At 38.1% G+C, this 72,089-nt stretch overlaps 3 protein-coding genes across 4 annotated transcripts in view; 2 read left to right on the forward strand and 1 right to left on the reverse strand.

Annotated features, from left to right (window-relative positions):
- Nucleotides 1-4,494: 4,494 nt before the first annotated feature.
- bcl11ab (BCL11 transcription factor A b) lies at nt 4,495-31,098 on the reverse strand. 2 transcript variants are annotated; one of them, XM_082189923.1, is made up of 3 exons: nt 30,732-31,098; nt 28,091-28,426; nt 4,495-7,174 (listed from the first exon to the last, which is right to left on the reverse strand). In XM_082189923.1, exons 1-3 carry the CDS (start codon nt 30,784-30,786, stop codon nt 5,244-5,246), a joined length of 2,322 nt encoding a protein of 773 aa, XP_082046049.1. In that variant the 5' UTR covers nt 30,787-31,098; the 3' UTR covers nt 4,495-5,243. The 2 variants fall into 2 exon arrangements, with proteins under 2 accessions (XP_082046049.1, XP_082046050.1); XM_082189924.1 differs by lacking the exon at nt 28,091-28,426.
- A 3,062-nt stretch (nt 31,099-34,160) lies between these two features.
- On the forward strand, nt 34,161-52,533 carry cep170ab (centrosomal protein 170Ab). The gene is made up of 19 exons (XM_082190048.1): nt 34,161-34,254; nt 39,360-39,515; nt 40,137-40,226; nt 40,331-40,409; nt 40,608-40,666; nt 41,465-41,618; nt 41,698-41,838; nt 43,400-43,873; nt 44,203-44,588; nt 44,690-44,818; nt 45,014-45,149; nt 45,233-46,618; nt 46,698-46,941; nt 48,645-48,750; nt 49,147-49,284; nt 49,761-49,849; nt 50,151-50,244; nt 51,263-51,314; nt 51,982-52,533. Exons 2-19 carry the CDS (start codon nt 39,411-39,413, stop codon nt 52,194-52,196), a joined length of 4,077 nt encoding a protein of 1,358 aa, XP_082046174.1. The 5' UTR covers nt 34,161-34,254; nt 39,360-39,410; the 3' UTR covers nt 52,197-52,533.
- Nucleotides 52,534-57,710: 5,177 nt separating this feature from the next.
- pld5 (phospholipase D family member 5) overlaps nt 57,711-72,089 on the forward strand; it is a 34,285-nt gene continuing 19,906 nt past the window's right edge. The window contains exon 1 of the mRNA XM_082189932.1: nt 57,711-58,130. Coding sequence (XP_082046058.1) covers nt 57,963-58,130 — 168 coding nt within the window. The 5' untranslated portion in view covers nt 57,711-57,962. The remainder of the gene's footprint in view (nt 58,131-72,089) is intronic.

Genomic DNA, 72,089 nt, shown 5'->3' on the forward strand with positions numbered 1-72,089 from the left:
TGCTGCCTTCTAAAGGCGAGATCCTAACTGAAATGGAATAATTTTGGAATGCTTTACGTGAGCAGTCAAACAAATAGTGCTAAACTCACGAAGCTGCAGGTTGACTTGCCTCGTTTGATTTCAGTAGCATTTTGTGTTAGCATGTTGCTAAGCTAACATTCAATACTCTAATAAGAATAAACCAACGCTATCTCACGACCAATTCGTACGAATTCGTACGAATGATAAAAAGTTGGCTAATTCGTACTAATTCGTACGACCTCCCTCGTACGAATTTGTACGATTTGTCTAAACCCACGTGATGGGTAGGTTTAGGGGCGGGGTCAGGGGTAGGTCATTCGTATGAATTCATACGAATTGGCCAATTCGTCAAATATGTACGATTTTGCAAAAATCGTACTAATTCGTACGAGTCAGGTCGTATGAATTCGTACGAATAAGCCACTTTGTAGAATTTGTACGTTTTCCCGTGAGATCGGGCTGGAATAAACATATGAAGGAAGTGCAAAATACAGCCCAAGCTCATTGGAAAAACATGCCTGTGGCGACATTGCTGCATCATAATATTACGTTGCTTTTTGCATGTTTCACGTCAACATAAAATGTTCAGTGAATGGTGATTAAAATCATGTTGTTATATGTATTGTATGTTCTGAAATTAATTGTTTGATTAATGGCGCTAAAAAGTTAATGCTCTTTCTTGTTTAAAAATAACGTGCCTCCTACTCTAAACCCCAAACCTAACTGACAGTGTTAACTAAAGCAAACCTGAGATAAAGAGTGAAAACCTGAGATTTGCTGAAGCAACCATGCCATAAAAAAAATTGTTGTTTCAACTTAAAAAAGTAAGTGTTGAGGCTGCCTTAAAATTTTAAGTTTAGTCAACTGGAGATGTGAAGTTGAACTAAGTGACAACTTGGATATTGAGTTGACGAAACTTAAAATTGTAAGGCAGCATGGACACTTTCTTTGTAAGTTTTTTTTTTTTTTTTTTTTTTACAGTGTACAAGTCTTTCAGTCCTTTTATTGAGTGTTGTGACTTGTGTTTCACAGCACTCATACACACACAGAAAAAAAAAAGGTGTAAAGATTTGACCTCTACACTGTAAAAAAAAAAATTTGTTGGTTTAACTTTAGTTCATTGAAAACAATTTGAGTTAATACAACAAAGGAGATTGGTTTAATAAATAGAAACTCAAAATATTATGCTATCTGAATTACATTTATTAACTAAGTTGATTTGATTGTATCAATTGTATACGTACATTTTCCAATGAGTCTGTGGTAAAATATGTATCAGTTATTTATTCAAATAAAAAATAAAATATATATAAAGATCCATCCACACTATGCTACAAAACTTGGTTTTCCAGGTTTCTTTATCAGAAAGGTGTCTCAAATGACAAAAGCAATTATTTTGTGAGGGAAATTGACAGATCTTCCCTGAGAGCCTGAAAATATATTCTTTAGGGAGGGAGAGAAGCAGAGAGCAGAGGTCAGGACCTGCTATGGGAAAAGTATGCAGGCTATGCTTGCTCTGTTTGGGCCCAGGATCCCTGTGACCTGCCATTGTTCACCCTTTGACATTGAACTTGGAAGAGGGGAGCAGAAAGCAGGCTCGCTCTTTAGCCCCGTAAAACACATACACACAAACATGCCACAACCCATATTGCCCATCCCCAAGTCTTAAGGGCTTTTATCTCAACTGTCAACAGTTTAAAAAGCTGGATCCTTTTCTAAGGCTGGACTTTAATCACCTCTAGGTCAGTAAACATAAAGAGCTGAAGCAAGGGCAGAGAGATAGATAAAGAGACAGAGAGAGAGAGAGAGAGGGAGGGAGAGGGAGAGAGAAAGATTACTTTGTCACGTTGGTGTCAGTACACAAAGGAAAAGCAAAGAGTGCAAAAATGAAAGAAAAAAGAGGCTGTTAAAGTTATAAAACAGACACCCAAATGACCACACAAAGCCCGAGACAAAAGATAAGGCAGCTAACTTCCGTCATTTCGTCTGGGTTCTCCAAAGCAAACACACCTGGTGTTAATACTCATATGTGTACACATCCACACACATGTGGGCAGCAGCGTAGAATAAAGGCACCAGGGTTTCTCAATTAAATACAAAAAGAAGCCTGTATATGAACTTGAAGAACTTGTCATTTTTCCTTTTTTTATGTGTTTATTCCCACTTTTAAAAGTTAGACTAGATCTGTGTTATGTGCAAAAAGATCTATGAAAGTCTTAATGGTTGACAGTGTTGTTATTGTTAACTAAAACTATTAAAATAGTGTTTGGTAATCGAAATAAAGATTAGAAGAATAACTAACTTTAAAAAAAGGCTGAAGTTCTGAAGTTGAAGTTCTAAAATGTATCATATAGAAAATATATATACTACAATAGTACAACCTTAAATAAAAAACAGATCAAATTAGACATTTACTGTATGTAGCTGAATGTAATGAAACCACAGTTAAAAGTAAAATAATAACTAACACAAACAAAGTACCAGTTACTGCTTTGTTTGTGCAATGAGTCATAAATGGTAACTGCAGACTTCCTTGCATTTTCTGCACTGATTTTTGGGGAAGATTTTGCATTTAAATTTGGTCAAATGTGTTGAACAGAGCTGAGGGAACTACACACTTATATCGGTAGCAAAAAGCATAACCAATTTAAGTGAAATATTTAATAAAGAAACATGCAAAGGGAAGGTGTAGAACATTACAAATGACAGACAATCCAACTCTGTTGAAGTTCTGTGGTCATAGATTCCGTGTCTGGACATTAATAAAACACACCAAGACAAACTGTACAGTTGTATTTCAAAATGCATTTTAAATGTATTTATTGACTCTTGATTCATTGCATAAGACATCCATTCTTTCAAAGATGACTGGAATGTTTCAGGTTGTGGGGGAGACAAGGGACAGTTCAAAATAAAGAGGGAAACCCACTAACTATGAAACTTTACTGCATATCCAAAGGCCAGAGATCATAAAAGCACCTGTTCCTCATCAGTGTGTTATTTCAAAGAGGATTGCGTCAACAGACCATTGTATAGCCTTTTATCTGTGTAACCCCCACATAGCTTTTTTCTTAGAAACTCATTTTCAAGATCCATACATTAAAACGATTCACACTATATTATCCTGCCAAGTTAAGGAGAAAAGAAAAATGGTGGCAGCATGCTGAGCTCAACTACAGGCATTTTTGTACCTTTAAAGTGAACAAGGAACAGTCTGGAATTCTAGTCTCTATATAAATACTATCTTGACTACTCTTGATGAACAATTAAATCCAGATCCTCTCTACACATTGACATGGCAAACTGAAGTGTGTCACAATAGCTTTTGACAAGTCAGCCCTATAAAATGTCAAACATACTCCTACAATCTCATTATAATGCATCCTGAAGAACTGTGTATGCCAAAGAGAGAGAAAGAAAAAAGAATCAGAAGAAAAGGAAATTCACATAACATTTAGTATTTACATAGTACATTGTAACCCCCTAGAAATGAAGATGAGCGGCAAAAAAAATGGAACACTTTAAATTAATTTTCTGTTAAAAACACCAAAGTATTACAAAAAGAAACCCCAAAACATTTAATCATTAATTCATTTTAAAACATATGAAAAAAAAAAAAAAATGGCTGATGAAGCAGCGGGTTTGGACTATATTCACTGAGATAAACATCATTACACTGTTCCAGTTTAAAGTCAAGCTTCTAAATGAACAGTCTTTTTAATTTTTTCTTTTTTAATCTTCTTTTAAGTCCTTTTTTGTTGACCAAGATTTCTAATCTAACTCTATTTCACATAAAATGTTGACACCTCATTAAGTTGTTCAACTGAGAGGAAATATCTCTTGAGTGTCTCTTGTAAACTGGAAAAAAAATTGAACAGTGCAGGTTTTTTGTGCCATTGAAGAGCAGTTTTGTTTTATACTCAACCACCTGCCCGTAGATTAGCAGGACAGATACAGAGTTTTAGGCTGAGAGGCAAGTGCTATTCATAAAATTCACTATGGGATAATGTAGAGAGTAAAAAGTCTGAATGTCAACTCGACGGGCACAAAATATGTGAACGTGACTAAGTGCTTTGCTAATAAACAGGGGTATATACAGTACATAGCTTTAGAAACTGAAGAGTGTTGGATAAATGAAAACATTGTGGAAGTACTAGCAAGCAAGTTAATTCAGACTTTCATCCAATAATGTGTAAATGTCCTGAAATACGTTCCTGCATTGCTCCATCATAACTGGTCTTGCTAAACTACTTCTATTTCTAGCCAATCTGAGCTTAATTCAAAATTCAAAGGATTTTCAATCCTGCCAATTCTTTAACAGCTTACTCAGGGACTATATGTTAAAGTTTCCGTGGATGACCCTGTCAAGAAATTAATTCTATAAAAATGTACATATTTACATAATGTTCCATGTTACATGCACCAAATAGAAATGTATCAGTATAGTCCAATAAACTGGCTATCTACTGAGTAAAACACATTTTCAGGGATACTTTCTAAAAAAAAAGAAAAGAAAAAAGAAATGAGACCCTAAGTTAAAAGAAAACTTACTAATATACCTGTCCGTTTGATACCAAAATCTCACCAAGCCAAAAGGCATGAAGATGCCAACAAAATAATCATACTTATAGGACCACAACATGTTATACTAGTAAGTTATGTACATAAGAACATATGCTGGATTCCTGCATTTAGCAAATTCACAATAGGTACTTGATGCAAGACCTAATTTTGCATTGAACAATATCCCCAGGCTTATGGCAAATGGCACACCCAAGGCACTCTTTTTTTCACAAGCGACAATAAAAATTCAAACTTTTTTAGTATCTTAGTAAAATGTTACCGTTCAAACTTTCCTTGGTAACCCTACAGTTTGTCTATACCCCTAATGAACAGTGTAAACCCCAGTGTGAATGTAGGTAGTCAAAAGATTACAGGCTTAAATGACAAAATACAGCTAGGTATGATATGTAAAAATTAATTGTTTGCAGCATGAAATGTCCTGTTTGATAAAAGACAGTAACAACAGCAACACAGCTAATCCTTATCAATCAAGCTAATACACGAAAACATGCCAACCAGTAAGAAAAGAAGTACAAAACATTAAGTTATTGCACATTAGAGAGGCTCAGAGTCTTTTTCGGCCAAATTTTCGGCCAGCATAATTAACTGACACTGTGCTTAAAATATTTTTTCTAGGACTGCGAAAGACATCATAAAATTTACTCTGTTTTAATTTCAATGCTTAAGGGCTGATCGTTGTGCCATTTTTTCATGTGCTTCTCCAGAGTGCTGTAGACGCTAAAAGGCATGTGGCATATCTCACATTTGTAAACGTCCTTGCCTGTCTGTCCATGCGTCTTCATGTGCCGTGTTAGCTTGCTGCTCTGAGCACAGGCGTAGCTACAAAGCTCACACTTGTACGGCCTCTCGCCAGTGTGGCTGCGGCGATGCACTGTCAAGTTGCTGCAGTTTTTGAAGACCTTGCCACAAAACTCACACGTGTCACTACGCCGACCATCCTTGGAGCTGGGTCGACCAGTTTGGGGTGTACTGGCCCTACTTCCGGTGCCACTGCGCCCAGAGGCCGTCCCTCCATCCAACTCCCCAGGGGGAGTGGAGAACCTGAGACTTCCATTCTCCGAGGAGTGCTCTGAAGAGGTGGCGAAAGGTGATTGTCTTGAGTCCCCAAAGTTGAGGAGAGGATCCTTGAGCTGGCGCGAAGCGGCATATCCGGCCAGCCACTGAGAGTACACATTTTCTGAGTTGGGGATTGTAGGAGTTGGAGGATCAAGGTCTTTTTCCACTTTGATGCGTTTGGAAAGAGGGCTGTCAGATCCTGGACTTCTGGCAAGAAGTTTCCTCGAGAGGTCTTCGTTTGGGTAGGAGGCTGTTCCATTTACGATTTGTCCGTATCTCTCCTTGACTTGATCAGACTCTTTTGGGGAATCGTCACCACCTGTCTCATTAGCTGATCTGCGGTCCCCTCGTTTGTAAAGTTTAAGGGCATCTCGAAAGTCCTGAATTCCCTCCACACTTTTGTTGTGTCGCTGTCTATTGTTCTCATGGTGACGTGCACCTTCTAGGCTCAAACTAAAGTTTATATCATTCCTCTCGCCGACCTCACTCTCATTCTCCTCTTCCTCCTCTTCTTCCTCCTCCTCCTCCTCCTCTTCCTCTTCTTCATCTTCCTCCTCTTCCTCTTCCTCTTCTTCATCTTCCTCCTGACCATTTTCTGGGATCAGGCCGTTGTTCTCACTTTTAAACTTAGCCACCACAGATTTGAGAGCATTGGTGGCACTGCTTATCAAATCACTTGTGCCTGGCTCAGGTGAACTGGCTGTTGAAAGGCCATCATCTGATTTGGAGGTAGTGGAGGAGGATTTGTGCCGATGAGTCTTCATGTGGCGTTTCAGCTTGCTGGCCTGAGTGCAGGCATGGTTGCAGAGGTGGCACTTGTAAGGTTTCTCTCCGGTATGACTGCGTCTGTGGACGATTAAGTTGCTCTGGAACTTAAAAGACTTTCCACAAAACTCACAAGACTTTGCCTTCAGAGTTGGCATGGTTGGCGTTTGCTCAGTGGGTGTTGAATGAGGTCCAGAAGGAGAATGAGATGCCCCTGGCTGAAATGGCTGCAGCAGCCGTTGCATAGGGCTAGGCCTGTTGGGTGACATGGGCGGAGAGGAGCCAGCAGAGTTGCCTGCAAGCTCCCGTAGTCGTCTCGAGAAGTCCATAGATGGGGAGTCCAAGGGTACCGAATTAAGACGCAGTACCCTGTCAAAGGCGCTTGGGTGATGGGGGGCCAAAGCCAGATCATCTGGGCTCATGTGATGCCGTGGTGGGGGACTAAAGAGTGGAGGTGTCCTGGGATATCGGCCTTCCCTAGGAATCGAGGACCCATCTCTGTTGGCTATCCTCATCAGGCTATAGGGACTAGTGTCTGCAAGGTGGGCTGTATGCAGCGGTGGCTGTGAGGCACAGTCACCACCCATGCCTGGAGCGGAGGCCACTCGAGGAGTTAATGGGCTTCCAGGTTCGCTCTCCAGATATATTCGGAAACCATGAGTGTTCTGGGCATGCTGTAGTAGGAACCAAGCAGTGCTGAAGGGCTGCTTACAAGTTGTGCAAGTGTAGCTGCTGGGCTCATCTTTTTCTGCAAGACATAAGCAGATGGAAAAATTCAGTTGTCATTTAGGAAATATTCCTCTTCCACAACAAAGGCTCAGTAAGAATTCATCATAGAAAGGCAGCAAGAAAGTACAAATTGATCAGACACATTTACCAGCACATTTATTACAAGGAAAATCCCTTTGGAGTAACCAGTGTCAAGGTACCTTTCTCAGGGGCACATGGTGATAGCTCATGTCTTGTTTCTGGTATAGCTCAAACCAGTAACCTTTCACTCTCTAAACTAGAGCTTTAGCCACTACATCCATCATCCAAATTCATGCTGTTTAACAGCTCATAATATGATTAATGTATTCAGAAATGTTTTACATTGTTATTATTTATACAATTATGCTCTTGCCTTAATATTTTGACATAATAAATCCCAACTGTAAATTCTAAACTCAACCTGCTGAAAATGGAAGGGAGTTCAGTTTCTGCACGCACATCATTTCAAATATCAACAGCCTCGCCTGTCTCTGATATATCTGACACAAAGGCCAGAGAGAACAAAAAACATGTACCCAATCAAAACACTTTTTATTGCATAAGAGATGCAAGAGGAGGCTGGTAAATTATGGATCATTACAATCTGCAAAATTACAGTTAATTGCTGCCACCTGTGTGGGGTTTGACCTCTTCTGGAGATTTTTCCGTCATAAAAAGGCAACTCTCTTTGCCTGCTTTTTCTCATGCTTACTCCAATTAAATCATATACCATTATCACATGAATCATACGAGAAGGCCAATGCTTATATTTTAATATTTTAAAATGACTATAGTAAATTCAGAACTGTTGATTTCTCACAATCTTACATAATATCTATATGGTAATTCTTGCTTGATTATGATTTCCAAAAGCATAACTAGCATACTGTGTTGAGGATTTTCAATGTACATGACAAAAAATGTAATGGATAAAGGTAACCCATTTCCTGTCTTTTAACAGCTTATTAAATGGAACTTTTGGTAGGGATCCAAGCTCATTTGATCTTAGATGTAAGTTTGTTTGGTTTTTTGATGAAAAAAGAGGTTTCGAACTCAGGTGTGTACCAGCAGCAAACAACACCCAAATCCACTTCAAAAGATGTTCTGGGGTACAGTTCATGTTAACCAATATGAAAGCAATCCATCCTAACTTGCGGCAATGAACTAATTGTTGCATTGTTCACATTCTTTGTATGTCTTGCAATGCATTTGCAGCAGCTAAAAAGCTGTTTCATTCTGTGTAAAGTTAGTGGTAAATCCAACAGGACAAATACAGTGGTGCCCCAAAATAAAATGTGAAAGAAGTGCAGGGCAGGGGGGGAAGGTGTTAGAAATCAAACCCAAGTTCGGACCAGGCAATCAAACCGAGGCAATGAAAACAGCCTAAAAAAAGGTAAGTGTTCTCCTTAGACATATAATCATCCTGCGTCACTGACATTTAAAACACCCACCTCACCAACAGCAGCTATTACTTGGTGGCCTTGTCTGAGAGGGCGACTTATTGATTACTTTTAACCTGGTTCCTCTCAGCACATAGCATTCAATCACATTTTCTTTGGTGATATGCTAAAAGGTGAGGGTAGGGGAGGTATGGCAAAACAATTTTTTGCCATTTGAGATTTTAAGAAAAGGATAGAAAAGAACTGTTTTGTGTCTGCTTGGAACATCAGCAAAATACCCTCTTCTAGGATAAATCAAAGATTTCTAGGCATTTTATGTTATTATTTTTAGTATTATATAATTCCATTCATATCAAACAAAAAGCTTGGGGCAATCTGTTTTTTTTCTCACTTTCTTGCTCTCTTTTTCTCTCGGTTATTCTCTCTTTGTCCTGGTCAGACTCATTGTGTTGCACTGAGCGCCTAACCACAGACAAAAACCTATTTGACTTCAAGGACAGAATGGTGTGCAGGACATTTTTATTGCTCTACAATCTATTTGGAAAGCAATCACGCTTCTAACTTTTTGTCTTCTTTTGAGGTATAAGACTTTCACAAATTCCCATCGGTTTAATTTTTTTGGGCTTGTTTACACTTTTTGGTTGTTTAAACATTTTTTGCACAAGGTTTATTATATATTTGATACATATGAGCTTTGTTTGAACTGATAACAATCAATATATTATACAATATATATTTGAAGATCTGACGTTTGTAAAGAGTTGCACTTTAGGTTACATCAGGTATCTGAGCAGAGCACCACATGCAAGTAACAGCACATGCACTCAGACCCTTTAATATACAGTCCTTGTCCTAAATACACACACAGATAAGCATTAATGTGAAACCAAAGACTTGAACTTTGTACTTAAAGGGCCCAGATCAGAACATCTGACACCGTAAAAACATTCAAGATTTAATATTTGAGGTTCATGAGGCGATGAGGCTACAATTACGCATAATTTACCAGAAAATAATTACACTTCACTCAAGCATCTGTGCCCTCACACCTGACCCGAGTTTAATCTAGACATGATTATTCTCATATTCAAATCAATGTAATGAAATGGTCCAAATGCCATATGGATACTCCAGGGACAAGGTGAGAAAACCATGCTTGGTCACAAGGAAGAATGCGCTCATCAGGCAGCTGGTATATTCTTGTCAGTGCCCATAAACATGTGTTGGCCCAAGTGTTTAATTTCCAGTGTTCTCAATACCAGCGCTGGACACACACCCTACCCCCCACTGCAAATTGAAAGTGTCTGAGGGGGTTGAGGAGGGTAGCCATCTTGGAATGGGGCCTCTCATAGAGAGCCAAGCAATGGGTCAGCAGTCACCTTAGCAACGCACATTAAAGAGGCGGACAGACAAAAAGAAGTTGACCAGACGGAGAGGTGAAGGGGATGCCGTTTAAAGCCCACAGACGAGCGGAGGGTTCGACTGGGGGAGGTGACAGTCTGAGAAAAAGAAAGAGGTTTAGGAAAGATGAACTAGACTAGTCTGCACAGGGCAGAGGTGGAAGTTTTGTTAGCACACAAGACCGTCCCACAGACAGAGCAAACACTGACGATAGAAAACCAGAGAAGAAAGGAAAGTGAGGTTGAGACAGTTTGACTCTGACTCCAGCAAGCATCTACAAGTAATAATCTCGTTCTAATGAAATACTTAATGGAAACTGGTTAGTTCTGACTCTAAAATCTGACAGATTTAGCCACGTTTTAAACTGTTGTAAAACATTAAATTAAACAATTTTACCACATTAATGCACCAGTTGCTACAAACTGGAAAATTGGAAGATTTGTAACGTTACATAAAATAAATAAATCATATTTTGTTTAGAGAAATCTTTAAGTTAAATATATATATATATATATATATATATATATATATATATATATATATATATATATATATATAAACGTAAAGTAAAGGGTCAAGACACATTATGTACATATAATGTAGGGGAAAATATGCTTATATATATAATTTAAGAAAGCAAAAAATCATAATGGTCCTTAAGTAGGCTTAATTTTCTTTTTGAAAACTATAATTTCTTATATGCTAACTGGCCATTTTGCGGTAAAATTGCGAATAGTTTTGAGATTCACGCTAAAACTGTAACCAGCCAGTGAATCCTAACCAGGTATGGCATGATAAAGTAGTGAAAAAAGCCTCTTTCATGTCAATCTGAGTTTTTGTCTAAACCAGACACAATCAGGACAACCATAGGACTTTTTGTCGATTTTTTGAGTATCCCTGCATCACGAAATGTCATTGGTCAAAAGTCCTACTCCACACAACTGTACATTAATAATTAAATATCTGCTGTTGTCGTTGGCAATAACTCTGGAGTTGAGTGGCTTGCTGCTTTATTTAGAACTGTTACTGTAAAGCGTTCCTGAAATTCCATTAACACAGATGGCCTTCTGCACTGATGAATAGTGTACAATGAGGGGTCCAGTTTAGCTCTAAACTTCACCACCATACCAACATTTCCACACTGCTCAACAAAGATTATTTCAAGTCATCCTGCTCCTTTCTTTGCATTCTCCTGATCTATGAGAGGACTACAAGCTTAAATGGGCATGTGATAGTCAGGCCTAGTCAGAGGGCTCATTCAGGAAGCCCCCCTCAGGCAGAGCGCTGGTACTGGGACCAGTACAAAAAGACCAGTGTTCCCAATTCACATTACAGCCACAGGGTCAATATTTAAGGCTTCCCATCTGGCGCATCTTGGACACAAATGATGTACTAAATCAAGCTAGAATTAAATAGTTTGATTTCTGTTATCCCGACTTAAATATACAAAGACAACTATGAAAGTCATTTATAGTTTGATTCGTCCAAATTGCTACTGCATTGCTACTGTATATCAACCACTAGTGTGAGTTTGAGACTGTTAGTCTACCTATTTGTCAAACCAATGGGTGATGGATGGAGTTTTATTCTTGCAGTGCCGTTTGCTTATGCTAGCGGCACACCTTATTTATAAGCTAAAGGTTAAGCTGAAACTGAAGTTAACAGGTTAAACTGAAAAGCCATGTTACTGTAACTGATTTCGACATTAGCTACAGGAGGTGACTTTGACAAAGGGGGGCTATGAAAGCCAAAAGCAGCTGTTACACTCAAGCAGACATAGTATTGCTACCCTTCCAACATTAACTCAAATGTAATGGCGCTAACACACGCTGAACAACCCGAAACATTTCCCATCAATAAGCTTCTGAAAGATGGATGCACTGATCACTTGGCTAAGACAGGCCACACTCACCCCAATTCTTCATTTGTCTGACATCAAGCTGGATTCCAGCTCTCTGCTTTGCTACTTAATTGGATACATATGTTCTGATCTGCATCGTGGTACGGTAGCAGATGGGAGAATTCTGCAAAACGCCACCGCTTTTTGAGCATCAATGAGGAGACTGGTAAAAATAGCCAGTAAATTCTGAAACAAATGCCTTGTCCCAACCAGGTTCAACATGCAGGTTTCCTACGACAAGTAATTTAACTGTCCTCACTTTTTTTAATACATTTTTTAAAAGGAGAACTGTAGAGCAATACGAAACAATCACAGCTTAATGTGGTCTTGACGTCTGGTTATGACCAACCTGATCTCATGAGAAAACATAACTATTTTATGAGGGTGCAATTCTCTTTAAATTCGTACAATGAGATTCGTACAGAAACTTGCGGTTTTTTGGGTGAAAAAAGCAAGCATGAAGGTCCAACCTTACTGTGGGGTGTAAGCAGATCGTACGAATTCATACGAATTGCCAGAACATTAAATAGTTACAAACCTGAAATGAGAGTGTGTTGGTTATGACACTTAACATGGAGAGACAACTTTTTATGTCTGTCGCCTGGTTAAGACAAGGTGTGTCCAAACTGAAAACTGAAATTTCTGAAATATCCAAATAGCAAGTTTTAAAAATGAATCAAAATGCTTTGTGGATGAATGTTCTTTGAGCAAAACTGCTTATAAGAAAGATTTACAACAACATTGTAGGTTGGTTTTGTCATGAAAGATTGAGGTAGATGGCAGAAGAATCGTATCTGTCACGGCTATCACATTACAGAATATTAATTCAACTAGCAACAAATAAATCACCTTTTTAACAACCTACAGCTCAGGAATTTCAAACGGAGTTGGAATGTTACCTGTGCGCTCTTGCCAGAAACCTGTCTTGAGCCCTGTAGATCACAGCTCTTATACAGTACATACTTTCGAGAGACTGTAGCAGGTCAGAGGTCACAGAGAGAGGGCTGTTTTCACCAGGTCTTCTAGCTGATGTAAACGGATGTCAACAACATTTTTTAACCTCATGAAGTACAGGGTGAACCAGTTGTCTGCTTTTTCCCGTTGAAGAGTGGGAGAGTTTCATCTGTGTGTGTGGTCACGTACAACTCTTTCGACAGCCGTGAATGAGCTCTGAAGACGTTAAATCAAAGGCACAAAAGCTTCCTTATTCACCACAGAGCAGGAGGCACAGATTTCTGTTTTGAGACACTTGTGTGGTTAACTAAAGTAGTGTGACTGAGTGAAAAGTGGAAGAGAGTGATAGAAACAGCAAGCGAAAGAAGGGGTAGTGAAGGAGAGCTTTGGCCTTCTGGTGACAGCAGGATTTATACTCAGGCAGCTGTAGGACAGCACACCATCTCTAGCTACGCACTAGAAGAGTCCTTAAATCAGGACATTCCAGGGAGGCGCTGGCAAGACCGTGCACATACACGGCCCCGCTGAGGTCAAGGGTCACAACTCAGTGAGTGGTGGAGCCAAGCGGAAGAGTATTTGACAGAGCGGCACAACAGACGTTCATCAGCTTGTTGGCTAGCAAGTATTTTAAGGGAAAATCACATATAAATATAGCACTTAAAATCATGTAATCAAAATTGAAGTTTTGTTTAATTTAGAACATGTGTGTTAGTTTTGAGGTCATTTTTATGCTAATGTACTCCCAAAAAGTTGACAAATTGAGCAGATATGTAAGCATTTCAAATCTCTCTTGCCTTTTTGGTACAGACAAATGGACCACATATTGAAGACTCATCTTGCATGCACAGACATCAAAATACAAAATTTGTATCGAATCAAAGGCAATCTAGAATGAGAATATCCTTCCCACAAACACCACTTTTTTTCAGACTACATTTTAGATTTAAGCATTTGGTAGAAGCTTTTATTCAAAGAGACTTACATTGCATTCAAGGTTTTTTTTGGTTCATGCATTCGCAGAACCTGATTTCTGGATCAACATCTTTGTTGATCCTGGAACAACATTCCAATCAACCAATCAAATTTGAGGGACAAGTTTACAGTCTATGTCAAGTTTAGGCTTACAATCAGGGTTAGGGGCTTCTCCATCGGTGTTATTCACCTATATTTCCCTTTGATTTTAGGGATAACATATGGGTAGTGTTAAGTTTAAGGGTAGGGATATGGTTAGGATCAAATTTTCAGACAGGAATGATGTTCCAGGATCAACAAAATATGTTGACTCAGGAACACGTCTACCTCTGCGAAATCAGGACGTGCACCTAGGAGTCGAACCTCTGACCTTGGCGTTCCTAGCACCATGCTTTACGGTTTGAGCTATGGGACTACTAATAACTAGGAACAAATCCCAACTCACAGATGTAATGTAAATCAAAGACCATTGGACTATTTTTTATTATTTTTTTTGAAAGTGGGACTTCTGTTTTTCCAACTTCCTGTTTCAATAGAAAATGTCAACATGCACTTATATATAGATGCTATTCTGTTGTTCTGAGGTATGTTAAGCTATACATTTGACTTCTAATATGGCATTTGTAGCATAATTTACCTTAGATACAGTAGATTATGGTATTTTAGATTAGAGTTTGAGTCTTTTAATATATTCATGATCAAATGGTTTTTTTTAGGCATCTTGAGGCTCCTTTGGAAGATGGCAGAGGCCCGTGGTTGAGAACTACTTCCTTAAGAGAACCATATCAGTAACATACATGAATATGATGGAGCAGTGAACTTGAGGTGGGAAAATCTCAGAGTAAAACTAGGAGTTGTGAAAAATATGATACACCGGTATTTTGCCAGATGAGAAGTTTATCTATGTATCATCTCTTTACTCTTTTAATTAATTTTATAACTGTATCATATATCTCTTTTCATTTCTTTTATAGCCGTTTTAATTTTCCTTGCTTTTATTTTGTGATTATTTTAATTATTTTCTGTAAAGCACTTTGAATTGCCATAGTGTATGAAATGTGCTATATAAATTGCCTGGCCTTGAATGTGGTTCTCATTCAGTAATATCAAAGCACTATGGCCTAACCATTTGATATCAGAATACGATGATACTAACATAGTTTTGTGAGGGAGGTTGTACCAGGACTTAAAAAGTCAAATAGACTAAACAAAAGCAAGATTAATTGACGAGGTCCTCAAAATTTGTAATTATACAACTAGAATTTTCTTTTACATTTGATTTTCTCTGCAAACCATCTTTTCCATATGTGTACTCACATGAAGTCTTCTGCCTCTCAATACATGACAGGAAAATCCTGAGGAGGCTCAACACCACAACGAGGGCATCTGTCCTCTCAGTGTGATGGGCCTCTGGGTTTATATGTGTCTTTGTGCATGTGACAGTGTCTCTGTGTGTGTCTGTCTGCGATAGTTCACTCTGACAGGCTTGGAGGGCAGGGGTTCACAGAGCAGGGCAGGGGACAGAGAAGATGATCCATTCTCATCCAGACGATAATGACATGACAGGAGAAATGGGTGCATGGGGGATCAGAGTTTGGACTTGGACAGATTTTGGTTTTGGAAATGCACCAGCCCTTCTAAATGGCCCTTAAAACATTGTTTGGTCACTGCACATTTGCCAGACGATAGTCACATGTATAGCTACAAGAGACTCCATGTAGGCACACAAACATCACATGCCAAACAGTGCAAGATCTATGCATGTCAACACGTTTATATCATACCGTAACATGATTTGACAGATTTCCCCAACGATGAAAGCGTGTAACACTGTCAGTCTGTTTTTCAAACACATGCATTGTTTCAACCTTCTCATCAAACCCTCTTTCTAGCCGTAAACTTCAGTAGACACGCTTTCACATGCAAACTGAACACGCCACTTAAACTGTCATGGGCCTTTATGTTCAGTCGGTAAGACGCTGAATGGAAGCTTTGTGACTGTTTCATGCCTGCATTCTACAAGTGCTCAATTTGTTACAGCCATAATGTCACCACGGTGTGTTGCTCAAATGCAAGAGAGGCAAACAAACTACAGAAAGAGGGACGAGAAGACAGTGGAAAGAAAGGGACTTTAAGACAAAGGGTCTGAGATGGGATCGTATGAGAGGTATAATGAAAGAAAGGGAGAGAAGAGCAAATACTCAAAAGAATGAGAGACTGGTGTGAGAAGAGTTGGAGGCTGATTCAGAGAGAAATACATCGATGGACAGATAAGTGCTAAAGCAAATTAACCTTTTTAATTGGACCGGCGCTCTCTCTCAGCTCAAAGATTGTTTCGGGCCGCTGACAGCTGACGGGGTGAGACGCTTCAGGCCCATGATGGGACATCTGCTCCCTGGCTAGACAGATAGCTCTTCTGGACACTGTATTTCATGTTTGTCAGAGCTAACGAATGAAAGGGAGGGATGTCAAAGACAAATAAGAAAGAAAGGCATTAAACCAGGGACTAAACATAATGAAAGACTTATAAAACACAAAATTAGATGTTTTAACTAATGTTCATGCCGCTATTTTCTATATGGTGAAAGTTACTATTAGTGGGCAGCATATATATATTTTTTGATGGCCGATGATGATATCTTAGAGAGATATTTAAAATAGAAAATAATACAAGTTAATAATTTAAATTTATTTGACATACAACATGGACTAAAATAATTAGAAATTGGTCACTTGAAAATGAATTGATTTGGGGAAAATTTTTATTGTAAAGTATACTTAGATAGCAAATTCTTAATTCAATAATCCTATTATGGCATTTTCAAAAAAGCTCTCTGCGCTGTTGAAATAAAAGTTCCCCTTATGACATTTAATGGCCAAAATGAAAAACTTATCTGCCGATTATTTAGAAAGAAAGAAAGAAAGAAAGAAAGAAAGAAAGAAAGAAAGAAAGAAAGAAAGAATGAAAATGTAATTTAAAAATATATATATAATGCTAAAAAAATATTGATCATATTTATATATTTATATATTTGATAATATATACTATTTGGAATATACAATATTCCAAGTCTTCTGTAGTAAATTATAGAATAATTATAGTAAATTACACTATTGCTGTGATAGACCAAAAGTCTGTTCTGATAACCTTTCCTTCTGCCTCAACTCTGAAATCTCATTTGACCAGCATATACTGTACATATGCAGATTTTTTTTACATTGAACAGAATCATTATTCTGTATTTATGATGCTTGCTTTTTGCATGTAGTCACTGTACTGTATGCTTTTGTTGCAGAGAAAGAGTGTGAACTCTCAGTGTGAACATTCTTTCTGACATCTAACTTAGTACTTAATGAAGAAAGAAAGTCATTCGGATTTAGAACAACATGACAGTGAGTAAATGATGACAAGGTTTTTATTTTTTACTTCTAAGTGATCGATTAACATGAGGTCTGAAGCCATGACATCTCAGCTGAATGCCAATATTGTATGTGCCTTCAAGAGGAAAACTCAAGGACATTTTTGTCTCAATGATTTCGGAAAAGTAATTCTATAGTTGCTTTTCTGTCAGGGAGCACAGTCTGAAAGGTCAAACTATTTCCCAACCGTAATGGCTGTTTCCTGAGCTCTTTAGAATTGAGGAAGAAGTCAATGGACAAGGAGAACACATCTGAGTGACCTCTATCTTGATATGGATGACCTTGGCTAGTTTAACCCACACTTTCACAAAAAATATATAACATCTGATAGAAACAGAGATGTGGAAGAACTTTTCATGGACGGATGTAAAAAGAGAACATTGTGAATGTATAGCCACTCTTCACATTCAGAGGGGATATTGATAGGCCGTCATACAGCTCAAGTATTCACTTACCAAACAAAGATACAGAGCACCATCTGGAAGTTGTGGCCCACTTTGAGAAGTCAGAGACGCAGTATGGCACATATATATACACACACATAATGAAATAGAGAATGTGTAAAAGGAGACATCAACAGAAAGATCGAGAAAACAGATAGATTGAGAAAACAGACCGACATACCAAGTTTACACACACACACTCACGCACACACACACACACACACACACACACACACACACACACACACACACACACACACACACACACACACACACACACACACACACACACACACACACACACACACACACACACACACACACAACAGAACCAAACACAAAGACACAAATTCACACTGAGAAACCGTGACACTCAGAGACCCCTGCTGTGTGTGAGAGCCCCCTCAAAAATCTGCATAAATACATATGCAAATGTGTGGGTCAACTGATAGACAAGTGAAGAGCGTGCAGAGGAACATATTTATCCATCTCGATGCGAAACAGACATTTTTACAAATGCGTGGTTTTTACACTTTAAATGAGCTTGTCCGTGTTGCATTTATCATGTTTCGCCTCCATACTCAACTGAACGGTTTCATGACACCCATCATATTCCATTCACAATGTATATCTCTCGACTATCCTGCTTTCCTTTGTCTTGCAGTCTCAAAAGAGGTTCATTCAGGTATTCTTTCCTGTGTGTATGCATGTGTTTTGTGAATTGTCTTCAACACAGGCACGCAAGTGAAGACGAGGCCAGCCAACCGGTTTGAACCAGTCCAAAAGTCAGCACCTCGTTTTGCCTTCGGCCAAGACAAAAAACAAAAACAATCCTAGTGGCATTCGAGATACAGACGGCAGGTATGAGGGCTGCATATGTGTGTGCGCATGAGGTCTTGTCAGATTTAAAAGACCTGGAGCTCAGCCAAGTTGATCTAGAAATGGACAGCCACCATCAGGGTGAGAGGACGGCCCTTCCCCCTCCGGCAGTTCTCGACTTGACCCTCCGTTAACCTAAAGAACACATGCTCAGCTAGCACTGCTCTCCCTCAGTCACTTTCTTTTCCTTTATCTCATTCTTTCTCTATATCTGTCAGTCTTTAAGAGGAACAGTTCATTTAAAAATACAAACAAAACCTGCATGACTTTATTTCTTTCATGGAACATACAAGGAGATATTTATTCCAGACTGTACAACAAACATGCAATGTAAGTGAATAGTGACCATGGTACAACATTTTTAGTAAATAACTTTTGATCTGTTCCTTGCACAAAGTTATCATTTTGATAATTCATATTGCCTATTTTTTGTATACTTTTATTGTGCTTTTTTGCCTTTTGGAGTTTTGGTTACCATTCACTTTAAATTTATGGAATAGAACAGCGTTCATCAAAACTATATTTTTATGGTACTTTTTATGGACTTTTTTTGTGTGCCTTTTTTTTTGGAGTTTTGGTTACCATTCACTCTCAATCATATGGATAATTCATATGGACTATTTTTTTATGGTGCTTTGTTTTGGTTACCAACCACTTTCAATGAATGGAAGAAAGTAGCATTAGCATTCACAAAAACGTCTATATTTTGTTTCATGGAAGAAAATCAGTCAGACGTGTTTGGAAGGATTTCAAACCTTGCAGGTGAGTAAATTTAAAAAAAAAAAATTCTCTCTTTTTGTCTGTCTGGTTTCCTGGGTTGTTTTGGTCACTTTTTTGTGGATGTTTCTCTTCTTTCCTGTCTCCTTCCCTCTAAAGCTCTTCAGCTAGTGAGACATAGATCATTCCGGCATCTTCCCCCCTGCTCTATTCAGGATAAACAAAGTGCCTCAAGTTCAGGCCCCACCCCGGGACCCTTAAACAAAGCCATCTATCATGCTGTCTGGCCCGACCTGTTTGGCCACAGCCAGGGCTGCCTCAGCCTCCGAGCCCCCGCCCTGAGCACAATCCCCCCATTGTGTCCCCGTCGGCCTCCCTGCCGGCCTCTTCTCACACCCCATGACATAGACACAGGGTTAAGTCAGGCTCCGGAGGAGAGCCAGCACCTGTGATGGGGCAGATAAAGGTAGCGACCAGCTGCAGTGCATCATACATTCAAATGAAACACAGGTGCTGATTTCTTAAATGTATCATGAGTGCTTAAATAATCCTTACACTGGGGTAACAGTGATGGAATGAACGTAATAAAGTAAAAAAGAATATATTCCTGAAATATTTCAGCATAATTAATGTGTGCATGAACTTAATGTGTCGTTGCTTTACTGTGACCTCCGGTACTCAAGGGGGCGATAGAGTTATCTTCAAATGTCTGTGGCATTAAATCAGACATGTTTTTCTTCAGGTAGCTGCATAGCTACAAACATGTTAACCTTAAGTATTTTGTTCTGTAGTCAGAACAGACACATAGTATAGACACATACATGAAATAGATACGTTTACGTTCAAATTCAAATATTGTAGTTCATTCAACTCAAATTAATTTATCATGGTTGAACTTTGTGTTGTGAATTTGGAATCATGACCAAATGTACCAAATGTATGACAGATTCATCATAGCACACATTGCATTACACAACAACAAGCTACCTCAATCTCCTTTAGGCTGCTAATGTTTTGTGCCTTCTACAGACTGTGATTTCTGTAATCCTATAAAATCATTAAAAATCACTAAGGTACGACATGTATCTAATAAACTTGGGTACAACATGTATGTAGACTGTAAGATGATCACACCTATTGAATCATAGACTACGACGCAATTTCGTATAGAAGAATAAAACGTCATCAGCATGCGCTAGTGGTGAACAAATAGAGAAAGATGAATCACACTTTTGCAATTGTGGTGTTTTTGCAAATTGAGCTTGAGGTAAAACTTGAGGTTTTTAGTTTTAGCGCCATGTTAATATGTTAATCAATATGCCATTTCACGTTGCCTTTTTTGTGGCTAGTCAGTAGGCGTAGGTCGAAGCAGCAAACACACTGTGAGATGATCAAGCTAAATTTATGACACTGTCAGAAAATGATCGCAGACTATCTTTGGTCGCAAGACCGTGACCAGGACCACAATTTAGGAGCCATGACCACAGAAATCGCCACGATTGGTCATCTTTCGTCTGGGACAGCCCAAAATCGTACAATGTGTACTGGGCATTAGAACTTGGAATCATGAACAAATTACCAAATGTATACATGAAAGATTCATCATAGCACACATTGAATTACACATCAACAACCTACCTCAATCTCCTTTAGGCTGCTAACGTTTTAAAAACACTAAATAATCCATTATGAGGCATCATGTAGCACTAATCCAACTACATTCTGTTTGGAGTGATCAATCATTTATGACTTTGGCTCATGACTGTTACATGGGAATCCAGTAGATGTTTGTTTAAATTTTATGCAATGTTCATTGTTATATAAAAATACTATTTTAAACAGTGAGACTTGGAATAAAAGACTCTAAACATTTTTTTAATTGTGCACAGCTCAGTTCTGATCTGTTTTTATTTCTCTAGCGACTCAGTCCGTCTTTGCCTGACGCATATCAACTGAATGAACTCATAATGGGCTAATCAAATATGCAAAATAATTGGCAATTACCTAGAGGGACTGATGGTCATTAGAATTTACAACAAGGTAATGAACTAAAGTCTGCATGTACCATGCATATTCATAAAGCAATCAAGGCTTTGAAGATTAAAGAAGTGCTTCAAATTCAAATGAGCCACAGAATATTATCAGTGAGATTCAGAAAGAGAGCGAGAAAGAGGGATGAGAGAGAGAGAGAGAGAGAGAGAGAGAGAGAGAGAGAGAGAGAGAGAATGTTTCCCAAGATAAAAGACTAAACATTTTGTTACATTCCACTTCAGTGCTTCTATTGCAGTAAAAGAGCAAAATTAAATACTCAAGAATTGAACGATTTAATCAGCCTCTTTACAGAACTACTTGTATTGTGCTTTACACAGCTGATGTCTTTACATATTATTAAATGATTATTTGCCCTCCTATTCATTGTCTATAGCCATTTCCAAAGTCCAATGTTCAAAGACAGAAGAGCAGAGTCTTAAATATCTTTACAGATGTGTATTATTTCCCTCACAAATCAAAATTTGTTTCATTTCACAGTGTAGCAAAACTACAGATGTCGTTCAACTCCAGTGCAACCAGTTGACCCAAAAGAAATTGAGTTTGCATGCAAAAGCGTGAATAAAGAAGTAAAAATAAAATGTAGATGGAGAAAGACACCGAGACAGAGAGAGACTTTCAGGGAACCATGACCCTAGACACAGACAGTGAGGGGCCTCTTGGGTCTTTATCTCATTCTATAGAACACAGATAAGACACACCAGCTGCAGACCACACACACACACATGCATTATATATATAATCTACTGCATGAGTAAAAAATCTTTTCCTTCAGGGGATATAAATCGATGATTAAAAGAGCACATTTACCCATTTCTCATAACCCGTTTACTTTACACTTCTAATTTTTACTGCTTTATACCCATGCTTGATGCTTTTGGTGAAAAATTAAGCTTGTACAGTACAAAACCTGTACTGTATATTTTATATTACCAATAATATTTCAACACAGAGCTGCAGGCAGTTTTGTATTCCCCAGGTAAACACTAAATAGAAGTGTCTACAGCTCAGCTGGCTGGCCACACTCACACACAAACACATCCGTACACACGCGCACGCACACACACACACACACACACACACACACACACACACACACACACACACACACACACACACACACACACACACACACACACACACACACACACACACACACACACACACACACACACACACACACAGGTGAGTCAAAATATCGTATGATCCTGACAGATCTGATGATTGCATAGCTTCATGCTAAAAGGGGTGTGTCACACATCATGGAGATATGTGTGTGTGTCCACAACAATAAATGTGTTTTCATGCGCACTGCAAGCTCTGCTATGCAAACAAAATTTGTATCAATGCACTGCACATTTTTATGAATATAAGGCCAAGTATTTTACATGATTTAACCGTCTCCATTCCAACAATTTTCATTATTTTAAGCATCTTTTTTTTGCAGTTCACTTTAGCCTCTGGTGGTCTTCGGTATTTTGGACCGAACCGGTTTGGTTTTTTCGAATTTTTTACTTCATAAACCATGGTAAAGGTTCTGGCACTTGCTATGTGAACACACACACACACACACACACACACACACACACACACACACACACACACACACACACACAAACACACACACACACACACACACACACACACACACACACACACACACACACACACACACACACACACACACACACACACACACACACACACACACACACACACACACACACACACACACACAGAGACAAACAAAATCAAGTCAGCAGTCAGAAATGTACCTCATTGGAAATTAATGGGAAATAAAAATAAAAAAATTCTAGTGGAAAAGTTTGGTACTGCACCCAAAGAAAAGCTCGTTTTTTGAGGTATCAATTATCAAGATCTAAAAATTTGGAACACAACTTGTTTCAATCTATGGCTTTGATTTTCTCACAGTTTTAGAGTAAAACATGTTTTGGAAACTATATGTAAAAATTGAAAATAGTATTTTTGTGCATTTTTCATAACAATAAACTTATGACTTAAAATAACTTTTTTTTGTTCACTTGTAAACTTTTTTTCACTTCAGCAATAATCTGCCAAGTGTCTCCTTTAAAAAGACCAAACTTAAGTCTGTGCTCCAAAGCATTCGAGATTTATGCCAGTTTAAGCACAAAAAGTGAACAAATGGATTATATCTACTGCATAAATATATTCTATATTATAAAATATTAAATAAAAATAAATAATAAAAATATTATCGAACTAAAATATAATACATTCATTTCATTTAAATAAAAATAAAAAATTTGGCCATTTTTGACCGCCATGCGAGGGTTAAATAGTCATGTTGTTGTGACATGGGATTTTTAAAAGTACTAATATTCCATGCAGTCCCTCTAATGAGGTCGTAAACCTGCATTCAAAATAATAATAACACAAAATAGTATGCATGTCACACTGCAGGACACTGCTGTTAGTGCTTGAAATGCCATGTCAGCTACAAATATATAAACTTCACCACAATACACGTTCCCGTCTGCTCTGTGCCAATGTCCTGCCATATGCCCACTGAAAGGGAACCCTTGGCAGCGTTTGCCAAGTCAAACACGCTGTCATGTTGCGTCGAGACAGACTTATGCACAAACACGCTTTTGCTCAGATCAGACACTTTTTCCTCGACATAAATGTAAGTAACATCACCTTTCCTCTGTGTAGCATCAAACTACTCAGGGAAACCTTATTGCTCAAGAGTACACAGGTATGAAACATTAATGTGGATAGCCGCTCAAATAATTTGATCATGGAAAATTTGATAAGAAATGTTTGAGGTCATATGATAAATTTGAGTACAATTTGAGACATTGTCGAGATCTTGTCTGAAACAGTAATGAAGGCAAATGTGAGATTACTAGGGTCTTTTTCTCATGCAGGAGAAAAGAAGAAGACTTCAGTAAAAGTTTTTATACCCTCTCCATTTATTCTCTTTGCAGTCTAGGAGAAAAAAAAGAGATTTTAAAAAGATTTTTCTTTTGTGAGAAGCCTATAAAGGTCCTCAGTGATGGTGCACAATTGGGGGATCCCCAAACTTCCTGCCTCCCGTTCCACTTGCTCTGTTCCAGCTAATGATCCATAACTCTCCCCGGTAAGAGAATAGTGGATCAGTGCCAAAAACATCAAGACACCAAGGCCAAGAACACCAGCAGACACCGGATAACATAACAGAATGAGTCCATTTCATCACAAATTATTAGTTACGCAAAGTTAACGTGCAATGTAAATATGATCTGCACAATGCCATTTTGTAGTTAACTCAACATCAAAGTTCTTCTCCTTGTGTTTACATAATGAACAGCCACTTCTAATGCCTGTGGGGACCAGGAGACGCTACAGCACTTATTAAACAACGATATGAGATGGGATCCCCTATATCAGCCTCAGAGAAAATGGCTTCACATGGATGTACTTAAGAAAATAACCCCAGAGAGATAGCAGATAAGGCGCTGGGGGAGGGAGGTCTGCAGAAAGGGGTTATTGCCTGAACTCATCGTCTGGCCGCTCGGGGGCATTCAGACTTGAATAAAATGGGGGTGTGATGGGGTGTTGTTAAGGGGGGGTATTAAAAGCTGCTGTGTCTACATGCATATCTTAAATTATTTATCATGCAAATCTCTCCAAGCGTGAACCTTCAACGGATTCACCATTTACAGCCGATACAGAATTCCATCTGTTGTGACGGACATCTGCTTGCACGACGCGACAGATCACGCATGTGCTTTACATGTAACGGCGAAAGCGTGTGACCTGTCTGGACCGGGATGGGTAAACACAGGACGTCCTGAGAGATCCTGTTTTTAATAGTAAGTGTATGTAACGTAACAAGGACATTGTAAAATACTTTCTGATACTATCAAATGTAGAAATATGGGTAGATGCTTTACTAAACCTCACACCAATTTGACGTCAATTATAATATACTCATAACTCAAACAGAAAAGTTTGTCTGCCTCAAGCCTAGCTGATAACAGCCTTCCATTTTAAAGTGGAAGCCCTAAAAAAATGTATTTGCATTCGTAATTTGTGTATTTTATAGGGATAGTTCACCCAAAAATTTTAACTGTTATCATATACTCACCCTCATGTCGTTCCTTCGAAACACAAATAAAGATCTTTTTGATGAAATCTTCAGTGACAGCTACACAACTACCACTTTGACGCTTCAAAAAGTTCATAAAGAGATCGTAAAACTAATCCATTTAGTCCAAATTTTCTGAAGAGACTTGATCGTTTTATATGATGAACAGATTGAATTTAGACTTTTATTCACATATAAACACTGATCAGCAAACATAAACAGAAGTTCAACCGAACATTCTTGTGGCGCGAGAACAAACCTCATTCTTGCGGAAGCTCAATCGTTCTTCGTAACACGTGAATGAACCTCACTGGTTCTTGCTGAAGCTCAAACGTGCTGCGTAACACGTGAATGAACCTCATTGATTCTCGCTGAAGCTCAAACGTGCTGCGTAACACGAGAATGAACCTCATTGGTTCTCGCTGAAGCTCAAACGTGCTGTGTAACACGAGAATGAACCTCATTGGTTCTCGCTGAAGCTCAAACGTGCTGCGTAACACGTGAATGAACCTCACTGGTTCTTGCTGAAGCTCAAACGTGCTGCGTAACACGTGAATGAACCTCATTGATTCTCACTGAAGCTCAAACGTGCTGCGTAACACGAGAATGAACCTCATTGGTTCTCGCTGAAGCTCAAACGTGCTGCGTAACACGAGAATGAACCTCATTGGTTCTCACTGAAGCTCAAACGTGCTGCGTAACACGAGAATGAACCTCATTGGTTCTCGCTGAAGCTCAAACGTGCTGCGTAACACGAGAATGAACCTCATTGGTTCTCGCTGAAGCTCAAACGTGCTGCGTAACACGAGAATGAACCTCATTGGTTCTCGCTGAAGCTCAAACGTGCTGCGTAACACGAGAATGAACCTCATTTGTTCTCGCTGAAGCTCAAACGTGCTGCGTAACACGAGAATGAACCTCATTGGTTCTCGCTGAACCTCAAACGTGATGCGTAACATGAGAATGAACCTCATTGGTTCTCGCTGAAGCTCAAACGTGCTGCGTAACACGAGAATGAACCTCATTTGTTCTCGCTGAAGCTCAAACGTGCTGCGTAACACGAGAATGAACCTCATTGGTTCTCGCTGAAGCTCCAACGTGATGCGTAACACGAGAATGAACCTCATTGGTTCTCGCTGAAGCTCAAACGTGCTGCGTAACACGAGAATGAACCTCATTGGTTCTCGCTGAAGCTCAAACGTGCTGCGTAACACGAGAATGAACCTCATTTGTTCTCGCTGAAGCTCAAACGTGCTGCGTAACACGAGAATGAACCTCATTGGTTCTCGCTGAACCTCAAACGTGATGCGTAACACGAGAATGAACCTCATTTGTTCTCGCTGAAGCTCAAACGTGCTGCGTAACACGAGAATGAACCTCATTGGTTCTCGCTGAACCTCAAACGTGATGCGTAACATGAGAATGAACCTCATTGGTTCTCGCTGAAGCTCAAACGTGCTGCGTAACACGAGAATGAACCTCATTTGTTCTTGCTGAAGCTCAAACGTGATGCGTAACACGAGAATGAACCTCATTGGTTCTCGCTGAAGCTCAAACGTGCTGCGTAACACGAGAATGAACCTCATTGGTTCTCGCTGAAGCTCAAACGTGATGCGTAACACGAGAATGAACCTCACTGGTTCTCGCTGAAGCTCCAACGTGATGCGTAACACGAGAATGAACCTCACTGGTTCTTGCTGAACTCAAACGTGCTGCGTAACATGAGAATGAACCTCATTGGTTCTCGCACGTCAAGCGAACATGCATGAGCTTCCGTTTACCACAACTGATGTGTGAGTTGATGAATGTTTATGTGTGAATAAAAGCCTAAATTCAGTTTGTTCATCATATAAAGCGATCGAAATTTGGACTAAACCGCTCAATTCATATTAGTTTTATTTAGTACTTTTTTTTATTAGTTTTACATTAGTTTTACAATCTCTTTATTCACTTTTTGAAGTGTCAAAGTGGTAGTTGCGTACTTGCGTAGCTAGCTTGAAGTGTCAAAGTGGTAGTTGCGTACTTGCGTAGAAAGCTCTCAGATTTGATCAAAAAGATCTTAATTTGTGTTCCGTAGATGAAAGAAAGTCTTATGGGTTTGGAACGACATGAGGGTGAGTAAATGATGACAGAATTTTCATTTTTGGGTGAACTATCCCTTTAAATGTATAATTGCAACATAATATCAAGAGATATGCTGCATGTTTTTCCTCTTTCCGGATACCGGATAACACAAAGAGAAACGCTCTCTCATAATCATGAAAATGCAAATCAGTAACAGAATCAGAATCAGTAACAACCTGTGGCAGATCTTGTTTCGGACAGCTGAAAATTTTTTTCTTTTCTTTTTTAATAAGTATGAATGTACGACTCTGGAGCTACATTACTGGAGTAGGATATGACCTTATAAAAACCACACTAAACACAGCAACATCTGCGAAAGCCACATGAGAGAACTGAGAGAATGTCCATTCATACTGACAGCAAGGACACTATATTCATCCACTTACACAGTCAAGTTCCTTTTTTCTTCAAAATAAAAGGACCAATCATAAATGGAAAGTGGGCTATTAGAGACATGGTATTCATCAAGGCCCTCCGAATTGGAGGTTTCGACTTGGCAAACGCTCTCATAGATTCGCTTCAACGCAAACATCTGTTACTCTACCTGTTAAATTCTCCTGCTTGGGCCGTAATCCGTGCGGTGTGGAGGCTAAATGCTCCTCTCCGTGGGGCGAAACTTGAACTGCCACCTCCACAGGGACGCAGGCTCGCTTCAGGCCTGCGGGTGGAGGCGACGGTGGCAGGTCAGAACATTTGTCCATGCATAGGCGTCCTTGACACTGCCTGCGTTTGTGCTCGATGAACTCCAGGATGTCAGCCAAAGGAAACCTGGAGCGGCACTGACCACAGGTGAGGAGGTCCTGATCCCCTTTAGGGGTGGATGGTTCCGATCTGGGATGGCTTTCCCCGTCCTCTGGGATATCTGCCGTCACGGGCTCGGCTACGGTAGGAGAAACGCAGAAAGGGAGGTGTGAGATATGCCGGAATAACTTCCTGTGATATCCATAGCGAAACCTGATAATGACTTATTATATGTGTGCCGTAAGTGATAATTATATTAATTTCCATATAAATGGAAGAGGTGTTGAAATCTGCAGTCGTGTTAGAGGTGTTACTATCTCACATGCATTCAGGTGTCATAGGGATGTAGAATAAATAAATACTGATTTAGGCACAATTATATTCAAATTTGTGAAGTTTTCCAATGCTCCAATGCAACGCCATTGCATTTGCACCAGGAGACATTAATATCTATCCACTATTGAAATGCTGACACTTCTATCAGAGGAATACAGACAGTCAATGAAAGGCAGATGCAGAGAAGATGAGAAACCAAAGACAGAGAGAAAAACAGTGGTTGCCCAGTAATGGTTAAGAGGAGGGGGTTGTTCACTTTAGTTGCATGACCCTGTTCATTATCCTGCCAATCTCACGTCTTAATGAACCCAACACCTCAGAGAATCAAAAAATAGATTCTAATTTGACTGCAAGATGATTGGAACCCATTTAGTTAAAAGTGCTGGAATCCTCTGAACTGAGGTTAGCTATTGAGGGGAGTATGTGGGGTAGTTCCCAGAAGGACAGCCAGAACATATGAAAGAGCAATCAAAACCACATCATGCGTCTGAACTGGGCTGAGAGAGATTGTTGCCATCGGTGGTAGGTTAACCCTAATTCTGTGTCAGGTCACGTGGGACAAAAGGTGGGGGCGACAATATAACAGAGTTTCTGACGAAGACTAAAAAAAAACACGCTTCAATATTTTAATCGATCCTCTTTTATGGCTTTTTTTTTTTTCTTCCAAGGCACGCTTAAGATCCTCAAAGCCTCAGATCGGATCATGCGTTGCACAAACAGATGTAATTCAAACCTCTTTGTGAAACATCAGGAGAGTTTCCAACACAATACTATACTTTTAAACCATTCTCCATCCTTTGGTAATATTTCATCTTATTTATTATTGCATACATTGTATACATGATAAACGCAATGACTAAAAGACATATGTGTCAATAATGAGGAGTTTTTTTTTTTGTGGGGGGGGGGGGGGGGGGGGGGGGTATATTAAGTTACTCAAATATTATATACCCTTGATTATTCAAGGTGCATACTCACATACTAGCTTTTTATAGCATTGAAAATATTTCTTTTTTTTTATTTTACTTTTCTTTCTTTTTTTATTTACCAAATCATAATGAATAAAAAAAATATATATCCATGGCACATGAGTTTTAAACTACATCTTTAACAGATTTCCTTTTTATCATTTTGGACATTTTTGTCATTGGCCCACATGCACTCCAAACAATGTTTATATAAAAAACACTGTATATGTGTATAGAACAGGAGATGTGTGGACACTTAAATGAGAGAAGGCAAAGACCAAGTTCAAGTTCACCTAGTATACTGTCTCATCTTGAATGGAATGGACCCTCATTTGTTCATTTTCTGCCCCCTAGCGGCAACTCGTTTCACAAGATGCCGTATCAGAGAACACGTTCAAACGCAAATTAAATACAGGTACAACACCAAAACCAACTAGAACAAGGGTAAACTTTCACTTTCATACGGAGGTCATGCACATTTTATCATTTATAATGGCCTTTATGTTTTTAAGGTTTTGACACGCAACACTTGAGGTGCTTAGATCGCCTCGGCGGGGGGTTTAACAGGTTTGACAAGATAGATGCATTAAACCAGATTTCTATACAACTTTCTTTCTCTCAATAAAAAAAACATTCGTTATCTAGATTCCCGTTTCAATTCTTGAAAATTGCCTTTCAAGAACCGGAGGAAGTTGAGGGGGAAAAAACACTTTCTGAAATGTAGATATCGGGTTTAATTTTTGCAAACAAACATTAGATGTTATCTATAATAGCCTACGTTTATAATTGGCAACACATCACATTCATGTATTCATTTCCATTAAAGTCTAAAATGAGTAAAAACCAGTTTGGGCTTTTAAAAGATCCCATGGGAATGTGAACTCAGAGGTGAATTTTCCTAACTGATTTTTTTTTTTTTTTTTTTTTTGAAAAGCTAACAAATCACGTCTAATTTACTTTCATGCATTCATTTACATAGGCTATATGCACATTAATCCATAATCAACCTTTACGCGTTAAGAATCATAAGCGCAACTCAACATCAAAAAAACGCGCTTCGTTCCGTCTTAAGAGACGCGTCTCGTGAACTCAGTTTAAAACTGATTTAAGTATTTGAGCTAGAAAGACAGAAAAACTTACGCGAAAACTCCCGTTTGCTTAAGTGCTGGGGTTTGCCCTGCTTGCGGCGAGACATGTTGGACACGGTCTCAGCTGGGATCACATTGGGAAGAGCCAGAGTCTTTAGAGAGTCCAGGGCAAAAATCTTCTTCAGCGATGCATCGGGTATCCCACATGAACTATAGAGAATAGTACAGAAGAGACGCGTGTAGTGGCAAGACGCTTGCGTTGGGCTTCATGGCTTCTCGGAGGAGAACACAAGACAGGAATGGAAAAGTAAGCGAAGCCCCCTGAGCTGCTGCAAGTTCAAGTGCGGACGTGACGTGCCAGCGAACTTGACCGTCCAGAGGTAGATGATGGACATGGATCTGCTAAACACAGGAGAGAGAGAGAGGAGGACGACGACGGAGAGAGAGAGAGAGTGGGAGGGGGGTGAGACTCGTAAAAACCAATGATGGGCTGCATGTCAACCATAGACCCTAACAGCCAATGGGCAGAGAGAGAGAGAGAGAGAGAGAGAGAGAGAGAGAGAGAGAGAGAGAGAGAGAGAGAGAGAGAGAGAGAGAGACCAAAGCCAGAGAAAAAAAAAGCATAATGGGGGTCAAAATGACCCTTTCTTTATTCAAAGGTTTTCTTCAAATAAAATGCCAAAGTTTTTATTGATTTATTTTTTCTATTTATTTATAATGAAATAATAATAAACAGTACACATTTTAATTAATAATAGCCTGCTACATCACATGTGTTTATGTGAGTAATTTAAGCACATCTCAAAAAAAGTGTGCATTTTTCTGTTCATATTTTTGTTTAGATTAATAATCGACAAATGAAATCTTTTCGCACTGTTTTGCAAACACTTGGTATTATCTCAATCAACGTCATGCGGTGTATCCTGTCTTGAAGAAGTTCCCACATATGCTGGACACTTGTTGGCTGCTTTTCTTTTACTCTTCACATAGGCACATCTTGTAAGAGGCCTATCGATTTCAGTCTTTCTCTCTATGGATCTCAGCATTTTTGGACAGAATTGAAATTTAATCTGGCATAAATTAATTTATTTCAGCTGAAATGTTTGAATGCTATTGACAAAAAGCTGTTTACAAATATATATTCTTAAGTTATAGTAAAAAAAAAAAAAAAAAAAAAAGGAGGTTAAAAATAATTTGACACTAATATGGAATTTTCTTCTTCTCTCTCTCTCTCTCTCTCTCTCTCTCTCTCTCTCTCTCTCTCTCTCTCTCTCTCTCTCTCTCTCTCTCTCTCTCTCTCTCTCTCTCTCTCTCTCTCTCTCATATACTGTTGGAACCGGGATCTCCTCTGAAGGACTGAGTGCATTTGTGTTTGTGGACACGCATACAGACCAGGGAACATTCTGATGGTGTCAATCAAGTTCTGAACAGGAACCAATCTTTGGAGAAGTTCATTTATTAGCAAAGGTGGACAAAAACATTGTGTTGGCTTTTTAAAGATGATTTTGATGACGACTTTTACTCCTATGCTGTGGAAAAGATGGAGTAGACTGTGACATTATGACACTTAAATACTTCTTTTGGCCACCAGTGTACAACGAAATGTTGTCCCTAAACTCACCCATTAATGTGTAAAAATAAACACATAATTTCCAGCATTGGCTGTTTATTTTGTGATATATATGTTTTAAATGTAAAAAATTGTATTTTGTAATAATTTTGTCTAATTGATTTGTACGTCAGTAGGATAAAAAATACAATTAATTCTATATAAAAATTATGAAATCTAATTTATATTTAGTACAAATAAAAATAATTACAGTAGTGTACTGATTAGCTTGGTTTTTTACAGTAATGTACTGTATTACACAATTACAGTACCATGTAGTTACTGTAAAACTGAAATACGATAATGGTACTGTCAAACTTAATTACAGTAACTTATTGGCAAGTTACTATAAGTAAGTTACTGTAAAAACCCTTGAAATGTCTAACAGTGTAATGAAGTAATATATATATATATGCCTATGTATAAAGGGCTACACATATTGGGTTGTTTTTGCAAAAATATTCGGTCATTTTGAAAATCGTAGGGTAATTTCTACAAATAAACAATCTGTATTTGTATCTGTATTTATTAAAATAATGACATAAATGAAAATGAATAGTTAACTAAACTGTTGGGTTACTTTTAACCCAACTGGCTTTTAACCGAATACATTGGGTTAAAATAACTCACAGTTGGAAAGGTGCTATACCACCCCATTATTTTACCCAACATTATTAAGTGAGTATACACAGTAGGCTATATCTAAACAGTGAATCATCAGTTTAGAACATAATATTATAGCAAATAAATCAACCTCAAATATCAAAAAATTTAATTTACAAAAATCACATCAGTTCAAATCCATTGAATTACTGTAAAATTAATGAAATATAATAAAATATTGATGATGAAATAAGGAAATACATCAAATTTTGTATCCATTTTATGTGATACAATTTTTACCGGGCCAAACACACACACACACACACACACACACACACACACACACACACACACACACACACACACACACACACACACACACACACACACACACACACACACACACACACACACACACACACACACACACACATGTCTGGTTCACTATCTTTGTGGGGACTCTCCATAGACTTAATGGTTTTTATACTGTACAAACGGTATATTCTATCTCCTTACACTAACCCTACCCCTAAACCTACCCATCACAGAAAACTTTCTGCATTTTTACATTTTCAAAAAAACTCATTCTGTGTGATTTATAAGCTTGTGTACCCATGGGGACCTCTATTTAGATCCCCACTGTGACACGAGTCCCCACCGGGATAGAAAAACAGGTACACACATTACACACACACACACACACACACACACACACACACACACACACACACACACACACACACACACACACAGGCCTACGTTATTAACCATACGGTCTATGTTATTAACAGATCATGTTGTGGGAGAATCATCTCGACTGTCATGTACAATTTCGCCATCTAGTGTTCAGTGGCTAAACACAGTAGGCAATTCATTTCTTGATTTTATCAGTGGTGAACAGTTGACAGGAATCAGAATAAACTATTAATACATATTTAAATCTTAAAACCAAAGAAACATACCAATAATCTTATATTTTTTATAGATTAAGTTGCGTTGTTTTACAGACCTTTGACATTTAGTGAGAGTAAGAATACCACAAGACTTAGCTTCTTTGTTACATATTGGGAAGGTTTTTTAAAAAAAACATTTTTTTTATAAAAAGTTGCTTATATTTCCGTCCATAATTAATTTCTCATGTCTGAATATTGGCAAGCGCATATGCACAAGTAAGCACAAAGTTAAAAATCATATACGCTGACCACAGGGAGCGCTTGTCATTTTGTTGTTTCTTGACACCGCAGCGCCATCGTGCGTCAAGACGCGCAACTGCACCTCAGACTGGGAAGGGCAGAGCAGCGCTTTTCCGCGCACTAGAGCAGACGGATGTCATTTATGGAATAAATATATTGGGATTTACAAGGTAAGCGTTGCGCTGTGTTTCATATACTAATCACATTTTCCATGAACATATCCTTTTTTAATTTTAAGAGCAAAGATTTCGCTTGATGGAAAGGAGTAATTGGCTGTCATGAGGCGACCGATCCGGCCTATTACAGACTGGAGATCTCTAACGGCGTCCGATACGTGATGAAAACAGTAGCAGTTTTATTAAAAAAATATGTAGGCCTATGCATGCGTCGATTTGTAGGCTACCTCTCCTCACGAGTGTTATATAAATAAATGCGCAACATTACGTGTTTAAGAACCATGTATTAATATATTCACTGGGTGTATTTAGTGAGCGACTGCATGTCTCTTAGAATAAACATCATATCTGTCAAAACCGGTACAGAACAAGGCCAATGTTTGAAGGCAGAGGCGGAGACTGATGCTCATGCTCCGCACACACACACACGCAAATGATGCTTCTCTGGATGAGGATGCATATATGCATTAGAAGGTGATTTAATCTTAATATTTCAGCTCAAAAAAAAAAAAAAAAAAAAAAAAAAACACACACGCTACACTTCCCTAAAATGAAGCGTATAAAGCTTTTAATTCTTCATGATAATTAAGCTTTTTTTTTTATCGCATTATAGAAATTAGAAATTGTTTTGCTTTACAGAAATGAAAATGGAATTTCTCCAAGTACAGCAACGCGGGAATAGGCAGATGGATTTTACTGGCATGTAGATAATTGGTCTCATTTTTCTGATGCATCATGTTCTTGACAGGAACCCTTATATTCATCTCGTCTCTTGTGGATTGCTATACACAGTCTTGGGTCATATCACTTTCCACTGTCCCAGGGTTGGTCAACATTCAGAATTGAACTGGCTCCCTTTCTAATCATGAATTGGAATGTGAACTGAATTGGCCTCATCCAACAGGAAGTTGAATTCAAATTCTGTTGCAAGTACAGATCCCATCCCAAAAATTAAATGTTCCTTCACTCTAATCTATAAGTTAATATATTACATAGGCAATGAATGATTACCATCTTAGTGCTCCCAGGTACAAAAACATGGCGATGCCATTTTATGTTTTGTAAAGGCCTACTGTTAGTATTTTGACACTGAAATGTCTTTACCTGAATTCATTCACAAGCTGCAAGGAAATCAATATAGTATGCTTTAGCAGTTTGTTTTAATTGATTGTAGGTAGCCTATATATTCACTTAATCCATTGCTCTTTTGTTCACTGTTCTTAAAGGGATACTTCAGGATTTAGCATTAAGCTTTGTATTAGTAGAAAACCTGTAGTATTTTCGAATTACCGTGCTTTCCACCCTCATATCCCCCTGAGATGAAAGATTTATGTATTTTTTGTCTGGAAAAAATCCTCAGATGACGCAAAAATCGTCATTTTGCGTCATCGGAGGATTTTTTGGCCCGAGGCTAAAGACTACAGCCAGTAGTAGGAGCTTGTTCCGCATGTTTTCAACCCGCCCATAGAGGGTGGGATCTCACTCACAGAATGTACACATAGTATCAGCCGTCTTTCTTTGGAAGCTAAGCTAACAGGCTCTTGTTCTGTGGAGAAAGCTGAGTAGTAGGAGAAAACTGAGTAGGGGTTACCATCCTCTTTTCCCGGACATGTCCGGCCGTCGAGATCGTCCAAAATGTCCGGGATTCGTCTTTTGCTTTCTGCAGTCGCCGATCATTGTTTACATGCACACCTTTTGTTTCAATCTAACTGAATTCATTCCGATTGGTGAATCTGAATGTAGTGTTTACATGAACGCTAAACAAGTGATTGGTTGATGTGCGTTTTAACATTGCTAAGAAAATACCCGCTCCTCCATGAGAGATACGAGACCGGTGTGTTTCAGTAATCACGCCACCGGCCTCGCGCCGTTCTCCCGCGTCCCTCAGTCTCGTCCTGCTCGCCACAGTAAACATGATGAATAGTGACTGTAGAACGCAAAAGCCAAATCCCGGACATTTTAGACGATCTCGAAATCCCGGGCAAACTCGTCACGGAGTCTCACTAGTAGCCTAACCTTGTTGTTTTCAACTGCGCTCTCTAACCAGTAGCCGTAGCTTGGGAGTGTCCTCCTAGGGCAGTGAAGCAAGTGCATTCTGGGAGTTGTCTTTCATCCACATAAGCCAAAAATAAATTTTCTGGCTTTTCTCAGTCTAGAAAGCTCCAAATTCAAAAATAATTTCACATTTCTTCTACATAAATGACCTATTTTAAATACACATTCATCTTTCCAGAGGTGAAGTATCCCTTTAAAATAGCCTATCATGTTTAAAACAGGAGTGAGAAAGTGATTCAAGCAAATCAGTGTGTGAGTAAACTGTCCAAACAATTCAAGTTGATTCTTGAGCCGAATCAGGTCGATTTGCTCAACCGTTTGACCAATCCATGGAAAAAAATAATCGACTCAAAATAGAGTTGGGAAGTCTGATTAATTTCGAAACAGTTCTTTATACAGTTACCCTAGTGAAAAAAGTATACTTTATGGTATTTGAAATATATTCCCTTTTTCAATAGTACATTGCAAATATACTAACAAAAATTGTATTATCTTTAAATATATTAAAAGTATATTAGCATCTTGTTTTTACTTATTTTCACAATACAACTTTTAACACACTTTAAAATAATTGTACTTTAGTATATTTTCAAAAAATATATTTTCTAAAAAGGTATATTTTAACTGTGTGCTGGAAATGATCATTGTAACAATGCATTGAAAGTATACTTTCAAAATACATTATAGTATACAATTGTATTTTGTACAAAGTATAGCTAAGTATTATTTGTCTATTAATGTACATTTGTTATTGAAGACAAAGTGTGCACTTTGTAGAATACACTTGTGTATGACATGTACAGTGCGTTGACATGTACATTTACATTTACATTTAGTCATTTAGCAGACGCCTTTCTCCAAAGCGACTTACAAATTAGGACAAAATTCAGCGAGTCATCATAAAGAGGCAAAAACAACAACAACACAAGAAGTGCTCAAAGTACGAAGTTCAGGTATTATTCAGAGTAGCATAAGCCTGATAAGTGATGTTACAAAGGGAAGGGAAAACTTTTTTTTTTTTTTTTTCTATAAGGTTAAGTGCTCACGGAAGAGATTGGTTTTCAGCTGTCTTTTGAATGTTGTCAGGGATTCTGCATTCCGGATGAGGGTGGGGAGAGCGTTCCACCAGCATGGAACTGTGAATGAGAATGTTCTGGAAAGTGAACAGCACATGTAGTGCTGTTGTGCTTCAGGAGACCTGAGTTCGAGTCCCGGCTCGTGGACCTTATCCCGATCCCGTCCCTCTCTCTCTCTCCCACCTTGCTTCTGAAACGCCATAAATAAATCTAAAACGCCCCAAAAAATAAAGACACTTCCTGTCTAGCTACTAAAATACCAAAAATAAATATTTTATATATATATATAGCTTTCCTGTAGCTCAGTGGTAAGAGCATTGCGTTAACAACGCAAGGTTGTGGGTTCGATCCCAGGGGATTGCACATACCTATGTATAAATGTATAGGATAATGCAATGTAAGTCGCTTTGGATAAAAGCGTCTGCCAAATTCATAAATGTAAATATATATATATATACATACACACACACTTATGGTATATTGCTTGTATGTTTCATAGACACTTGTAATGAATTTGTAATGTACTTGTAACCCAAATAAAGTACACTTTAATATCTCTAATCAAGCATGTAAGTAGTCCCTACACAGGCAGATACTTAAAGTATACTAAGTATACTTGAAGTTGTTCCAATTTAGTACACTAAATACACTTAAAGTTATGCTTTACTACAATTTAATTACAACTAAAATATACTTAGTACAAAATTAGCAGTATCAAAATAGCACACTTCAAGTTAACTAATCATTAACACACTTGAAGTATACTAAATTAGACTGGCTGGAAGTATCCTTAGCATTTTTTCCCCCACCAGGGTAGTTTTGGTGAACCAGCTCAAAACACAGTTTATCAGTTCTGTTTACGTCATCACGCAATCCTGATATCTTGGTTGTTGTGTAAAAACAGAGATTGTGGGTTTTAAGATCATTTTATTTCATTTCGAGATGAAGTGATGGACACATTTGAGTATACTGATTAAGTGGCTTGTGTATCATTGCTGACTTGAGACTCGAAATGTCAAAAGAATTAGTCCAATTTGATAAACTGGTTCAAACGATTTACTGAAAAGCGCTGGATCAAAAGAACTCAGGACATCACTACAAATCAATGCCCACCCCAAGAGAAGCCATTGACACGTCCCGTTACTGTCTGCTGGTTGTTTCTAAGCACTTTGTTGTTAGTATACATCTAGTTCAGCATCACTTATTTTAGTTTAGTTCAAAGTCTTAAAGAAGAGACCCTTATTTCATCCTTTTTAGAGGGAAAAAAGGTCCATTGTTTAAGTTAGAGGAGTCAGCTGCTTGTCTGGTGCTGAGCAATAAATTATCCAATTTCATTAGGAATGGAGGAATTCGCTTCCACCGGGTATATTTAGCCGCATGGACTGCACTTGAAATAATACAAACTTATATGTGACCCTGGAGCACAAAACCAGTCACATGGGTCAGTTTTTTAAATTGAGATTATACATCATCTGAAAGCTCAATAAATAATCTTTCCATTTATGTTTGCGATTGTGCTGCATTCACTCACAAAAATAAATGTTTTATATCTTTACGGTAGGAAATGTACAAAATATCTTCATGGAACATGATCTTTACTTAATATCCTAATGATTTTTGGCATAAAAGAAAAATTTATAATTTTGACCCATACAATTAATTGTTGGCTATTGCCACACATATACCCGTGCGACTTGTGACTGGTTTTGTGATCCAGGGTCACATATTATGGAAAGTATTTCTCATGTCAAGCTATCTAGCTCCATTGTTATATTGTAGAGACTAGGCTCCTATCAATAGGCCTACTGTATGTATTTGTTTGTTGATATTAAATCGTCTTGGTCATTTAGTATACAGTAGATACATTACTTTATTTCCTCTATATTCACCTAATACAAATTGAGTTGAGCTTGTCTAATTTATTTATCAGTCACTTTTTGCAACATCTCTTCTCTGACCTTTCAACAGAATGACCTAGAGAGAGATCAGGAAGAAAAGAGGAGGCCTGCTTAAGTCAAGATGAGTTTGACATCCTGGTTCTTAGTGAGTGGTGGGGGAACAAGGCACCGCCTTCCCCGGGAAATGATCTTCGTGGGACGGGATGACTGTGAGCTTATGCTACAGGTAACTCGATCACTGTTACTCTGATACACAAGCAGGAGAACTCCATTGTCCCTTCAAGTGTACAGTCAGTTCTCCCTGGATTCATAACGCACATTGCAGGCCTATATGGTAATTTTACACAACTTAGTTACACTTAGTGTGTTGTGTTAAGAGCTTTTAGATATGTTAGATTATCTAACATAAAAGTTAACATACCATGAAAGTAGGCAAACTACTGTAATTAAATGTCTGTCAAATGTCTGTCACGCTCACCCACTCAACCTTGTTGCCAAAATCATTTTTCTTTAAGTTATGGGAATGTATTGTATTGTACCCTGTATTTTAGACATTTTATTTATTTTTGATGTTCTTTTTTTGCTAGAATGTGAAAAAAGCAATTTCTAAATTTTGGTAACTCCTTTTACTCACCATATAAAAAAAGAAAAAAAAGATTGCATCAAATAGTTTCTGGCCATATTTTGTACTCTATTTGTGTGGAGTGCCATGCAGAATAGTTCAGATAAGAATAAGAATTCAAAGATAATTTCCTCCAGCCCACCTTCACCTAGAACCAAACATCCACTAATCTACAGTAAAGCATATTCCTTATTCCCATAATCCATTCACTTCTCTTTATTGCAGTCTCGAAGTGTAGACAAACAGCACGCCGTCATCAATTATGAAGAAACCACAGACGAACATAAAGTTAAAGACCTGGGCAGCCTAAATGGGGTGAGAAATGTGGCAGTTTATAATACAGTAGATATAATAATTTTGTCCTCACTAGTATGATGAAAAGCATATGATGACAGCTGACCTCCTTTCCTCTCCTGTAGACATTCGTTAATGATGTACGTATACAGGAACAGCAATATATTACTTTGAAAATGGATGACAAGCTACGGTTTGGCTATGATATCCTTTTAGCACAAAATAAATGACAATTTGATGGTTTGGATTGATTTGTTCCACTTTAGTTAGTTTGTACAATCACAATATAAAAAATTTTCTACATTTAAAATTTTAAATACCTAAGTATGTACTATGTAATTACAATTGGACCAAGTATGTATATGCCTTTCTATGTATTGTTTCCTCCTTAACCCATCTTACATACCAACCTATTTACCGTAGTGCGTGCAGAGTTACATGTTCCAGAGGAAGCGCTGAAGGTAAAACAAACGCAGTAATACACAATCGTTCAAAAGTTTTTTTTTTTAAAGAAAGCAATACTTTATTTCAGAAAGGATGCTTTATATTGATCAAATGTGACAGTGAAGATATTTATAATGTTACAAAGATTTCTATTTCAAATAAATGCTTCTGAACGTTCTATTCATCAAAGAATCCTGGGGAAAAATGTATAGCAGTTTCCACAACTGTTGAGAACATTGATTATAATAATAATAAGAGGTTTCTTGGGCAATAAATCAGTATATTTGAATTATTTCTGAATGATGACACTGAAGACTGTGATACTGAAGTAATGGCTGTTGAAAATTCAGCTTTGCCATTACAGATACATTTTTATTTAAAATTGTATTAGATTTCACTAAATCACACTTTTCTGTACTTTTGATCAAATAAATGCAGTCTTGATGAGCATAAGATACTTCGGTAACACTTTATTTTACAGTCCTGTTCTCCATGTACATAAGATGAACTTATTACAGTAATTACAATAATTTGGTAATAACTAGGTAGCCCCTGCACCCACCCCTAAACCTAACCTTAAACCCTGTAGTTACCTTAAATTACCCTGCATTTTCTTAGGTAAGCTCACTGTAAGTGCAAGTAAGTACACATACTGTAAAATAAAGTGCAACCGAGACTTCTTTCAAAAACATAAAAAAATCTTACTGACCCCAAACCTTTGAATGATAGGTAATCAGTATGTGATCAATATCAGTCATATAGGACTACAGATCTAGTATTCTGTCATGACCTTCTACATTCATCTTCACGGACAGCACGAAAAGTTCACCAGTCAGCTTCAGCTAACCAAGAAGCCTTCGCCATCAGGGGAAACCACCAAAAGTCCAGAGGTCAAAGGGGCAGAGGGAGGAAAAGATGCTGAGGTTAGACCTTCAGAACCAGCACCAAAGGCAGAAGAGAAGGGGTCAGGTGAGTAGAAGATGGGGGATTTGTGAATTTACAAGAGTTACAGGTTGCTTACCAAACTTGAAGTATCTCAAATTTTCAGGTGGAGACATAGCTATGCTCCACAGAGGAACCCCTCTTTATGGACAGCCATCTTGGTGGGGTGACGGGGACGCAGATGATGAAAATTCTGTGAAGCACGATGTAAAGGCCTCTGAGCATAAACAAGCTAAATGTGAAGCAGGTAAGATACATTGTTGTCGTGTTAATAACTAGGGATGGGTATCGTTAAGGTTTTAACGGTATTACTACTCTTACCGATACTCCTTATCGATCCGGTACTTTAACGGTATTCTTATCGGTTCTTTTTGTTATATTAAAAAAAGGGGAAAAAATTATTTAGAACATAATTAATATTGCTTTATATTTTGAAATGTAAAATAAATATCTATAGCAAAAGAAAAAGCAATGCTTTAACAAAACAAATAAAACATGTATGTTATGCAGAAGGGTGCTGGCTTTTGTGTTTTATATAGACAGACAGGACGCCAAAAACAAAGTACAAACACATGGTCAAACAAAAAAGTATATAAAACAAATATACAAATTATATACCCAGTGCTTTAATTTCAGTAATGTCTACTGACATTACTGTTCAGGAGTAATATGGGTTAAAAAGACATCTAAAAGTCAGATGTAAAATAACACTGCATAGTTTATCATAGATAGATTAAAGCTTATATCATTCAAGAGCTGTGACTGATTTTCTCTTTGCCTTTTGTTGTTTGATTCACATTAATGGAGCAATCGTCAGCAGGATTATTAGACTGCTGCCTCTTTAAGACCAAATGCAGATCTAATCATTATTAAGCAAGCCTCATATTTTCTCCCAACTATTTACGCCGATTTAAGACATAAACTGTATTTAAGTGAATAAACTGTTTAAGTGAATCTCCAAGACGGCCATTTTGACATATTTGTGTATTTGATCGTTTGCGCACACGAAGCCCAAAATATACGTTGCTTGTCTCGTTGCGGTGTGTTTCAGAGCGTGCGCCGCTTTTGGAACAGAGTCTTTTGCGTCAATTTTGGTACTTTTAATAGCCTTTTATTATCAAACGCGTCCCGCAGTTTAGCAAAAGTATAGACTACATTTTACAACAATCACCGATCGTGCAGATTCTGACGTTACTTTTAAGTTTTAGGGAGAAATGACAGCGCATCGCTCTGTGAATGGAAGGAAGTTGCGCTGGAGAGAATGTGGCTTTAGTTTTTAATGGTTACACCTCAAATATCTTCTTCTTTATAATCATTGGAAGCCAACATCTAAATCTAAAATAAAATTAGTTTAATATCAAAGATCTAAAGTGTAACCTTTTGAATGTTCTGTCCTCATCGTTACTCATTAAGCAGGGCTGTTGTGTTGCGCGCGCCGTGGCTTTGCGTGAAAGATCGCTCTCTCTCTCTCTCACACACACACACACACACACACACACACACTCTCTCTCTCTCTCTCTCTTTAGCAAAAATGCATCACAGACAAATGGTTCAATATTATTATATATAGAAGTGGCTGACGAGATTAAATTCGCAAGATAATAATTTCTTAATAGCAATAATAGATAGCACGTGTACTTTAATAATTTCTCTAGTACCGACAGCAGAACCGATAACGTCCGAGCTTAACGATCCAGCGGTCTTTCAAAGTTCAGCACCGGGGCCCGTTTAATACCGGGTTTCGGTACCCATCCCTATTAATAACTGACTTCATGAATGCCACCCGCTCATGTTATATGCTAATGCAGGCGGTAAGGACACAGTAACAAAGCAGCAGGTGGAGCCAGGAATGCCAACACAGAATTTGGGGACCCAGGAACCAAGCTACTTTGAGATCCCCTGTAAGGAGACTCCTCCAGTTGTGGGTGACACAGGAGAAAGCCTCCCTACCAGCTTAGAGGCAGTTGCGTCAGCTTCCACAATCCCTGCATCGGAGGGCGGAGTACATGGACATGCCTCCTTCACTATTGAGTTTGACACGACGGCTTCAGGGAAGGGCAAAGAGCGAGCCTCAAAGGGTGCCCCAGACCACCGACAGTGGCCGAAAAGAGGGGCAGGGGAGGAGCTGAGTGCCTTGCAGGCTGCCATGGTGGCAGCGGAGGTAAAGGTGGCGGACTGGCTGGCACAGAATGAGCTGCCCCTGACCCGCTCTGAATCTGTTGCTGAGGATGATGGAGACAGCGTGAAGAGTGATGTGCCAGTTCAGCTGAGGAGCCTTAGAGGTAAGGTGAATGAGTTACTGATGGCTCTATTGTTTTATGCTGCACTGTAATGCATTTTGTTACACCTTGAATACATATATATTATGTTATTATATTATATATAATAGTTATACCTTGATTTAAAAAAATATATTTCTCAAGGTAAATAGTAGGCTAATTGTTAATTCATAAATATCAGAGTATCAAAGTTGCACCACATCAAAAATTTGGTGGCATGTCTTTGACCCTTAAATTATGAAATGCTGACTGGATGCCATTGGCTGCAGTCTCAATTAACTGGTCATGTGTTTTGCACCATCCGTCTTTATGTTTCGCCCCCTCTTTTTCAGGCAGTAAACATGAGGATGGCACACAAAGTGACTCAGAGAATGCACTGGGAGAGCAGCTTAGTAGCCGGAGGGCATTCCTGCAGGATCGTTACAGAGGAAGGCAGGGCGTGCAGAAGACAGAAGGCCTTTTCTGTGGGAGGGAAGATCTCTTCCAGCACAAACCATCATCTGTAGCTAAAAAGATGGCACCAGTAGGAGGTGAAGTTGGCAAAACAAATAACAGTTCTTCCCCACAGAAAGCCAACGTGCCCAGAGAGCAAAGCACTGGGTCTCAAGAGACTCCAAGTAGGGGACATGTAGATGACCAAAGTGACAGAGGGACATACACCATTGAACTGGAAAATGGCAATGCTGAGGAGGAAGAGGCCAGGCGTATGATTGATAAGGTAGACCTGCAGAAGCATAGAAATGATGTTTTCTTGTATGGTTGAAGATGTCAAAACCAGTTACTGATTAGCAACGATGGTGCAAATGTGTTACGTTTTAGGTTTTTGGGGTGGAGGACAACCAAGCCCTGACTAAACTGCGTTTTCCAAAACACCAGAAAGATAGAGGAACTATCTGTCCAAGGTCTGGATCCATGGAAACCAGACAAACTGGTTATGTTGGTGCAGAGGTATATCAGTAATATTTGCCACACTTTTCTGAAGACATTTTAGAATCCTTGAAGATATTCAGTAAAGAAAATGTATATCTGTTTCAAAAGACACTATATAGATTTCTTGCAACCACAAAGATTCTTTTTCAAGTTTCCTAATCATTTGTTTTTCTGATTTAAATAAATAAATAAATTGACTGTCCTCTTTAAAAGGTGCTGCCAGATGACTTGGTTGTAGTTGGTGGTCCAAGGTGGGTCTCACAGTGGGCTAGTCTAGCTGCAAGTCATATACGGACCGATCCTGAGGGATCTGGGGCCGAACCCACCATGCTTTCCACAGATGAAAAAGGTTCAAGGACATCAAACATCTCGAAAAATTCTTTGGTTTTGTATTACGATCCAGTTTTTACAGATTTTCTTTTGTTTCAACAGTTGATATCAATGCGTCTGAACGTAAGAGAAGGACCCTCCCGCACCTCCCTTCTGAGGACTCTGCTATGGATCCACTGGCTCCCGGGGGCACACGGAACGAATTCAGGCGAACAGTCCCTTCAACAGAGAAACAGGATCTAGAACTTCAGGAGAAAGTAGATCAGCTCAATAGAATCTCTAAAACTGGACAAAGAGTTTCAGGAATGTCCTCAGCTATCATGGATGTAGATCGTTCCAAAGTGAACAAGCCAACTCCACCCAGAAACCAGAATAAAGTTAAGCAACAGGGAGCTCACACTAGACAGATTGAGAAGAAACAAGAAGATGGGAGACGAAAGAAAGGTGATGAGGACAGAGAGAAAACAGGGAAGCCGCTACTGAGGCAAGAGAGCTTTACAGTGGAACGGCCGAGTGCCAATGTTCCCTTAGAGCTCATACCTTGCATCGATGGGCCTGGTGCCTCAACCCAGCACAGGGAAATGGCTGTCATCAATGAGAGCATTGATGCTGCCACCATGCTTAAAGACTCAGAGGCTGTGGCTGCTTTTCTGGAAACCACTTTATCAGACCTTGCAGATCCACCGAGCTACTCCCTGGAGGGGTCTGTCTCACCTGAATCTGACATTGATACGACAAGCACAGTCAGCCAGGCTGGGGGAGAAGGAATGCGCAAAACAGCCCATAGGAAACGTTCAGCTGGAGGTCCAGGCCGTGAAACAGCCAATAAGAACACCAGCGCCACAGAAAGGAAAGGCAAAGCCCATCCCTCTGGCTCAGCTGGTTCCAGGGCTTGGACATCTCTTGACCTGACAGATGATGACTTGAGCTCTTCGCTTACCCAGGACGCTACTTTGGTAAAACGACCTCAGGGCCGGGGTCAAAATATCAGCTCTAAGGCAGAGCCAACAAGTGGCAAGGTCAAAGGAGCTAAGACAACTGTAGCTCCTGCACCAGCCACCTCTAAACCAACCACCCTTCCCCGGCCCAGACCCACACGGTCTTCCCTTCTTCGCCGTGCACGACTGGGTGAAGCTCCTGACACTGATCTCGCTGATGTCGATCGTATGTCCGTTGCTTCAGAGGCCTCTACCGCCAGTTCTGCATCGAGACCTTCGGCTGGACGAAGGACCCTCTCCAGAATTGAAGCACTTGCTCAGCCACGAAGGCCGAGAGTGTCCTCACCTTCAGCTCGAAGTGACTCGGAGGCTACATCAGGCAAGATCAGGGGCTTCGTCCCACGCCCTGCCCCGGAGAGTGCTCTGCGGCTCGGGCTCCGCTCTACAACAGCCTCATCCTCTGTGGGCATCCCCAGAGCGAGAGCTAACAGCGCTTCCAAACTGCCTGATAAGTGTCCTGGTGCTCCCTATGTTCAAAGTACACCTGCAGGTCAGACCTTTGAGGAAAATATACTAGAAATAATAATTGGCTGAAAATGTTCCAACTAAAACACTCTTCTTCCTTATAGCTGGTGGAAGGTGGCGCCGGGTACCCATCGAATATGCTTCAACCTCAGAGGATGAGTATGGCTCCAACCGTCACCCCACTCAGCATTCTCGCCCCCGTCCAATGGCTCCGCGGGTTACCCAGCTAGGGGGTTCAGCCCCTGCAACACCCAGCCCTGGAGGCATCTCCATGCTACGACACCAGTCGAGCAGAGAGCAGGATGATTACATGAGAGACTGGACTGCCCACAGTGAGGAGATTGCCAGGTAATAAATAGCGGCCAGTGTTGGGCAAGCTCAAAAAGTTTAGCAAACTAAGCTACAAACTACACAAAGTTACTATGCTAAGATGAAGCTAGCTTTTAGAATTAGTTACTATACAAGCATGGAAAAGTAGTTTGCTATATTGATGCAACTTCATACATACAGTAGGTATAAAATATTATAATGGTATCTGTTGTTTATGGATGTTTGTTGAGGTAATAATTAATAACAATGTGACATTACCTTACTTCATACTGTCAGGCCAAAACACTTAATAGGAACACAGCATTAAAATCTATTTAAAAGAGTATTTATAGGATGTACCTGTGTATTCACACAATGTACAATAAGACATATACTCTACACTCTTAAAAATAAAGGTTCTTTATTTTCATTGATGGTTACACTAAGAAACTTTAACATCCATTGAATCTTTCCATTGCATTAATGTTTATAGTGGAAAAAGGTTCTTTAGATAATTCAAATGTTCTTCACTCTGAGAAAAAAAAAAAAAGGTTATTTTAAGAACTGTTCACTGAAAAGTTCTTTGGGGAACCAAAAATGGTTCTTCTATGGCATCGGTGAGAAAACACCATTTTGGATCATTCAAAAGTTTTGGGTAGGTACGATTTTTAAAGTGCCCCTATTATGCTATATTAAAGGTTCCTAATTTTGGTTAGGAGGTCTCCTTCAACAGGTTTACATGTATCCAAGAAAAACAAAAACACTTTACGTATGACGTATGCAGGTCATGGTGACGGAAATGAGACTGGAATTCCTGACGACTCGTTTAGGCTGTGCAGAGTTGATTCTTTCTTTTGAGAGACAATAACTTCATTTATCGTGCACTTTCGACTTTTACAGCTTTGCAGACTGTTTACATTCACAGACATCTATATTACACTGCATGAAAGGTAATATTCGAAAAACCATAATAGGGGCACTTTAAAATGTTCAAATGAAGAATGCTTATGCTCACCAAGGCTGCCTTTATTTGGTCAGTAATATTGTAAAAACAGTAGTTCTGTGAAATATTATACAAAAATTTAAAACAACTGTTTTCCTTTTGAATTTACTTTAAAATGTCATTTTTGTGATGGCAAAGTTGAATTTTCTGTCTTCAGTGTCACATGATCCTCCAGAAATCATTCTAATATGCTGATTTGGTGTTCAAATATAATTTCTTATTATTAACAATGATGAAAACGGTTATGCAGCTTAATAGTTTTGTGCTAACAATGAGTGATCAAGTTTTGATGAATATAAAGTTCAAAAGTGCTGCATTTATTTGAAATATATATCGTTTTTAACTATTTAAATGTCTGAACTTTACTGTAACTTTTGATCAATGTGATGCCTACTTGCTATTCATTTCTTAAAAAAAAAAAAATCTCACTGACTGCTTACCTTTGAACATTATTGTGTTGGAACAACACCAACCGATTCCTTGTTGCCAGCGCTGCGACTTGTGGTGCAGCAGCACTGCAGGTCCTTTCTCAATCCTGTTCTCCTCTTAATTGCCATAAATAATTTCTTCATATTTAGTGATGCTACTGCCCACCACTGCTTACGCCTTCAAAAGTCTTATCAGCCACTTATGTATAATATGTAAAATGTACTTTTACTAATAATACAAATAATTGTTGATCTAGTAAACTGTTGATTTAGATCATGAATCAAACTTTGTCTTCTTTTGATTGTTCCAGAATCAGTCAAGACCTTGCTAAGGATCTGGCCATGTTAGCACGTGAGATCCACGACGTTGCTGGCGAGATTGACTCTGTTAGTCCTTCCTCCGCTCCAGCGACTTCAGTGAGAAGACAACTACATCATTACCAGAGCAATGGGCACTTTCTATATTTATATGGAACATTTCATTATTTGATGCCTGTAGAGATTTATATCAATACATCTCGACAAGTCTGTTAAGAACTTTGGTTTTGCACACTGTGCATTGTTCCCAGAATTAATTCAGTAGTTAATTAAATGTGCGGGCATTGATCGTTTAAGAGATTATGATTCAAAGTTGTTATTGTGAGAATGTATAATAATGAATGTATGTGGACATGCTTTCCCAGTAGTGCTTTAAAACAGTTTTTAAATACTAAATTTTTAGATATATTTTTGAAGATTTCCAATATAGAAAATAACAATATTACTGCATTGTGTAATCAGTGATGCAAGCTATAATCTTTGTGCGTCTCTCAGGTTGAGGATCGTGTGTTTGAGGATGTTCTAGGCAGTGCTCCAGAGATCAGTAGCAGAGGTGTGGAACTAAGACCTCGCGGTGCTATCAGTGGTCAAGATCCCCGTGCCATCCGCCGCAGGACCTGGAGCAGAGATGAGGTATATATATTTATATACAATACTGTGCAAAAGTCTTAGGCATGTTGACCCATATATTGATTTGAATTAGTTAATAGAAGTTAAATCATAAATAAATTAAATTTGTGATTTTATTTTTGAAAGCATTCTCACTTTACAGCATTTTAACACAAGTGCCAGTACTTTTCACAGTACTGTAGCTTTGCAGGAAGGTTTCTTCAAACATCTCGGAGACGTTCCCGCAGTTCTTCTGGATTTAGTTTGTCTCAGTTTTTTTCTGTTTCTTCATGTAATCACATTAATATTGATATTAACATGCCTAAGAGTTTTACACAGTACTGTATATATTACTAGAAGTTCCAATTCATATTGTTACTTATATTCCACAAGAGGGTCCACAAGGTTTTTATTTATTTATTTTTTTTATAACAAAATATCTTGACACGAATCCATCTTATTTCTTACAGTGACAGCATATGCTCATTCTGCATTCACAGGGTGTGCTGGACAGTTTGCTGTTGGCATCAGTCTCCCAGCTCTCAGCAAAAATCAAACAGGCCATGGAAAAGACAGCCAACAAAATCAGGTACACTGCTCCTCAAAAAAAAAAAAAAAAAATGTAAAGCTTTAGTTTTTATAAAGCCTTTGAATTGAACATGTTCATTTAGTAACATTAATCATTTAAATCAGTTATTGTGTTATAAATATGATTTCAAAATTTTACATTTTATGTCATGTTTGTCACAATTGTCTTCAGGAAATATTTATGAGAATGATTGTGCATCTCTGACTGTGATTTGACAGGTTTTAATATTTAAAACATTCATAGTTTTAGTTCTGAAAGGTCTTTTGGAAGGCCACATTTTGAATTATTACGGTTCATGCAGGATTTTATTCAAAGACAAGGACCGAAAGTGGGAGGAGATTGAAAGCAAACTGCGGGCAGAGAATGAGGTGCCTCTCCTCAAGACCTCTAATCAGGTGAGAAGGGAGTGTTTTTAAACAATGTGTTCAGAAAACATTGATCATCAAACTCACAAGGTCAAATAATAATTATAACATTATTTTTTATTATTAATAATAATTACTATTATTTATTTATTTATTTTGTTCAGTCATTTCAGTATTTTCTATTCATTAATGCATTATATAAATAATGCCACTGCCTGGCCAAAAAAAAAAAAAAAAAAGTTTAATATGTTTCTTATATGTTTGGCAACAGTTCTTCTAACCCTAATTGATGTGTAGCCTAATTGATTTCTTAAACAACAATGTAGGAAGACCATTTTCCAGGATGACAATGTCAAGATTCATCAGGCTCAAATTGTGAAGGAATAGTTGGGAGGGAGCATGAAGAATCATTTTCACACATGAATTGGTACATAAATTTCCATCAAGAGGTGCATACATTTTTGGTCAAGATCTTTTATTGTCAAGCGCAATACAAGTATTTGGTAAAGTCTACTACAGCACAGTATATATATTATTTTAACGGGGATGACTATGTTGTCCTGATGTTTTTGTAGATTTCAGTGTTCATACATCACAGGCGCCTCAGCAGAAGATCTCTCAGTTTAATTAGACTGAGCTTTTGACTCATGGTTTGTCACCGCTCAATGGCGTACACCACCTCTGCTCAGTGACAGGGCAGTAAATCTAACTCTATAATGCAGGCTGGCCTGAAACGAACTCTTGGAACTTCTGAAATGAAGAAGCTGAGAGGCAGTGGAGGAGTACAAACGACCAAACGCTGACAGAAAATAAAACTCTCTTAGTTTGCACTGCTATAATATCTACATAATGTGTTTACCCTCAACCATATCAGTGTTATGAATCTGAAATGAACAGCTACAGCTACATTATATAAATAAATAGAAAGTCATAACAGTTCACATAAAGCATCAGAATTCTCTGTTCAGTTTGCTGTAAATGTTTGACTATAAGATCTGGCAGCTTATGATGGTTTTCTATTCAGACTTTTTAATTTGATCATCCTCAGGAGATTTCCTCCATACTCCAGAATCTGAAAAGAGTGGAACGACAGTTGCTAGGTAAGCAGTACTGGTGTGTTCTTGTCTTGTCCATACTTTTAACGTCTGCCTTGCAATATCCTCCTGAGACCCAACAGAATTTTATTTAGCTATTTATTGTTATTTTAAAATATGTTTTTGTACAGTATGTAACTTAATATTACTATGGTGTGGAATTATTATTTTGTTTTTTAAAGTTAGATTATTATTAGAGTGTTTTCTTAGAAGTTTGGTAGTGTGTGATCCTCGTTTTTTTAGTGTACGATGCCCAGTTTTTCTCTGTAACCATTTACAAAGTCTGCAAGTGTATGATGCCTAGTGTTTTAAAATCTGTTCATATTTTTTGAAAGTCATGCAGTTTATTCTAACCTTTAGAGGAGCTTTATTAGGCATCATTACCAAAGGTTTTGACCATTTTAAACCATTTCATAGCGTTTTTATACATATAGATGTAGTAACTACAGATATTCTTCAAAATACAATGGCTCGACAGTTTCAGAGAAATTCAATAAAAACCAATGTCCTCAATAGAGTCTCTATTCTGCATTGTCCCAGGAGTATAAAATCCAAGGGTTAATTGTCTGTTTGTTAATTGACTGAATGATTTATTGTCTTTAGTTGCATTAGTGAATTACTATATATCAGAAAAACTCAATAAATGTAATTTTCTTGAATTTGAAATCACTAGTGATTGATATCATGGTGGACCCTGATGGCACGTTGGATGCTCTGAGCAGTCTGGGTTTGACCAGTCCACTTATGGCTGAGAACAGTGTTAGTCCTGGCTCACAAGGTCCAGCTGGCAACCAGGCTGCGGAAGTATCAGCATATTCAGAGGTCGCAGAACGAGATCTCGGCCTGCAGGAGAGGAACAAAGAGCAGAACACTGCCCATCAAAACTGAATTACTCCCAGCAGTTTACACAGAGATCCTGCACTGGTTTTCAAAGGCCAGGTCATAAGGACTTTTATGTGAATAATGTGAGGTATGCTGTAAAACTTCCTATATGACACTGCATTTTAAAGTTTGCTTCATAAATTCTATATATCCATGGACGTATTTTCAATAATTAAAGAAAATATTTTGAAATATCAATCCACTGTCACACCCTGTGGTCAGAATTACTGTACACAAGCATTAAAGTGCCACTATTATGCTATTTCAAATGTTCCTAATTTTGTTATGGACATCTCCTAAAATAGATTTACATGCATCCATGGTCAAAAAGAAAAAGAAAAAGGATCTGGTCTCTCTAACCCCCTTCTTTCCATTAGCCTATGTGGTTGATTTTTCCCTAAATCTAACTACGTACCTGGAACCTAATTACCTGCGTCTACAGTCGACACTTAATAAATACATTTACCTGGGGTGTCTCCAGTCGACTCCCAAGCACAGATACAACAGATTTTATAAAATAGGGTTATGGGCGAAAATGACATGAAACATTACATATTTTCCCTACAATTTGATTGGTTCTTCATAGACAAACCCTTCTGTTACTAGGTAGGAGCAAATTCAGTTCTTGTGATTACTTTTGAAATCACAAGGTTTCAAACCTAGTCATCTGTCTAGATCATTTCCCATTTTTGTTATTTTTACACACACACAACCAAAGTCACAAGTTTTCTGAAAGGGGACACATACATCATTCAAAAACATATGATTGTTGTTCCTGCAAGAAAAACAAATGTTAGTTATGATTAATTAAAAAATCCATCACACCTACTCTGCTCTTATTGGTCAGATGGCTCAGTCTGTTGTGATTGGTCAGAAACCAAACGCCTATTACCATATCTGAATTTCAGCTCCAGGCTTTCTTAAGCACTTGTATACAGTGATACGGACAGTAAGGATGGAATCGGTTCTTTCTTTTGGGAGACAATAACTCAATTTATTGTGCACTTTGATCTTTGAAACTTTGCAGACCTTTTACATTCACACACAGCTATAATACACACTGAGTGAAAGGTAATATCCGAAAAAGCATAATAGAGGCACTCTAATTATATTATCAATGTTTGTCTTTATGATCGGAAGTACTGTAGATGTGCCTAGGAAGACACTTAGCACATGACTGTTGAACAGGAAGTGAAATGTGATAGACATAAGATGCGATTTACCCAAAACTGTCTTCATGCTGTGTATTGTCAAGTGTTTAGCCAAACTCCTTACACACAGGGTTAAAAATTAAGTCCGAATTGTAGGCCCGTATTTTGATTAGGAACAGCAATGTAATGTACTTAAGAAAACATATGTCTGACAACTTTTACCTCAGTAGAGAATTTTCCATTACAAGTTTATCTAGGATGCATAGAGTTTTTTTTTCCCCATAACTTCATGTGGAGACACATATGTGGAATATTTCTCACATTAAGGCACCAAAACTAATATGATGAGCAAAATTACACAATGACCTACGATGTTTATAACAAATATGCAATGACGAAATAGCTAAACAATCCCATTGTCATTAGGACAATATATATATATATATATATATATATATATATATATATATATATATATATATATACACACACTATACCGTTCAAAAGTTTGGGGTCAGTGAGATTTTAATGTTTTTGAAAGAAGTCTCTTATGCTCTCTTTTTTATTAAATTTATCAAAGTACAGTAATATTGTGAAATGTTATTACAATTTAAACTTTTTAACTTTTCTATTTTAATATATTTTAAAATGTAATTCTTGCTGAATAAAATTATTATTATTATTCAATTATTTTATTTATATTTTATTTTTACTGTAACTGACCCCAAACTTTTGAGCAGTGTAGTGTATATTTGAATAAAATTAATGCAAACAGTTTCATGGTGGCTGGTAATATTTTTATTTTTTTTTTTGTCATAGTTAGGTGTGATCAATTTTATTTTGGACCCTGTTTACACAGCAGGGAGCCAAAAATCAATATTTGACATTTATAGTCAAAATATTTAAAGCCAGTCTCTGCCAAATATTGAATGTGCCTACTGTGTAACCAAATCTTTAGACATTGGGGTTGAAATCGGAAAATTATTATCTAAATAGACAATATCTCAGTAGTTTTGCTGGAGTGAATTTGTGATTTATGAGAAGTCTGATTTGCCAAGACAAAGCTAAACTGTGTATTACACTTGGAAATAACCCAGTCTAATATGTGAAGCATTGTTTTTTTGACCCAGTCCTTCCATTTGATCTGTAGCACTTTGATCATCTTTTGTAAATTTATTGTAAAACATTCCTCTGCAAGTACCTTGCATCCTTGCATTAATGTTGCTGTGTACCTGTAATTCTATAAAGGTTGCCATGTTCCAACAATACCCTTTTCATATATGTGAATATGTAATTACCAATTAGGAATATTCAAGTTGTCTCTGCCATGTGATAGCCATTAGGAGGGCCTGCATTTACCCAAATGATTATCAAGCTTGTTATGTCACAAAGTGCTCATTATCAAGGTCATTATCTGATGATGTAGACATTAAGCATCATGTTTTTTTGCACATGCCAATGTATCGACCTCTTAAAATGAGTGTTGTGAACTGGGTACTGTTGACAGATGGAAAAATGGCTTGTTTTTTTTTTTTGTAAATTGTCTTCACAGGCCATCTGGTTAGGTAGGTAGCATGGTCAAATTTCTCTCCTCTTATCTTCCGTCTGCCTCATACCAGTGGTGTTTACACATGAATGTAAAACTAATACCGATTTAATAAAGAACTTTCATATCCCTGGATGGTTCACGTCATAATCAGTTTAATGTACATAATCATGTACATTATACATGTACTGTTTTATAAATTATGCACACTCACATAGATATTTGTTTATTTTACACGTAGACAGGATTTTACATGGCACAGGTCGCCTCATGGGGGCCGACATATTGAGATCCATGTGTCTATATAAATAATTTTAACAAAAAATTTAACAGATAAAGCCATTAAACACTAAATTGTTACACCTTTTGCGTCCGGGTCCATTTTGACCCGAAACTGAACTGTGGCTTACTGGCTTTACATATGAAAATATGCACTTCTGTATATAAATACATGAATACATGAAATATGTTTATAAACATGCTCGCTCATGAACACAATAATTCTGAAATTAAAATAAAATGACAAACAAATGAATGTCTTAATGTGTTTGCAGTGCAAAAGTTCATTGACCTTCATTGAAGAGGTTTTGGTAAAGAAAAAGTCCTCATTTGACTTTGCTGCCACCTATGGTGAACCATTGATAACCATGATAAGGAGATTCAAGCTGTTTATTATAATTTTTTTTTCATATGAAAGCAAAAGTGATAATGATATATGATGTTGATTAAAAATAATAATCTTGTTTTGAATATGTAGGTTTTTATATACGCTTACGTTCCACCGGGTCCAAAAAGACCCTGGAATGCAAAATGATGTATAGAGTTTTTTTTTTTTTATGCATTATGAGGGTTAAATCCTATAATTATTTTTTTCTTCATAATGATTATTCTGTTTTTCTTAGAACTGTCACATTAAGGATATAAAATTCACGTGACTTTAATAAAAATGTTTATTTACTTATTTATGAATTAGCCAACAATCTTATCTTTGCAGTTAAAAACTACATACATTTGAATAAGAAAAGAGGCCACAAATTAAGCTGCTTGCCCTCTTTATCCCTAGTCTTTACACTTTAAACACACACACACACACACACACACACACACACACACACACACACACACACACACACACACACACACACACACGACTGATTTGCACCTCATGCTCTGAGGGCTATTAAACTAAATTAGGTTTAAAATCCCATGAGGTTTTAGTTCAGGTAATGTAGTCTTGATTTATAGCACTCCTTAATCCTCTCTTTTGTTCTATACTAGCCATGCATTAAAAGGGAAGGTGCTGGAGCAAAAAGGGGCTAACTTTTTCGACTAATCTAACAGCGAAGCATAACCCTTTATATTGTAGATCCTAGAGCCTTCCTCTACATAAAAAGAGAGAGAGTAATATGTGTGGAAACGGACTGCGAAGAGCAGGCTATGTGTTGTATGTTTGTTACATAACAGCTTTTCCGCAGTGTTTGATAATCATGACCTATCAGTCAAACAGCTGCCCAGAAAGACACACATCTTCCCGGAGGACAACTACACATTACATATTCTGTACATGTGGTCGATGGGCAGTTATTGCTGAGGGTCTGATTGTGTTTCAGGAGAACAGAGAGTGAAAAGAAAAAAACTGCTGAGTCACTGGTTTAATTATGCTAACGGCCCAAGGGAGGGGAATTAGTATTCGTGGGAGAGCATGTGGGAAAGACCACAGTCTGGAGAAATTAGTTGAAGTATAAAGCCGAAATCACAGAACATACCAGAATAAGCTCTGATCTTATCTTTTAAGTCAACGTTAAATGAAAACTTGGACTGCTATTGATTTGGTAACAACGTACAAAAAAAAATCCATTTGTTGCATTATGAATGAAACAAAAAATATACTTGAAATACAATGAAAAATACTTCTAAAGCATTTATTAAACTTAATGTTAATAATTAGGCTACATTATTAAAATCAAAAGTTGGACTTGAGCTAACATGAACTGACAATGAATAGTAATATTTTTATTCATTAACAAAGATAGAAATACTGTGACAAATGTATTACTCATTGTTAGTTAATGCATCAACCTAATGGGACATTATTTTAAAGTGTTACCATTCATTGTCTAATAAACATCTTGTTCATATTCTGCCAGCATACTTATTTTCTTGTTGAATTTCCAGTTTTACATAGAAATACACCACATTACAGAAGTAAAATTGGTTGCGAATGCAGCTTAATGTTGACTTTAAAGTGTGAAATGAGAAGTGATTTCAAATTTCATATTTTAAATGTCCTTACAGTCACAGGACAAGAACTCTTGGTCGTTGCAGAGTCTTTCAATAGATTGGTGGTCTAGTTCATCTGTTTATATTGACAGACTTATGGCTAATCAAAGCATGGCTCTTGCTTATAATATGAGTTTCATCAGTATTGCATTGACATATTGCTTATCTCCCGGATCATAATAGATTGAGGTACTTCAGACAAATGCGGCGCGATGCAAACGAGGAAATATGAGGCAATCAAAAGCAATCATGACTACTTCCTCTGCTGTAGAGTTTTATTACAAAATCATTTCCTCTCATCACCCAATAATACAGCTGGGTATTTGTTTTTGAAAGAGTGTGCAGCGTGCAGGCAAACGGCTGTGAACTTCTGGGTAATGTCAAATGAATACTTTATTGAATTTGCCCGTAGCTCTTCTGAGTTAATATGCAGTGATGTGTGAGTGTGTTGGACTCTGGCAGTCATGCATCAGAGCACCACCAACACACTCAGCGGAGGGGAGGGTTCCAGGTGCAGAATGTGGGTCTTTGCATCCACTCCCACACATTTTCTTAGTCACTGTGCCCACTCAGACTTTGCCAGCCCCTCCCAGCAGGGCAGGGAGACCCCTTTTTTTTTGCTAGTGTTTGGATGAAATCCAAAGAAATCAAGCGCTCTGCAAGACACGGCTCAGTCTAACACAGACTCCAACAGTGCTTGCTGCTGGGACTGGCTTAGAGGCTTTCCCTCGGCGACTGAACTGTGGATGAACGTCTCTTGGAGATTAATTATTGGATACTTGATGAGTTGGAAACATGCAAGATAGGAGGTTTGTTTCTGAGGGTCCAGGGCTGAAGCCTCCGCCTGAAACGGGGTTCTTCTCTGCACCTCTCGCCCGGCCGGGTGCCAGCATCTTCAGCGCCGTCCAGCAGCAGGACTACTCCGCCATGGTCTGGCTCAAAAGAAGGGATAGGATGGAACGGGTAAGGCTGACCTTTAATGACTGACCAGCGCTGACCTTTTCTCCTCAGCACTGAAACATCCACCTGTAACCAAGGCACAGCACACTGTGCTGAACAGGGTGGAGAGGGTAGGTCTGAGTGTCTGACTAACACTGTACAAATGCAATCCATTCACTGACATTTTCAGACTGTTTTACTGTTATCTAAAGCATTTGAGGCTATATGTCATAGCAGTTTTAAATTTCTCATCGAAGATGAGCTGAGAAAACATGTTCATGTTCAGACGTGATGCAGCTTGTAACATGAGTAATCAATCAGCAATCTCACTAGACTCAGAGTCTCAAGAACATATATATATCTAAGATATTCTGGATTATATAAATATATATATATATATATATATATATATATATATATATATATATATATATATCAAACAAATGTAAAAAATTATATGATCCAAAAATAACTTTTTATAAGTTATACAAGATGCAACACCTTTTTAAAGCCAGTTTAATGTAATTTAAGTTGAATGTAATCCGTAATCCGTAATCCGAATGTAATCCGTAATTTAAGTTGAAATGACTTTTACTTAAAAGTTTAAGGCAGCAACTTTTTTTACAGGTGAAAAATAACATATGTAGATATGACTAATATGCATATTGATCCAAATATATAATTATTTAAATGTCTAATAATTGTGATTTTTTTAATAAAAAAAAAAAAAATTGTTGCATTTTAATAGTTTAGTTCTAGACAAATCAAGAATATACGGGTCAAAGGATCTGAAAGATAATATCATGAAACATCTAAAAGATGATCATAATGGCAATTAAGATTGAATGATTCCAGTTATCCTATCTACAGCTCTGAAAAAAAAATGAAGAGACCACTGCAAAATCATCCGTTTTTCTTTCTGTTTGGGTAAAATTAAAAATTTTGATTTATTCTATAAACTACTGACAACATATCTCCCAAATTCCAAATAAAAATATTGTAATTTAGAGTAGCCTATTTATTTGCAGAAACCGACAACTGGTCCAAATAACAAAAAAGATGTAGTGTTGTCAGACCTTGAATAATGGAAAGAAAATAAGTTCATATTCATTTTTAAACAACACAATACTAATGTTTTAACTTAAGAAGAGTTCAGAAATCAATATTTGGTGGAATAACTCAGATTTTCAATCACAGCCTTCATGCGTCTTGGCATGCTCTCCACCAGTCTTTCACGTTGTTGTTGGGCGACTTTATGCCACTCCTGGTGCAAAAATTCAAGCAGCTCGGCTTTGTTTGGATGGCTTGTGACCTTACATCTTCCTCTTGATCACATTCCAGAGGTTTTCAATGGGGTTCAGGTCTGGAGATTGGGCTGGCCATGACAGGGTCTTGATCTGGTGGTCCTCCATCCACCCTTTGATTGACCTGTCTGTGTGGCATGGAGCATTGTCCTGCTGGAAAAACCAATCGTCAGAGTTGGGGAACATCGTCAGAGCAGAAGGAAGCAAGTTTTCTTCCAGGAAAACCTTGTGCGTGCTTGATTCATGCGTCCTTCACAAAGACAAATCTGCCCAATTCCAGCATTGCTGAAGCACCCCCAGATCATCACCGATCCTCCACCAAATTTCACAGTGGGTGCGAGACACTGTGGCTTGTAGGCCTCTTCAGGTCTCCGTCTAACCATTAGACGACCAGGTGTTGGACAAAGCTGAAAATTAATGATCTGGGGGTGCTTCAGCAAGGCTGAAAAAGTTTGGGGTCAGTACGTTTTTTTTTTTTTTTGGCAAAGAATTTAAAGCTGCAGTCCATAACGTTTTTGGGTTAAAAATTATCCAAATTTTTTTTTTGAGCAAGTACTTAACCAGTGTTCAGAACTATCTTCTTGCCTTAGCTTGATTCAAAACGGTTATTTCCGCTGGTGGATTTCCGCTGGAAATTCGAGCATGTCTTTGCGTCATTACGTCACATCTGTACACATAAAGGAGGAGTCTCGGCTAGTAGGCTATATTGCGTGTGAGGATGTTGGAGGTGGAGATTTATAGCCTTTTCTTACAGCACTTGATATAATTAAACTTATCAATTTGATGGCGGATCCAGAAAGGTTCAAACGACAGTCACCAGTGACAACTGGAGATTTACCCATTTTAAAATGCAAAAGACTTCGGAGTGGCTAGAGAAAAAAAGAGACTGCAACCGGGCCCATGCGGGCCCATCTTTTGAAAGGTGGCGTGAACTCCATGTTTTGAAGGGTTCAAAACAAACGCAGAGACGGCTTTTTTTCATGCAGGACAGGTAAGACATTTCAATGGTTCAATTATGTAACAGTAGCGCACTTGTTCGCTTAATTCATGCAGTTACGGAGTACTGAACTACAGGTAGCCCTAATACACATTAAATGTAGTCACGCAATGTTGATGTTGTTAACATTAACAATTTGAGAACAAAGTAGCCTATAATTTACACGGTTTGACGTGATATGATAAGCGATCGTTAGATTTAATCAGCGTGATTTACTGCATTGCTTTTTTTCCCTTAGTTGGTCAGAACGAAAGTGGATGTTACTTGTTCAGATGACATTTTCCGGTGAAAATTCTTATGTTGGTCAGTACAATCTGTGATTCCGAATGACAGTATCAACACCGGCGCGTCGACTGACAGAGGCACATTCTCCTAAAAACATTGGATTCATTCGCGCCGTGCCGTGCCGAGGCACAACCCACGTATAGTTGATAATTCCGCGAAAAACTGCAATTGCAGATTTCGAACAGAGATGGCGACAAAGAGGAAAAACTACGGACTGCAGCTTTAAAGAAATTAACACTTTTATTCAGCAAGAATGCATTAAATTGATCAAAAGTGACAGTAAAGACATTTGTAATGTCACAGAAACTTTCTATTTCAGATAAATGCTGTTCTTTTGATCTTTATATTCATCAAAGAATCCTGAAAAAACACACACACCTGTTTTCAACACTAATAATAATACATGTTTTTTGAGCAGCAAATCAGCATATTAGAATGATTTCTGAAGGATCATGTGACACTGAAGACTAATAATCATAAATAATAATAATAAACTAGTAAAGATGCTGAAAATTCAGCTTTGATCACAGGAATAAATTACATTTAAAAATATATTCACATAGAAAACAGTTAAAATAAAATGTAATATTGTAGGCTAATGTAAAAATATTTCACAATATTACTGTTTTTGCTATATTAAAGAGGTTTTCACCAGGTTAGCTTGAGTCACGCTTATTCAGGGAAAGGATCCCCGACACAGAATGTCCTGTATTTTTCTTTAGTATTCACCATAAGCAATGTAATATTGTTGCCAATTTGCTGGGACTCTGGGTCCAAACTCAATGTCCTGAACTTTAATTAGTTTACTAGCGGGGACCAGACATCCTAGCATCGGCTATTCCCAATTTTTTCGCCTTGAAATTGCTTCTCCCAGAGGACTCTGTTTGGACTTTGCTTTGGGGCAGTGCCTGAAGCGGCATCTGCTTGGACAGTCTGAGAAGAGAAGAGAGCTCGGGACTGGGAGGGCAGATACAACAGGAAATTACTTGCAATTCATGGCTGTCAGCTTTTACAAAAAACACTTCCAGCCCTTTACTCAAACTACTTAGATCACAATCCACATTAACTCCAGTGATTTCTGCCACTTTATTCAGTAATCAGATAGCATCATCCCTAAATTACTTCTGGGATTTGTCCTTTTGGGGTTAATGGTACACCACCCATTTTAAAAATCCAGGCACAAACAGCTAGAAATTTAAATTTTTCAGATTCTGTGTTTGTAGCCAGTCAAGTTGTTGTTTAAATTTCCAATCAGAATTGGAAAAAAAAACCTGACTAACCATTTTGTTAATGAGCTCTGAGAATGTATTTGTGGTGAGAGCTGCTAACAGTGTTTGTGTATATATGTGTGTGTGTGTGTGTGTGTGTGTGTGTGTGTGTGTGTGTGTGTGTGTGTGTGTGTGTGTGTGTGTGTGTGTGTGTGTGTGTGTGTGTGTGTGTGTGTGTGTGTGTGTGTGTGTGTGTGTGTGTGCACCTGTGTGTGTGTCTGTGTGTGTGTGTGATTTTGATTGTTATTATTTACTTATTAATTCTGACCATTTAACATACTTTTCAGTTAGAACAAATGTCATACATGTTGATGTATAGATGAAAAAGCCTTTTAATAAAAGTGCTTCATTGTGATTTAGTGCCACGTCAGGATGAAAATGGTTTGGGTACATCTGTACCATTCTGGCATCCTTTTTTTACAACATCTGAAATTTACTTTGTCAAAATACTTTTCTCTGATCTTGTAAACAAAATAAGTATTTTTAATGTTTTATTGTTCATTATACTTAATTATATTTATTGAGTGTTTAAAACACTATGCATTTGCAAAAAAATACGTAGTTCTGTCAGGACCACTATCATAAATTCCGATTGACAATTAGCATAGAGTTTAGATGGTATGGTTCTGTTCTGGGCAAGAACTCCCTGAGCATCCATGCAGCCTAGCATGGATAAGAGCAGGGAGAGCAGCAATAACCCCCCTTAGGGTAAACTGAACAGAACCAACATGAATGTATTGCAGATATCATTAATTCAAGATTTTTAAAGTACAACATGATTCGACAATTTATTCTGATTCAAAGGGCAATCAGAATGCCAAATACTGATTGGACGAGAGGAGGAGCTGGGGATGGAGGAGGGTAATTAGCTCCTGAGAACGCGATAGCAGCTGATAATATTGAAGGAGCTTATATATATATATATATATATATATATATATATATACAGACCCTTTCCAAAAAATTAGAATACCATGGAAAAGTTTATTTATTTCCACAATTCCATTCAAAACGTTAAACTTCCATAGATTATAGATTCAGGGCCCACAACTTAAACGATTTCAAGTATTTAGTTGTTTATTTGTACATAATTTGGGCTTCCAGCTCATAAAACCCACGAAAACAGGATTTAATTTTTTTTTTATATTACATGAAATCATACAGTAATTACACAGTGATACCATGGTCATTGAACCAGGTTTTGGTTCTTTTGGCAGTGTGGGCAGGTGCAAATCCTGCTGGGAAATGAAGTCAGCATCTCCATAAAGCTTGTCTGCTGAAGGAAGCATGAAGTGCTCTGGAAATGTCCTGGTAGAGACGGCTGCGTTGAGTGGACAGCACAGTGGACCAACACCAGCCGATGACATGGCCCCCCAAACCAACACAGACTGTGGAAACTTCACACTGGACTTCAAGCATCTTGGATTGTGTGCCTCTCCATTCTTCCTCCAGACTCTGGGACCTTGGTTTCCAAATGAGATGCAAAATTTGCTCTCATCAGAAAAGAGGACTTTGGTCCACTGCGCTTTATTAAATCCAGAGTCAACGCAGCCGTCTACCAGGACATTTTCAGAGCACTTCATGCTTCCTTCATTTTCCAGCAGGATTTGCACCTGCCCACACTGCCAAAAGAACCAAAACCTGGTTCAATGACCATGGTATTACTGTGTAATTACTGTGTGATTACATGTAATATTCAAATTTTTTTAAATCCTGTTTTTCGTGGGTTTTATGAGCTGGAAGCCCAAATTATGTACAAATAAACAACTAAATACTTTAAATCATTTAAGTTGTGGGCCCTGAATCTATAATCTATGGAAGTTTAACGTTTTGAATGGAATTATGGAAATAAATAAACTTTTCCATGATATTCAAATTTTTTGTAAAGGGTCTGTATATATATATATATAGGTATAGGTATGTGGATCAGCTGAGAGTCAGCTGATGCGAGTTGACTAACGTAACCTGCCAGAACTGACACTACACTTAATAATTATTACAGTAATGAGGATCAAAAATCATCGAGAATCAAAAAAGACAAAAATGTTAACTTTAATTAGGCTTAGAATTTGCTGAGAATGAAAAGAATGCATGCTCCTAAAAAACAGGCTTAATTTTCTTTATGCAAAAAGTACTTTTTTTTTTTACTTTTAAATTTGGGGTGAAGTGTGGCCTGAACATGTGAGACATCTTGTGAGATCGACATATCTGGATGAAGCTCCCAGCCTGCAGAAAGCCAGCATTAATTCATGTTCTCTGTTAAGTGTACTGTAGCAGGTAGTCTCATTTGGCTTGCAGGGTCTCTCTCTATCACTCCATGTCTTTCTCTTTCCCGGTGAAATGAGTCGCTCGGGAGTTGTGTGGAGGGACGTGTGCTGTGCTCTGCCTTCCCCGATAAGAACTGATTGCCTTCTCTGCCCTGCCACTGTTCTGTGCTTCTCTCATATACAAATAAATCATGCCAAATCTTTGACTTCTCCTTCAACCTTAAAATTCAGTTATACAACTAGGCCTCTATACCTGTCAATTTAGCACATATGCCTTTTGTAAAAGCCTTGATCAAAGCAGAGGTTTCATTCCTGGCTAAAGATCTTTCTGTTTAAATGAGCTCTGTTTAGCCTTTAGGTTCAGACTGAAGTCTTTGAAATAAGGAGCTACATCTTGTCCTTACACAGCCTGACACACACACACACACACACACACACACACACACACACACACACACACACACACACACACACACACACACACACACACACACACACACACACACACACACACACACACACACACACACACACACACACACACATTGTGTTTTCATGTTTTATGGGGTCTTTCCATAGACATAATGATTTTTATACTGTACAAACTGTATATTTGTATATCAGTGAATTTTCAGTTTACATGCAACACATTTCTGTAAAAATAAATGTGCTGTATAAATAAAAATGTTCAGTCTCACTTTAGGTGTCTTTAACTATACTAACATTTAAATTAATCATTTGATGCAATGCACTTATTGACATACACGTTTTTACATGTTCATACATTTATAAAATACCTGCATGTGCTTTCTGCTGTAATTAAATAAATAATTACACTGTTGCCCCTTATCCCTTAAACCACCCATAAACCTACCAAAATCACCAAACCTGTCCCATAGAAAACAGCTTTTTCGCATTTACAGGTCACCTGGAGTAGGCTATGTCAAAGTCGATCATTCTTTAAAGAAGGAGCGGTATGTTTGGACAGAAGACGAGACAAACAACAAAGAAATGCCACAGTTTATCAAGACCTCGAAGCAGATAGGAGGGGGAGAAGGGCCCAGAAACACTTCATACACGCTCCCAAGTATAAGGGGCTTTCCTGAATTAATGCTTGGCTAACATGCCTACATCTCTTGCGATTATAAATAATGTCTAGTGCGGTGGCTGAGATGTACGTAAACCTACCAACCCCAGTTCCCATGATTTTTGGAATGACTTATTGAGGAAATTACATTTTAGTCGCATAATATCGGTTAATGGAAACGCCGTCATTTTGTTAGTCAATACTGTCGTCAATAGTTTTTTTATCAACATTTTCAAAATATCACAAAAGTTTTGCGCAAATCTGAAATGGAAACCAGGCTAGTGTCAACTAAAAAGTAGAAAACATGAAATTTGTATATAACAAATATTTCCATGGTGACAAAAAAACTGTGAGTCACGAGAAGTCATCTGTTACAGTGATTTTACTAAAGGTGTTCATAAAATGAGGCAACATGAAATAGCTACACAATATATGCAATTTATAATAATACTGGGTAGATTACTTACAAATGGTAGTCAGTTCATTGATTTAACAGTAAGTTGCAAAAATGTGTTTTTATACCGTACAAGTTTTCCATCTCTTCCCCTTTATACTGTCTATCAGCATTTTACAATATGTGTATATTGTGAGTTCTGCACAAGAGGAATAAAAGACAAAAAACAAAATGACGGCGTTTCCATTAACCGATATTATGCGACTAAAATGTAATTTCCTCAATAAGTCATTCCAAAGCAAAAACCAATGAAACCTTAGTGATTAATGTGTGCCAAATATCCTCCTTTGTATGGTTCTTATAAGCAAAAAGCTTTTCCAGTAAGACAGAAAAGAATAGATCTTCCAGCCTGAGATGCAATAAACGTACCAAATAACCCAAGCAAAGGTTCCAGACATTTTTATTTATATATAAAAATAATGAGACCTTGTTCAGTGGGGTCTGTTTTTTCAATACATGCACTGTAATTTTACGAGTCTCTCATGTGGAACCCCCCCATTTATATCAATTTTTGCACATTCTAGATGCAACTTAGACATTCCTGTGCAACTTACAGGGTGGATTCTGCCCTTTTATCAAAGTCAGCCTGACTGTGTGCTGTTTGCCGGGGTTTAAAGTGTGATATCCTGCAGACAGAAGCACAGCATACACACTGACGTGACCCTCAGTATGAGTGACGCCCACACACACTCACTGACCTTAAAGCACACATATGCACAGCGGGGATGAATGAGTCAGGAATCTGAACAGGAGTTTTTCTGACATGGTCGCAGTTATCGTACACAGTTATCAGTACACAAATCACAGTTAATGTACATATTGATTAATAATGCATGGAAGCGTGTATTATTGTAGTCCGACTAGGCTCCTGAACACTGTGTATCATGCAGTGGGAGCTCTCATCACAGTGGACAGTGAGGTCAGTCACTGGAGCAGGGAGAACGTCCTAATGAGTCTTAAGGGAGAGGGATTGTCTCAGTTCTGTTCCCTAATGATACTCTCCTGCCAGAGCGATTGCTGTGTTATATACTTCAGCTCCGAATTTTTGTCCTGGATAAATTCTAAAGATGCTGAGGATGTGACCTGGCCGGATTTTGACAGCTACTGGGAAAGCTTGAATTATCTTAAAAATGGTCTCTGTTGAGGAAACTAGATAATGGTGTGATGGTGGTTAAAGCTCAGGGCTGTTAATTTTGTTGCTCAACGCAAGGTTACCTCAGGTGGACTATCCCAGCAACCAGGCCCACAGACTCCATACATTATTTCAGAATTTTCTGCGCTCATTTTTGTAATTTAATCTGATAAAATCTGTACAATGGTCTCATTTTAGGATTTTGATTAATAATATGGAATGTCATAGGTTAAAGGAAGTTCCTGCATTGTGCAAATTATTTATTATCGCCATCCATTCATCTTTTGTTGCTACTAAAAATGCAATAGAAACCTATTCATGGGTTTCATCAGGTCCCTTTCCACAGGTGTATAAAATCAAGCACCTAGATTATGAATGCAGACTGCATTGTGCTTGATTAATACACCTGTGGAAAGGGACCTGATGAAATCCATGAATATATGTGTGTGTGTGTGTGTGTGTGTGTGTGTGTGTGTTTGAGGCATTATAAACTGTGTATATTTGTGTAGGGGGCTATATATACACAGTATACTGTATATTTGTGTGCGTTTGTTCCAGACAAATGTTGCGCCAGTAGGTGGCATCAAGTGACTGTCTTGATGAGTGAGATTGAATCATCTATGTTACCCATAAAATGATAACATTAACTTGGATCATGTTTTTTGTCTTTTATTCCTCTTGTGCAGAACTCACAATATACACATTAAGTTTTTTTGTTGTAATTTAGGCTAGTTCTAGTTTGGGAGTATTTATGTGCACATTTATGTTTGTGGTCAAACTTTACACAAAACAATTCACAATTAATATCCAGTAATATTTACATCACCAAATACATTACTCCAAACATTATAACATCAGCTTTAGATAATAAACATTAAAGTATACGCTAATAAATAAAAAAGAATCCCCTACAATGCAAATATCACATATTAGCATGAAACATCACATATGTGATACAACTGTCAATACAGATTTCTAAAACAGTCGCTGTATTACAAACACATATAACATTTTGTTTAACAAATAAATGCAATACATATTGCATGAATATTTCAATAGGCAATTTAAACTGTAAATGTCTAATCAAACATAATAAACAAAAAGCATTTAGGCGCTAATCGCAAATAGTGATAGGCCTACATAGTGATTTATCTATTGTAGGCGTAACAACAAAATGTTACTCACCACGCTGGGAATACATCGTTTTAGATCATATTTTTATCTGTAATTGTTATAGAAAGTTAGAAAGTTTGCATATGAGCACAACATGGCTTTCTCACTCAGTTTTTTTCTACCTGCGCCTCTTCCTAGGCGATCACATGAGCCCACTGAATCAACGTCCTTAAAGAAATACAGTCTATTCAACCGATTTGTTCAAAAGCGCAGATTCTTTCATGAACTGACCAAGTGAATCATTCGCTAAATGCGCGACGGTTCTGACTTTGTTGTAGTAGGCTATTTGTTTTAACAGCGTTTTCAAAGCACGAGTTACCACCTTCTTCTTTTAGTTACATTTATAATAGCCTAGATGGGTGGACAGACAGACAATAAGTGACTAATCTTAATGAGATTAAATCCTACATTCAAATGATTCGTTCAAAAGCGCTGATTCCTTCAGGAACTGAACAAGTGAATTGCGCGACGGCTCTGCAATGACTTTGTTGAAGTATTTGTGTTTTAACAGGCTAGCGTTTTCAAAGTACGAATTACCACCACCTTCTTCTTCTTGCAAGTAAGTATCAGATTAATCGTGCTTTGAATTCAGAGCTGCTATTACAGGCGACACATCTCCAAACCACACTTACCTCACTTAGGCCTATTGCATTTTAAAAGCCAGAAACAACTACATACTGTGCAAGGAGTTGAATTTAGTTTTTTACTCATCTTCCACACTATTGGAATGCCTTCAAATTGTCTTTAGGCTATTTGGTTTTTTTTCTCAGAAAATATTGATATATTTGATTAATTGCATTTAATTCAATTAATTTCATTAGCCTACTATTTTGACAGATCTTTAGAAATGTGTGGATCTTTCTGCTAGGTTCTAAACTGTTAGATAAACGAGATTGTTTTTGTGTAGTATTTAATGCAGTGCCAATACCTAAAAATAAGTTTTCCTCCTGGCCATAAGGGTCCTCTGTCAGAGAAGGACAGTTAAGTTTCTCTTATACATCATGTCTGCGCCACCTCTCCCTGGAGAAATGACTCACCTAGTATTGTCTGGGCCATCAGCCTCCTTTTTTTCTTTCTTTCTCTCTCTCAGTTTTTTATTCAGTACATTTTATCTCTCTAACATTTTCCCACAAGCATCAACACAGGACTTGTACAGTTATAAAATAATTTTTTTACATTTTCTGAAGACATTGAGTGCTCTTATCCTGTGTAAAACGCTTCACCACAATACTAAAGTGTTGGTGGTGGTTGCCAAGCTTGTGCTATGCAGTTGCTATGGTGTTCTGGATGGTTTCTAGGGAGTTGCTAAGTGGTTGCTTAATGTTCCAAGTCAAATGAATTTCAGGTTTCTAGATAGGGCTTGGCGATCAGAATGGGATTTGTTTTTTATGATTCATGTCCATTTCATAAATGTTGCAGGACATGTTCCATGTAAAATTTTAATACAAGAGGGTTTGTTAAAATCCCTAACGCTAAGTACACTCTTAAAAATAAAGGTTCTAAAAGCGTTTTTTGGGGATTTAGGAACCTTTCAGTGAGCAGTCTTTAAAGGCCCACTGAAGTGCCTTGAAACGTGCAGTTTTATTCAGTGTGTTGACGTAATTTCCCCTGAAACGGGAAGACAAGACGGGACATCGAGCAGCTCCTCCCCTTTTTTAAGCAATTCGCTTATATCGCAGCTCAAATTCAAATGGCTCCGATAGGTTTTGTGATCTGCGCGGACTCGCGCGCTCTATGCCGTCGTGTCTCTGGATCGGAGCAGACTGTGTGCGAAAGCATATTTACACAGTCTGAATCGTTCCCTATCCCCTATATAGTGCACTATGTGCCATTCACCGTATAGAAAATTGTATTTGTGTGAACAAGTGACCGGTTTCAGCTGCAGCTTCAGTGTCTATTTACAAAGCGTCTAATTTGTAGGGGGGCTTTAGATTCTAGAGAGCATTTGATTGGACAGGAAAAACTGATGAGAAGATGAAGTGCAGAGTAATGTCATCAAAATCATTGATTCATTGGCGGAAGTGAGAGAGTATAAGTTTTGATGTTTATATCTTCTAAATGCGAAGCGTATTCATACTAAAGGTTAAAAAAAAATTACATTTTGATTTCATGGGGACTTTAAAATAAAATACAGATTCTTAGTAAGAACATTTTAACAATCTAAAAAACCCTTTTCAAATATTGTATCTTTCGTGGAATGGAAAGGTTCCATGGACGTTAAAAAGTTATTTATGGAGCCATGGATTGAATGAGATATGGTAATAGAGATGCAAACACACTCTCCTTTTCTTTTCTTTTCTCCTCTCCTTTCATTTTTACCTTCTTTGGTACCCAATCAGCAGGACTCAACACTTCTACAAAATGCCATACTCTCCCAATTAAAATTCACTTTTTGAATCATAACAAACACTTTACTTCTGCGCTCTACTGTATGTAAGTGCAGCTGCTGTGCAGTGATGGAGTGCTTGGCGTTTTGAGGTGAGGGGCTCAGGTGTAACTAATGAACGTCATGCTGACATTGACCTCTATTCAGACGGGCAGGTTCATTCCCATTTCGTTTTGCTCTCTTTATCCTTCACTGAAAAGTTATGCAACGATGTCCCAAAACACAGGTGCATATATCTCCTGTCCAACGTCCTGCCAGTTCTCCTCAATGTATCACTGCTGTAAGTGCGATCAAGTCTTGTGGTCTATCAACATTGCGTTTATTCAGATGGCTTTTGCTGACTCTAAAGTGGTCAAGAAGGGGAATTAGTTGCTTTTAAATACGCTTACTCAACAAACTCCACTCTGTAATCACAGGACTGAGAAGAGTGCGCATTATCTTGTTAAGCAATGATACAAATCCCAGTGATGGAGGTCATCTGTGCCTCATGAGTATAGGCAGTAATTAACAGAGCATAAGTGAGGTGAGATTCAGCAGGAGTCTCCCGCTGTACGCAGCATATGCTCCATTCCTTTGCTATAGTGTGCCAGGAACATCTGAGGAGTGATTCCTGAGAAAACTCACTTGCCCTTTTTGCATCATGTGAGACAACCAGCTACCCTATTGAAAAATCCAGTATAACCCCGCATGAATTCCATGTTGGTCCAGGCTGGTTTATGCTGGTTAGAGCTGGTTTAGTGCTGGTCTAGCTGGTAGACCAGGGGTGCGTTTCCCAAAAGCATCGTTAGCCAGCTATGGTCGCAAGTTCCGTCGTTATCATCATAGTTCAACGAGTCGGTGTTTCCCGAAACCATCGTTCCAACGAACATTCGCAAACAGCATCGCAGAGTTGTGTGGTTGGAACGACAGCTCTCCAGCTGTGGTTAGAAGCATAGTTTCTAGATTGCATGACATGTGGACTTAATAAATCCTAATCTTGAGCAAAATAAGCAAGCTGACATTCAGTACAACCTGTGTCTTTTACTTAGAATACATACAAATGTCATTTACGTCTTTGAGTTTGTCAAGAGATTTAAATCATCGTCTTTGAAAACTGCGCATGTGCGAACGTGCTCTACTAAGTGCACTATGAGCCAATGAACAAATCTGGAAATAAAGCAAAATAACTGAGAAAAATTAGAAAAATTAGAAATTGTCCTCAGATGCCATGTCTGTAATTTATATCAAAACATCTAGCGTTAATTCGATCTCAAACAGTTTCATTAAAATAAGTTATTAATCCACCACGTGCGTGATGTCATAAACTAACGTGGTTGAACGACCACTTTGCGACTAATATGGTTTCGGGAAACAGTCGTGACCATAGATATCATATAATAAAGCCTAGATGTCTCGTCCGCGCTGCTGGCCAATGGAGGTCGACGTCCACACACGGCGGACATCTTGCCACAGGGAGCTCGCTCACTCGTAACATTGTGTTAATGGTGCATGTACTTTTTAAATAACCATAACTTGCTCAATTTTCAAACGGTTTGGTTTGTAATAAACGTCAGAGAAGTAGTTATGACACTGCATACTTATCAATAAATATAATATTATATATTTAAACATGTTCAAGCATCCAGAATTA

The sequence above is a fragment of the Leuciscus leuciscus genome (genome assembly GCF_965113295.1).
Source record: "Leuciscus leuciscus genome assembly, chromosome: 14".
NCBI classification, from domain to species: Eukaryota; Metazoa; Chordata; class Actinopteri; order Cypriniformes; family Leuciscidae; genus Leuciscus; species Leuciscus leuciscus.

Coding starts and splice junctions, on each gene's coding strand:
- bcl11ab (XM_082189923.1), bottom strand. CDS start 30,786: ATGTCTCGCCGCAAGCAGGGCAAACCCCAGCACTTAAGCAAACGGGAG. Junction 28,427..30,731: donor AAGCAAACGGGAGTTTTCGC/GTAAGTTTTTCT, acceptor CTCCTACCGTAG/CCGAGCCCGTGACGGCAGAT. Junction 7,175..28,090: donor CAAGCAGGAGAATTTAACAG/GTAGAGTAACAG, acceptor TATGTCTTGCAG/AAAAAGATGAGCCCAGCAGC.
- cep170ab (XM_082190048.1), top strand. CDS start 39,411: ATGAGTTTGACATCCTGGTTCTTAGTGAGTGGTGGGGGAACAAGGCAC. Junction 46,942..48,644: donor CACAGTGAGGAGATTGCCAG/GTAATAAATAGC, acceptor TGATTGTTCCAG/AATCAGTCAAGACCTTGCTA. Junction 50,245..51,262: donor TCCTCAAGACCTCTAATCAG/GTGAGAAGGGAG, acceptor GATCATCCTCAG/GAGATTTCCTCCATACTCCA.